This window comes from Lithobates pipiens, unplaced genomic scaffold (genome assembly GCF_037356315.1).
Source record: "Lithobates pipiens isolate NorthernLeopardFrog02 unplaced genomic scaffold, aLitPip1_a1.2 Scaffold_51, whole genome shotgun sequence".
Lineage (NCBI taxonomy): Eukaryota > Metazoa > Chordata > Amphibia > Anura > Ranidae > Lithobates > Lithobates pipiens.
The window spans coordinates 1,300,646-1,372,734 of NW_027507874.1; the positions used below are offsets into that span (position 1 = coordinate 1,300,646).

Here is a 72,089-nt window from a genome sequence, read left to right on the forward strand (position 1 = left end):
AGCCTGGCTTACCACACCGTTGGTAACTCCACCATGGCCGGTCCCAAGTCCGTGCTGAGAAAGGAGGAGGGTAGATTTGAAGGGAAAGGGCCAGTAGTACATACCCTAAGTCTCTAAAGGAGTACTGGGGTAGTACACACAGCCTGGCCACTGCAGTGGTTTGACACGTCACACTTTTTGTCCAGGATTGAGTGTGCTACATAACCTAAGTCTGGAAAGTACTGGGGTTGTGTACACACACAGCTTGGCTTACCACACCGTTGGTAACTCCACCATGGCCGGTCCCAAGTCCGTGCTGAGAAAGGAGGAGGGTAGATTTGAAGGGAAAGGGCCAGTAGTACATACCCTAAGTCTCTAAAGGAGTACTGGGGTTGTACACACAGCCTGGCCACTGTAGTGGTTTGGCACTTGTCAATTTTTTTGTCCAGGATTGAGCGTGCTACATAGCCTAAGTCTGGAAAGTATTGGGGTTGTACACACACAGCCTGGCTTACCACACCGTTGGTAACTCCACCATGGCCGGTCCCAAGTCCGTGCTGAGAAAGGAGGAGGGTAGATTTGAAGGGAAAGGGCCAGTAGTACATACCCTAGGTCTCTAAAGGAGTACTGGGGTTGTATACACAGCCTGGCCATTGCAGTAGTTTGACACGTCACACTTTTTGTCCAGGATTGAGTGTGCTACATAATCTAAGTCTGGAAAGTACTGGGGTTGTGTACACACACAGCCTGGCTTACCACACCGTTGGTAACTCCACCATGGCCGGTCCCAAGTCCGTGCTGAGAAAGGAGGAGGGTCAATAACCATTGTTCAATGAGCTTTTAGGCAGTTATCTGTGCAAAGGGCTAAAAAGAGATTGTACAGTCCACTTTAGGACTACATTACATGACAGTAATGTTTACTGTACATCTTTTCTCTGCTGTCCTGTCTGGTGTGCGTAGTCTCTACTGTAAAGTGTGGGAAGAGGGTATACCCCTTTACGGAGGACAGACAGCAGTACCTGTTCGCTCAGTGTGATGAATTGTCTGGAAGACCTTACAGTTAGAAAACATACACATGAGGGAACACAAACTTATTTTTTTTGTCCAGGATTGAGTGTGCTACATAACCTAAGTCTGGAAAGTACTGGGGTTGTGTACACACACAGCCTGGCTTACCACACCGTTGGTAACTCCACCATGGCCGGTCCCAAGTCCGTGCTGAGAAAGGAGGAGGGTAGATTTGAAGGGAAAGGGCCAGTAGTACATACCCTAAGTCTCTAAAGGAGTACTGGGGTTGTACACACAGCCTGGCCACTGTAGTGGTTTGGCACTTGTCAATTTTTTTGTCCAGGATTGAGCGTGCTACATAGCCTAAGTCTGGAAAGTACTGGGGTTGTACACACACAGCCTGGCTTACCACACCGTTGGTAACTCCACCATGGCCGGTCCCAAGTCCGTGCTGAGAAAGGAGGAGGGTAGATTTGAAGGGAAATGGCCAGTAGTACAAACCCTAAGTCTCTAAAGGAGTACTGGGGTTGTACACACAGCCTGGCCACTGCAGTGGTTTGACACTTGTCAAACTTTTTGTCCAGGATTGAGTGTGCTACACAACCTAAGTCTGGAAAGTACTGAGGTTGTGTACACACACAGCCTGGCTTACCACACCGTTGGTAACTCCACCAAGTCTGGAAGCAATAATTTTAGCAAATACTTTTATATCGGTGTTGAGGAGAGAGATAGGTCTGTAATTTTTTGTGGAGGTGTGGTCTTTTTCCGGTTTGGGGATAGTGGTGATGGTGGAACGCAGCATATCTACCGGTAGAGAACCAGAGGTGTTAGCAGAGTTGAAGAGGTCTGTAAGATGGGGAGCAATAATGGCGGCAAATGATTTATAGAATTCATTAGTGTATCCATCTTCACCTGGAGATTTGTGAAGCGGAAGAGAGTTGATGGCCTTTAGGGTTTCATCTAAGGAGAATGGACGGGAGAGCTCCTCTAGTTGATGGCTATTTATAGTCGGAAGATCCAGTGAGGATAGAAAATTTTGGATAATTTGGTCATTTGGTTGAGGGGTATCTGCATCTTTAGACAGGTTGTATAGCGAAGAGTAATAGTCGCTAAAGGCATTAGCTATATCCTGAGGATTTGTCAATAGTGTGTCAGAGGTAGGGTGCCTGAGGGAACTTATCTTATTTTTAAGACGTTGGGCTTTGACCTGTCTGGCTAGTAGAGCACCAGCCTTATTGCCTAAGGCATAGTATTTGGCTTTGATCAATTTGAGGTTGTGCTCAAATTTGGAAAGTAAAAGAGATCGGAGTTTCTGCCTCTGTTCTAGGAGCTCAGCAGTCAATTTTTGGGAGGGTTTCTGTTTATTTTGATGTTCCAGGAGAGCAATTTGGCGGAGGACCTCGTCAACTTGCTGAGACCTCTGGTATTTAACATTACTATGTAACTTAATTAGAATGCCACGCATGTAAGCTTTATAAGCTGACCAAAGTACAAACTTATCAGTGTTCGGTTGATCATTAGTTTGGAAATACAATTGATGTTCATCAGTGAGAAGTTGAATAACCTTGGGATCCGAGAGGAGAGAAGAGTCAAGTCTCCACAACCGAGCAGTGTTAAGTCTGCAGTTTCCCACATGAAGGGAGACAGGTGCGTGATCCGACCACGTGATACTGCCTATCTCAGATTTCGTTACATCTTGCAAGGTAAGTCTATCAACAACAAAGAAGTCAATTCTGGAATAGGAAAGTTGGGATGAGGAGAAGTAGGAGAAGTCCCGTTCATTGCTGTGGAGGCACCTCCAAGGATCATAAAGGTCATTTGCATGAAGAAAGGGATTCAGTATGGACCGTTGGGTTTTAGGCTTAGAGGTAGTGTCTAAAGAGGAATCTCCAATAATGTTAAAGTCTCCGCCCATGAGGAGCCTCCCTTTTCGAATTTGCGTGACTTTTTTGTATAGTCGGTTGAGAAAACGCAGTTGATGTGTATTTGGACCGTATACATTCACCAGAGTGTAGGTAGTTTGGTTAATGTCGCAGACAATAATTAGGAATCTGCCTTGTGGATCGACAATTGATTGATGTAGCATAAACTGTACAGTGTTTCGTATAGCAGTGAGTACACCATTTCTTTTCCTCGGCCCTGAGGCTAAGATAATATGGTCATAGTTTGTTATCTTGAGTGTAGGAGATTTTGCAGCTGCAAAATGAGTCTCTTGTACTAAGAGGATGTCAGCTTTGTTGTTGGTAGCCTCTTTAATGAGTGCAGATCTTTTTTGAGGGGAGTTTAAGCCCCTGGCGTTAATAGAGACTAGTTTGAAAGCCATTCTTAGGATTGGATAGAAGTATGGACGTCCGTAGAAACAGCAGAGTAGTAAGATATGTAGGGCTGTTTTGCTAGTCCGACTGCGGGAGGGGTGCGCTGTATGTTACAGTGCTAGATACCTGATGCAATGCAGGAGTAGAAGTGAGAGAAGAGTAACTGGTGCTGGGTGTGGACGAGGGATAGGGATTAAAAAATGAGAGCTCAGTAACGAAAAAGGGTCTGAGCTCAATGTGCAGAAATTACTGCAAAAAAGAGAGTGGGGTAGAGAGATCTTACGTCCGCAACGTGGGACAGGGATCTCTGAACAGGCAAGCAAGTGCTGGATAGGAATGCTGCAGTTAGCCAGCCATAGTGGCTTTGTAGAGAAGGGTAACGTTTACGCAGGATGTCCATCAGAGGGATCCCCTCCGGTTTCCATGAGAGTCGGCATTTGGACAGAAGGGGTCATCGAGTCGTCTGGGATGATACGCCATTGCTTCAGGAGAGAAAGCCCCATAGGGAGGGTACGCACTGCATGAGTTTTGTTTTGATGCGTGATAAGAAGCTTAGTAGGGAAGCCCCATTTATAGGGTATATTATGATTTCGAAGCGCTTTTCTTATGGTGACTAGTTGTCTGCGATTATCCATCGTTGCTTTTGAGAGATCCGCATACAATGCAATGTTGGTGAAGGGGTCCGGGAGATTCATTGCTCGTTTGGCTGCGTTTAGAATTCTGTCTTTGACAGAAAAAAAATGGATGCGCGCCAATACATCCCTGGGAGTAGAAGCAGGAAGGTGCGACGGCTTGGGGATTCTGTGTGCTCTGTCAATTTCCAGATCACGGGTAGTCAGGTCAGGTAAAAGAGCCTGCATCAATGCTTGTATAAATTGTATGAGCTCGGGTTGTTGGATCGATTCTGGGACATTGCAGAATTTAATATTGTTCCTTCTGGAACGATCTTCCAAATCTGCGATTTTAAGGTTGATTAATTGGAGCTCGTCTTCATGGTCTGCAAATCCGTCAACAAAATCATTATGTGCAGTAAGCATGTCTCCCATTTTATTCTCTAAATGAGTGATAGTAGTGTCATGTTGGTTCACTACTATAGATAGTGATGAGACTGCTGAGGATATGTCAGAATACAGTGTCTGCCTCAGTGAGAGCAGCATGCTCTTCATAGTGCTTTCTGATAAAGGTTGATCTGAGGCAGGGAAAGTCTCCAGCACAGAGGCCTGTTGCGGTGGGGGGAGGGGGGACATGCTGGGAGCTGAGGGAGGATGTAAGGGCTCCTCCGTCCTGAGCCTGGACTTAGCAGGGCTGGATGTTGTAGGAGAGGTAGGTGGGGAACACTCACCCTGAGCGGTGTGTAAACGCTGGGGTCCCGAGGCCAGCAGGGAACTCTGAGATGGCTGTGAGGAGGAGGACCGCGCTGAGGAATCACGGCCGCCGCCGCCATTTTGGCTGCCCAGCTCGTCAGGTGAGGGGAAATAATCCGTCAATTTTTTAGGGAGAGAGGATCTCTTTCGTCTTTTAAGCATGACCGCTTACTGTGTGAAGCCTTCGGATGCTTTATGAACGTTTTCTCCCTTCGCTAGAGCTGGTTAATCTGTCGCTGTGGCTGGTTTACTGCGGAGCAGAGGAATCAGTCAGCCATCCGCTCGAGCCGGCAAGCCACGCCCCCCACGTCACACTTTTTGTCCAGGATTGAGTGTGCTACATAACCTAAGTCTGGAAAGTACTGGGGTTGTGTACACACACAGCTTGGCTTACCACACCGTTGGTAACTCCCCCATGGCCGGTCCCAAGTCCGTGCTGAGAAAGGAGGAGTGTCAATAACCATTGTTCAATGAGCTTTTAGGCAGTTATCTGTGCAAAGGGCTAAAAAGAGATTGTACAGTCCACTTTAGGACTACATTACATGACAGTAATGTTTACTGTACATCTTTTCTCTGCTGTCCTGTCTGGTGTGCGTAGTCTCTACTGTAAAGTGTGGGAAGAGGGTATACCCCTTTACGGAGGACAGACAGCAGTACCTGTTCGCTCAGTGTGATGAATTGTCTGGAAGACCTTACAGTTAGAAAACATACACATGAGGGAACACAAACTTTTTTTTTTTTGTCCAGGATTGAGTGTGCTACATAACCTAAGTCTGGAAAGTACTGGGGTTGTGTACACACACAGCCTGGCTTACCACACCGTTGGTAACTCCACCATGGCCGGTCCCAAGTCCGTGCTGAGAAAGGAGGAGGGTAGATTTGAAGGGAAAGGGCCAGTAGTACATACCCTAAGTCTCTAAAGGAGTACTGGGGTTGTACACACAGCATGGCCACTGTAGTGGTTTGGCACTTGTCAATTTTTTTGTCCAGGATTGAGCGTGCTACATAGCCTAAGTCTGGAAAGTACTGGGGTTGTACACACACAGCCTGGCTTACCACACCGTTGGTAACTCCACCATGGTCGGTCCCAAGTCCATGCTGAGAAAGGAGGAGGGTAGATTTGAAGGGAAATGGCCAGTAGTACAAACCCTAAGTCTCTAAAGGAGTACTGGGGTTGTACACACAGCCTGGCCACTGCAGTGGTTTGACACTTGTCAAACTTTTTGTCCAGGATTGAGTGTGCTACACAACCTAAGTCTGGAAAGTACTGGGGTTGTGTACACACACAGCCTGGCTTACCACACCGTTGGTAACTCCACCATGGCCGGTCCCAAGTCCGTGCTGAGAAAGGAGGAGGGTAGATTTGAAGGGAAAGGGCCAGTAGTACATACCCTAAGTCTCTAAAGGAGTACTGGGGTTGTACACACAGCCTGACCATTGCAGTGGTTTGACACGTCACACTTTTTGTCCAGGATTGAGTGTGCTACATAACCTAAGTCTGGAAAGTACTGGGGTTGTGTACACACACAGCCTGGCTTACCACACCGTTGGTAACTCCACCATGGCCGGTCCCAAGTCCGTGCTGAGAAAGGAGGAGGGTAGATTTGAAGGGAAAGGGCCAGTAGTACATACCCTAAGTCTCTAAAGGAGTACTGGGGTTGTACACACAGCCTGGCCACTGTAGTGGTTTGGCACTTGTCAATTTTTTTGTCCAGGATTGAGCGTGCTACATAGCCTAAGTCTGGAAAGTACTGGGGTTGTACACACACAGCCTGGCTTACCACACCGTTGGTAACTCCACCATGGCCGGTCCCAAGTCCGTGCTGAGAAAGGAGGAGGGTAGATTTGAAGGGAAAGGGCCAGTAGTACATACCCTAAGTCTCTAAAGGAGTACTGGGGTTGTACACACAGCCTGGCCACTGCAGTGGTTTGACACGTCACACTTTTTGTCCAGGATTGAGTGTGCTACATAACCTAAGTCTGGAAAGTACTGGGGTTGTGTACACACACAGCTTGGCTTACCACACCGTTGGTAACTCCCCCATGGCCGGTCCCAAGTCCGTGCTGAGAAAGGAGGAGTGTCAATAACCATTGTTCAATGAGCTTTTAGGCAGTTATCTGTGCAAAGGGCTAAAAAGAGATTGTACAGTCCACTTTAGGACTACATTACATGACAGTAATGTTTACTGTACATCTTTTCTCTGCTGTCCTGTCTGGTGTGCGTAGTCTCTACTGTAAAGTGTGGGAAGAGGGTATACCCCTTTACGGAGGACAGACAGCAGTACCTGTTCGCTCAGTGTGATGAATTGTCTGGAAGACCTTACAGTTAGAAAACATACACATGAGGGAACACAAACTTTTTTTTTTGTCCAGGATTGAGTGTGCTACATAACCTAAGTCTGGAAAGTACTGGGGTTGTGTACACACACAGCCTGGCTTACCACACCGTTGGTAACTCCACCATGGCCGGTCCCAAGTCCGTGCTGAGAAAGGAGGAGGGTAGATTTGAAGGGAAAGGGCCAGTAGTACATACCCTTAGTCTCTTAAGGAGTACTGGGGTTGTACACACAGCCTGGCCACTGTAGTGGTTTGGCACTTGTCGATTTTTTTGTCCAGGATTGAGCGTGCTACATAGCCTAAGTCTGGAAAGTACTGGGGTTGCACACACACAGCCTGGCTTACCACACCGTTGGTAACTCCACCATGGCCGGTCCCAAGTCCGTGCTGAGAAAGGAGGAGGGTAGATTTGAAGGGAAATGGCCAGTAGTACAAACCCTAAGTCTCTAAAGGAGTACTGGGGTTGTACACACAGCCTGGCCACTGCAGTGGTTTGACACTTGTCAAACTTTTTGTCCAGGATTGAGTGTGCTACACAACCTAAGTCTGGAAAGTACTGGGGTTGTGTACACACACAGCCTGGCTTACCACACCGTTGGTAACTCCACCATGGCCGGTCCCAAGTCCGTGCTGAGAAAGGAGGAGGGTAGATTTGAAGGGAAAGGGCCAGTAGTACATACCCTAAGTCTCTAAAGGAGTACTGGGGTTGTACACACAGCCTGACCATTGCAGTGGTTTGACACGTCACACTTTTTGTCCAGGATTGAGTGTGCTACATAACCTAAGTCTGGAAAGTACTGGGGTTGTGTACACACACAGCCTGGCTTACCACACCGTTGGTAACTCCACCATGGCCGGTCCCAAGTCCGTGCTGAGAAAGGAGGAGGGTAGATTTGAAGGGAAAGGGCCAGTAGTACATACCCTAAGTCTCTAAAGGAGTACTGGGGTTGTACACACAGCCTGGCCACTGTAGTGGTTTGGCACTTGTCAATTTTTTTGTCCAGGATTGAGCGTGCTACATAGCCTAAGTCTGGAAAGTACTGGGGTTGTACACACACAGCCTGGCTTACCACACCGTTGGTAACTCCACCATGGCCGGTCCCAAGTCCGTGCTGAGAAAGGAGGAGGGTAGATTTGAAGGGAAAGGGCCAGTAGTACATACCCTAAGTCTCTAAAGGAGTACTGGGGTAGTACACACAGCCTGGTCACTGCAGTGGTTTGACACGTCACACTTTTTGTCCAGGATTGAGTGTGCTACATAACTTAAGTCTGGAAAGTACTGGGGTTGTGTACACACACAGCCTGGCTTACCACACCGTTGGTAACTCCACCATGGCCGGTCCCAAGTCCGTGCTGAGAAAGGAGGAGGGTAGATTTGAAGGGAAAGGGCCAGTAGTACATACCCTAAGTCTCTAAAGGAGTACTGGGGTAGTACACACAGCCTGGCCACTGCAGTGGTTTGACACGTCACACTTTTTGTCCAGGATTGAGTGTGCTACATAACCTAAGTCTGGAAAGTACTGGGGTTGTGTACACACACAGCTTGGCTTACCACACCGTTGGTAACTCCACCATGGCCGGTCCCAAGTCCGTGCTGAGAAAGGAGGAGTGTCAATAACCATTGTTCAATGAGCTTTTAGGCAGTTATCTGTGCAAAGGGCTAAAAAGAGATTGTACAGTCCACTTTAGGACTACATTACATGACAGTAATGTTTACTGTACATCTTTTCTCTGCTGTCCTGTCTGGTGTGCGTAGTCTCTACTGTAAAGTGTGGGAAGAGGGTATACCCCTTTACGGAGGACAGACAGCAGTACCTGTTCGCTCAGTGTGATGAATTGTCTGGAAGACCTTACAGTTAGAAAACATACACATGAGGGAACACAAACTTATTTTTTTTGTCCAGGATTGAGTGTGCTACATAACCTAAGTCTGGAAAGTACTGGGGTTGTGTACACACACAGCCTGGCTTACCACACCGTTGGTAACTCCACCATGGCCGGTCCCAAGTCCGTGCTGAGAAATGAGGAGGGTAGATTTGAAGGGAAAGGGCCAGTAGTACATACCCTAAGTCTCTAAAGGAGTACTGGGGTTGTACACACAGCCTGGCCACTGTAGTGGTTTGGCACTTGTCATTTTTTTTGTCCAGGATTGAGCGTGCTACATAGCCTAAGTCTGGAAAGTACTGGGGTTGTACACACACAGCCTGGCTTACCACACCGTTGGTAACTCCACCATGGCCGGTCCCAAGTCCGTGCTGAGAAAGGAGGAGGGTAGATTTGAAGGGAAAGGGCCAGTAGTACATACCCTAAGTCTCTAAAGGAGTACTGGGGTTGTACACACAGCCTGGCCACTGCAGTGGTTTGACACGTCACACTTTTTGTCCAGGATTGAGTGTGCTACATAACCTAAGTCTGGAAAGTACTGGGGTTGTGTACACACACAGCTTGGCTTACCACACCGTTGGTAACTCCACCATGGCCGGTCCCAAGTCCGTGCTGAGAAAGGAGGAGTGTCAATAACCATTGTTCAATGAGCTTTTAGGCAGTTATCTGTGCAAAGGGCTAAAAAGAGATTGTAAGGTCCACTTTAGGACTACATTACATGACAGTAATGTTTACTGTACATCTTTTCTCTGCTGTCCTGTCTGGTGTGCGTAGTCTCTACTGTAAAGTGTGGGAAGAAGGGTATACCCCTTTACGGAGGACAGACAGCAGTACCTGTTCGCTCAGTGTGATGAATTGTCTGGAAGACCTTACAGTTAGAAAACATACACATGAGGGAACACAAACTTATTTTTTTTTTGTCCAGGATTGAGTGTGCTACATAACCTAAGTCTGGAAAGTACTGGGGTTGTGTACACACACAGCCTGGCTTACCACACCGTTGGTAACTCCACCATGGCCGGTCCCAAGTCCGTGCTGAGAAAGGAGGAGGGTAGATTTGAAGGGAAAGGGCCAGTAGTACATACCCTAAGTCTCTAAAGGAGTACTGGGGTTGTACACACAGCCTGGCCACTGCAGTGGTTTGACACGTCACACTTTTTGTCCAGGATTGAGTGTGCTACATAACCTAAGTCTGGAAAGTACTGGGGTTGTGTACACACACAGCTTGGCTTACCACACCGTTGGTAACTCCACCATGGCCGGTCCCAAGTCCGTGCTGAGAAAGGAGGAGTGTCAATAACCATTGTTCAATGAGCTTTTAGGCAGTTATCTGTGCAAAAGGGCTAAAAAGAGATTGTACAGTCCACTTTAGGACTACATTACATGACAGTAATGTTTACTGTACATCTTTTCTCTGCTGTCCTGTCTGGTGTGCGTAGTCTCTACTGTAAAGTGTGGGAAGAGGGTATACCCCTTTACGGAGGACAGACAGCAGTACCTGTTCGCTCAGTGTGATGAATTGTCTGGAAGACCTTACAGTTAGAAAACATACACATGAGGGAACACAAACTTTTTTTTTTGTCCAGGATTGAGTGTGCTACATAACCTAAGTCTGGAAAGTACTGGGGTTGTGTACACACACAGCCTGGCTTACCACACCGTTGGTAACTCCACCATGGCCGGTCCCAAGTCCGTGCTGAGAAAGGAGGAGGGTAGATTTGAAGGGAAAGGGCCAGTAGTACATACCCTAAGTCTCTAAAGGAGTACTGGGGTAGTACACACAGCCTGGCCACTGCAGTGGTTTGACACGTCACACTTTTTGTCCAGGATTGAGTGTGCTACATAACCTAAGTCTGGAAAGTACTGGGGTTGTGTACACACACAGCTTGGCTTACCACACCGTTGGTAACTCCACCATGGCCGGTCCCAAGTCCGTGCTGAGAAAGGAGGAGTGTCAATAACCATTGTTCAATGAGCTTTTAGGCAGTTATCTGTGCAAAGGGCTAAAAAGAGATTGTACAGTCCACTTTAGGACTACATTACATGACAGTAATGTTTACTGTACATCTTTTCTCTGCTGTCCTGTCTGGTGTGCGTAGTCTCTACTGTAAAGTGTGGGAAGAGGGTATACCCCTTTACGGAGGACAGACAGCAGTACCTGTTCGCTCAGTGTGATGAATTGTCTGGAAGACCTTACAGTTAGAAAACATACACATGAGGGAACACAAACTTATTTTTTTTTGTCCAGGATTGAGTGTGCTACATAACCTAAGTCTGGAAAGTACTGGGGTTGTGTACACACACAGCCTGGCTTACCACACCGTTGGTAACTCCACCATGGCCGGTCCCAAGTCCGTGCTGAGAAAGGAGGAGGGTAGATTTGAAGGGAAAGGGCCAGTAAGTAGTACATACCCTAAGTCTCTAAAGGAGTACTGGGGTTGTACACACAGCCTGGCCACTGCAGTGGTTTGACACGTCACACTTTTTGTCCAGGATTGAGTGTGCTACATAACCTAAGTCTGGAAAGTACTGGGGTTGTGTACACACACAGCTTGGCTTACCACACCGTTGGTAACTCCACCATGGCCGGTCCCAAGTCCGTGCTGAGAAAGGAGGAGTGTCAATAACCATTGTTCAATGAGCTTTTAGGCAGTTATCTGTGCAAAGGGCTAAAAAGAGATTGTACAGTCCACTTTAGGACTACATTACATGACAGTAATGTTTACTGTACATCTTTTCTCTGCTGTCCTGTCTGGTGTGCGTAGTCTCTACTGTAAAGTGTGGGAAGAGGGTATACCCCTTTACGGAGGACAGACAGCAGTACCTGTTCGCTCAGTGTGATGAATTGTCTGGAAGACCTTACAGTTAGAAAACATACACATGAGGGAACACAAACTTTTTTTTTTTGTCCAGGATTGAGTGTGCTACATAACCTAAGTCTGGAAAGTACTGGGGTTGTGTACACACACAGCCTGGCTTACCACACCGTTGGTAACTCCACCATGGCCGGTCCCAAGTCCGTGCTGAGAAAGGAGGAGGGTAGATTTGAAGGGAAAGGGCCAGTAGTACATACCCTAAGTCTCTAAAGGAGTACTGGGGTTGTACACACAGCCTGGCCACTGTAGTGGTTTGGCACTTGTCAATTTTTTTGTCCAGGATTGAGCGTGCTACATAGCCTAAGTCTGGAAAGTACTGGGGTTGTACACACACAGCCTGGCTTACCACACCGTTGGTAACTCCACCATGGTCGGTCCCAAGTCCATGCTGAGAAAGGAGGAGGGTAGATTTGAAGGGAAATGGCCAGTAGTACAAACCCTAAGTCTCTAAAGGAGTACTGGGGTTGTACACACAGCCTGGCCACTGCAGTGGTTTGACACTTGTCAAACTTTTTGTCCAGGATTGAGTGTGCTACACAACCTAAGTCTGGAAAGTACTGGGGTTGTGTACACACACAGCCTGGCTTACCACACCGTTGGTAACTCCACCATGGCCGGTCCCAAGTCCGTGCTGAGAAAGGAGGAGGGTAGATTTGAAGGGAAAGGGCCAGTAGTACATACCCTAAGTCTCTAAAGGAGTACTGGGGTTGTACACACAGCCTGGCCACTGCAGTGGTTTGACACATCACACTTTTTGTCCAGGATTGAGTGTGCTACATAACCTAAGTCTGGAAAGTACTGGGGTTGTGTACACACACAGCTTGGCTTACCACACCGTTGGTAACTCCCCCATGGCCGGTCCCAAGTCCGTGCTGAGAAAGGAGGAGTGTCAATAACCAATGTTCAATGAGCTTTTAGGCAGTTATCTGTGCAAAGGGCTAAAAAGAGATTGTACAGTCCACTTTAGGACTACATTACATGACAGTAATGTTTACTGTACATCTTTTCTCTGCTGTCCTGTCTGGTGTGCGTAGTCTCTACTGTAAAGTGTGGGAAGAGGGTATACCCCTTTACGGAGGACAGACAGCAGTACCTGTTCGCTCAGTGTGATGAATTGTCTGGAAGACCTTACAGTTAGAAAACATACACATGAGGGAACACAAACTTTTTTTTTTTGTCCAGGATTGAGTGTGCTACATAACCTAAGTCTGGAAAGTACTGGGGTTGTGTACACACACAGCCTGGCTTACCACACCGTTGGTAACTCCACCATGGCCGGTCCCAAGTCCGTGCTGAGAAAGGAGGAGGGTAGATTTGAAGGGAAAGGGCCAGTAGTACATACCCTAAGTCTCTAAAGGAGTACTGGGGTTGTACACACAGCCTGGCCACTGTAGTGGTTTGGCACTTGTCAATTTTTTTGTCCAGGATTGAGCGTGCTACATAGCCTAAGTCTGGAAAGTACTGGGGTTGTACACACACAGCCTGGCTTACCACACCGTTGGTAACTCCACCATGGTCGGTCCCAAGTCCATGCTGAGAAAGGAGGAGGGTAGATTTGAAGGGAAATGGCCAGTAGTACAAACCCTAAGTCTCTAAAGGAGTACTGGGGTTGTACACACAGCCTGGCCACTGCAGTGGTTTGACACTTGTCAAACTTTTTGTCCAGGATTGAGTGTGCTACACAACCTAAGTCTGGAAAGTACTGGGGTTGTGTACACACACAGCCTGGCTTACCACACCGTTGGTAACTCCACCATGGCCGGTCCCAAGTCCGTGCTGAGAAAGGAGGAGGGTAGATTTGAAGGGAAAGGGCCAGTAGTACATACCCTAAGTCTCTAAAGGAGTACTGGGGTTGTACACACAGCCTGGCCACTGCAGTGGTTTGACACATCACACTTTTTGTCCAGGATTGAGTGTGCTACATAACCTAAGTCTGGAAAGTACTGGGGTTGTGTACACACACAGCTTGGCTTACCACACCGTTGGTAACTCCCCCATGGCCGGTCCCAAGTCCGTGCTGAGAAAGGAGGAGTGTCAATAACCATTGTTCAATGAGCTTTTAGGCAGTTATCTGTGCAAAGGGCTAAAAAGAGATTGTACAGTCCACTTTAGGACTACATTACATGACAGTAATGTTTACTGTACATCTTTTCTCTGCTGTCCTGTCTGGTGTGCGTAGTCTCTACTGTAAAGTGTGGGAAGAGGGTATACCCCTTTACGGAGGACAGACAGCAGTACCTGTTCGCTCAGTGTGATGAATTGTCTGGAAGACCTTACAGTTAGAAAACATGCACATGAGGGAACACAAACTTTTTTTTTTGTCCAGGATTGAGTGTGCTACATAACCTAAGTCTGGAAAGTACTGGGGTTGTGTACAAAGACAGCCTGGCTTACCACACCGTTGGTAACTCCACCATGGCCGGTCCCAAGTCCGTGCTGAGAAAGGAGGAGGGTAGATTTGAAGGGAAAGGGCCAGTAGTACATACCCTAAGTCTCTAAAGGAGTACTGGGGTTGTACACACAGCCTGGCCACTGTAGTGGTTTGGCACTTGTCAATTTTTTTGTCCAGGATTGAGCGTGCTACATAGCCTAAGTCTGGAAAGTACTGGGGTTGTACACACACAGCCTGGCTTACCACACCGTTGGTAACTCCACCATGGTCGGTCCCAAGTCCATGCTGAGAAAGGAGGAGGGTAGATTTGAAGGGAAATGGCCAGTAGTACAAACCCTAAGTCTCTAAAGGAGTACTGGGGTTGTACACACAGCCTGGCCACTGCAGTGGTTTGACACTTGTCAAACTTTTTTTCCAGGATTGAGTGTGCTACACAACCTAAGTCTGGAAAGTACTGGGGTTGTGTACACACACAGCCTGGCTTACCACACCGTTGGTAACTCCACCATGGCCGGTCCCAAGTCCGTGCTGAGAAAGGAGGAGGGTAGATTTGAAGGGAAAGGGCCAGTAGTACATACCCTAAGTCTCTAAAGGAGTACTGGGGTTGTACACACAGCCTGACCATTGCAGTGGTTTGACACGTCACACTTTTTGTCCAGGATTGAGTGTGCTACATAACCTAAGTCTGGAAAGTACTGGGGTTGTGTACACACACAGCCTGGCTTACCACACCGTTGGTAACTCCACCATGGCCGGTCCCAAGTCCGTGCTGAGAAAGGAGGAGGGTAGATTTGAAGGGAAAGGGCCAGTAGTACATACCCTAAGTCTCTAAAGGAGTACTGGGGTTGTACACACAGCCTGGCCACTGCAGTGGTTTGACACGTCACACTTTTTGTCCAGGATTGAGTGTGCTACATAACCTAAGTCTGGAAAGTACTGGGGTTGTGTACACACACAGCTTGGCTTACCACACCGTTGGTAACTCCCCCATGGCCGGTCCCAAGTCCGTGCTGAGAAAGGAGGAGTGTCAATAACCATTGTTCAATGAGCTTTTAGGCAGTTATCTGTGCAAAGGGCTAAAAAGAGATTGTACAGTCCACTTTAGGACTACATTACATGACAGTAATGTTTACTGTACATCTTTTCTCTGCTGTCCTGTCTGGTGTGCGTAGTCTCTACTGTAAAGTGTGGGAAGAGGGTATACCCCTTTACGGAGGACAGACAGCAGTACCTGTTCGCTCAGTGTGATGAATTGTCTGGAAGACCTTACAGTTAGAAAACATACACATGAGGGAACACAAACTTTTTTTTTTGTCCAGGATTGAGTGTGCTACATAACCTAAGTCTGGAAAGTACTGGGGTTGTGTACACACACAGCCTGGCTTACCACACCGTTGGTAACTCCACCATGGCCGGTCCCAAGTCCGTGCTGAGAAAGGAGGAGGGTAGATTTGAAGGGAAAGGGCCAGTAGTACATACCCTAAGTCTCTTAAGGAGTACTGGGGTTGTACACACAGCCTGGCCACTGTAGTGGTTTGGCACTTGTCGATTTTTTTGTCCAGGATTGAGCGTGCTACATAGCCTAAGTCTGGAAAGTACTGGGGTTGCACACACACAGCCTGGCTTACCACACCGTTGGTAACTCCACCATGGCCGGTCCCAAGTCCGTGCTGAGAAAGGAGGAGGGTAGATTTGAAGGGAAATGGCCAGTAGTACAAACCCTAAGTCTCTAAAGGAGTACTGGGGTTGTACACACAGCCTGGCCACTGCAGTGGTTTGACACTTGTCAAACTTTTTGTCCAGGATTGAGTGTGCTACACAACCTAAGTCTGGAAAGTACTGGGGTTGTGTACACACACAGCCTGGCTTACCACACCGTTGGTAACTCCACCATGGCCGGTCCCAAGTCCGTGCTGAGAAAGGAGGAGGGTAGATTTGAAGGGAAAGGGCCAGTAGTACATACCCTAAGTCTCTAAAGGAGTACTGGGGTTGTACACACAGCCTGGCCACTGTAGTGGTTTGGCACTTGTCAATTTTTTTGTCCAGGATTGAGCGTGCTACATAGCCTAAGTCTGGAAAGTACTGGGGTTGTACACACACAGCCTGGCTTACCACACCGTTGGTAACTCCACCATGGCCGGTCCCAAGTCCGTGCTGAGAAAGGAGGAGGGTAGATTTGAAGGGAAAGGGCCAGTAGTACATACCCTAAGTCTCTAAAGGAGTACTGGGGTTGTACACACAGCCTGACCATTGCAGTGGTTTGACACGTCACACTTTTTGTCCAGGATTGAGTGTGCTACATAACCTAAGTCTGGAAAGTACTGGGGTTGTGTACACACACAGCCTGGCTTACCACACCGTTGGTAACTCCACCATGGCCGGTCCCAAGTCCGTGCTGAGAAAGGAGGAGGGTAGATTTGAAGGGAAAGGGCCAGTAGTACATACCCTAAGTCTCTAAAGGAGTACTGGGGTAGTACACACAGCCTGGCCACTGCAGTGGTTTGACACGTCAAACTTTTTGTCCAGGATTGAGTGTGCTACATAACCTAAGTCTGGAAAGTACTGGGGTTGTGTACACACACAGCTTGGCTTACCACACCGTTGGTAACTCCACCATGGCCGGTCCCAAGTCCGTGCTGAGAAAGGAGGAGTGTCAATAACCATTGTTCAATGAGCTTTTAGGCAGTTATCTGTGCAAAGGGCTAAAAAGAGATTGTACAGTCCACTTTAGGACTACATTACATGACAGTAATGTTTACTGTACATCTTTTCTCTGCTGTCCTGTCTGGTGTGCGTAGTCTCTACTGTAAAGTGTGGGAAGAGGGTATACCCCTTTACGGAGGACAGACAGCAGTACCTGTTTGCTCAGTGTGAGGAATTGTCTGGAAGACCTTACAGTTAGAAAACATACACATGAGGGAACACAAACTTATTTTTTTTGTTCAGGATTGAGTATGCTACATAACCTAAGTCTGGAAAGTACTGGGGTTGTGTACACACACAGCCTGGCTTACCACACCGTTGGTAACTCCACCATGGCCGGTCCCAAGTCCGTGCTGAGAAATGAGGAGGGTAGATTTGAAGGGAAAGGGCCAGTAGTACATACCCTAAGTCTCTAAAGGAGTACTGGGGTTGTACACACAGCCTGGCCACTGTAGTGGTTTGGCACTTGTCATTTTTTTTGTCCAGGATTGAGCGTGCTACATAGCCTAAGTCTGGAAAGTACTGGGGTTGTACACACACAGCCTGGCTTACCACACCGTTGGTAACTCCACCATGGCCGGTCCCAAGTCCGTGCTGAGAAAGGAGGAGGGTAGATTTGAAGGGAAAGGGCCAGTAGTACATACCCTAAGTCTCTAAAGGAGTACTGGGGTTGTACACACAGCATGGCCACTGTAGTGGTTTGACACGTCACACTTTTTGTCCAGGATTGAGTGTGCTACATAACCTAAGTCTGGAAAGTACTGGGGTTGTGTACACACACAGCTTGGCTTACCACACCGTTGGTAACTCCACCATGGCCGGTCCCAAGTCCGTGCTGAGAAAGGAGGAGTGTCAATAACCATTGTTCAATGAGCTTTTAGGCAGTTATCTGTGCAAAGGGCTAAAAAGAGATTGTAAGGTCCACTTTAGGACTACATTACATGACAGTAATGTTTACTGTACATCTTTTCTCTGCTGTCCTGTCTGGTGTGCGTAGTCTCTACTGTAAAGTGTGGGAAGAAGGGTATACCCCTTTACGGAGGACAGACAGCAGTACCTGTTCGCTCAGTGTGATGAATTGTCTGGAAGACCTTACAGTTAGAAAACATACACATGAGGGAACACAAACTTATTTTTTTTTGTCCAGGATTGAGTGTGCTACATAACCTAAGTCTGGAAAGTACTGGGGTTGTGTACACACACAGCCTGGCTTACCACACCGTTGGTAACTCCACCATGGCCGGTCCCAAGTCCGTGCTGAGAAAGGAGGAGGGTAGATTTGAAGGGAAAGGGCCAGTAGTACATACCCTAAGTCTCTAAAGGAGTACTGGGGTTGTACACACAGCCTGGCCACTGCAGTGGTTTGACACGTCACACTTTTTGTCCAGGATTGAGTGTGCTACATAACCTAAGTCTGGAAAGTACTGGGGTTGTGTACACACACAGCTTGGCTTACCACACCGTTGGTAACTCCACCATGGCCGGTCCCAAGTCCGTGCTGAGAAATGAGGAGGGTAGATTTGAAGGGAAAGGGCCAGTAGTACATACCCTAAGTCTCTAAAGGAGTACTGGGGTTGTACACACAGCCTGGCCACTGTAGTGGTTTGGCACTTGTCATTTTTTTTGTCCAGGATTGAGCGTGCTACATAGCCTAAGTCTGGAAAGTACTGGGGTTGTACACACACAGCCTGGCTTACCACACCGTTGGTAACTCCACCATGGCCGGTCCCAAGTCCGTGCTGAGAAAGGAGGAGGGTAGATTTGAAGGGAAAGGGCCAGTAGTACATACCCTAAGTCTCTAAAGGAGTACTGGGGTTGTACACACAGCCTGGCCACTGCAGTGGTTTGACACGTCACACTTTTTGTCCAGGATTGAGTGTGCTACATAACCTAAGTCTGGAAAGTACTGGGGTTGTGTACACACACAGCTTGGCTTACCACACCGTTGGTAACTCCACCATGGCCGGTCCCAAGTCCGTGCTGAGAAAGGAGGAGTGTCAATAACCATTGTTCAATGAGCTTTTAGGCAGTTATCTGTGCAAAGGGCTAAAAAGAGATTGTAAGGTCCACTTTAGGACTACATTACATGACAGTAATGTTTACTGTACATCTTTTCTCTGCTGTCCTGTCTGGTGTGCGTAGTCTCTACTGTAAAGTGTGGGAAGAAGGGTATACCCCTTTACGGAGGACAGACAGCAGTACCTGTTCGCTCAGTGTGATGAATTGTCTGGAAGACCTTACAGTTAGAAAACATACACATGAGGGAACACAAACTTATTTTTTTTTGTCCAGGATTGAGTGTGCTACATAACCTAAGTCTGGAAAGTACTGGGGTTGTGTACACACACAGCCTGGCTTACCACACCGTTGGTAACTCCACCATGGCCGGTCCCAAGTCCGTGCTGAGAAAGGAGGAGGGTAGATTTGAAGGGAAAGGGCCCAGTAGTACATACCCTAAGTCTCTAAAGGAGTACTGGGGTTGTACACACAGCCTGGCCACTGCAGTGGTTTGACACGTCACACTTTTTGTCCAGGATTGAGTGTGCTACATAACCTAAGTCTGGAAAGTACTGGGGTTGTGTACACACACAGCTTGGCTTACCACACCGTTGGTAACTCCACCATGGCCGGTCCCAAGTCCGTGCTGAGAAAGGAGGAGTGTCAATAACCATTGTTCAATGAGCTTTTAGGCAGTTATCTGTGCAAAGGGCTAAAAAGAGATTGTACAGTCCACTTTAGGACTACATTACATGACAGTAATGTTTACTGTACATCTTTTCTCTGCTGTCCTGTCTGGTGTGTGTAGTCTCTACTGTAAAGTGTGGGAAGAGGGTATACCCCTTTACGGAGGACAGACAGCAGTACCTGTTCGCTCAGTGTGATGAATTGTCTGGAAGACCTTACAGTTAGAAAACATACACATGAGGGAACACAAACTTATTTTTTTTGTCCAGGATTGAGTGTGCTACATAACCTAAGTCTGGAAAGTACTGGGGTTGTGTACACACACAGCCTGGCTTACCACACCGTTGGTAACTCCACCATGGCCGGTCCCTAGTCCGTGCTGAGAAAGGAGGAGGGTAGATTTGAAGGGAAAGGGCCAGTAGTACATACCCTAAGTCTCTAAAGGAGTACTGGGGTTGTACACACAGCCTGGCCACTGTAGTGGTTTGGCACTTGTCAATTTTTTTGTCCAGGATTGAGCGTGCTACATAGCCTAAGTCTGGAAAGTACTGGGGTTGTACACACACAGCCTGGCTTACCACACCGTTGGTAACTCCACCATGGCCGGTCCCAAGTCCGTGCTGAGAAAGGAGGAGGGTAGATTTGAAGGGAAAGGGCCAGTAGTACATACCCTAAGTCTCTAAAGGAGTACTGGGGTTGTACACACAGCCTGGCCACTGCAGTGGTTTGACACGTCACACTTTTTGTCCAGGATTGAGTGTGCTACATAACCTAAGTCTGGAAAGTACTGGGGTTGTGTACACACACAGCTTGGCTTACCACACCGTTGGTAACTCCACCATGGCCGGTCCCAAATCCGTGCTGAGAAAGGAGGAGTGTCAATAACCATTGTTCAATGAGCTTTTAGGCAGTTATCTGTGCAAAGGGCTAAAAAGAGATTGTACAGTCCACTTTAGGACTACATTACATGACAGTAATGTTTACTGTACATCTTTTCTCTGCTGTCCTGTCTGGTGTGCGTAGTCTCTACTGTAAAGTGTGGGAAGAGGGTATACCCCTTTACGGAGGACAGACAGCAGTACCTGTTCGCTCAGTGTGATGAATTGTCTGGAAGACCTTACAGTTAGAAAACATACACATGAGGGAACACACTTGTCAAACTTTTTTTTTTTTGTCCAGGATTGAGTGTGCTACATAACCTAAGTCTGGAAAGTACTGGGGTTGTACACACACAGCCTGGCTTACCACACTGTTGGTAACTCCACCATGGCCGGTCCCAAGTCCGTGCTGAGAAAGGAGGAGGGTAGATTTGAAGGGAAAGGGCCAGTAGTACATACCCTAAGTCTCTAAAGGAGTACTGGGGATGTACACACAGCCTGGCCACTGCAGTGGTTTGACACGTTACACTTTTTGTCCAGGATTGAGTGTGCTACATAACCTAAGTCTGGAAAGTACTGAGGTTGTGTACACACACAGCCTGGCTTACCACACCGTTGGTAACTCCACCATGGCCGGTCCCAAGTCCGTGCTGAGAAAGGAGGAGGGTCAATAACCATTGTTCAATGAGCTTTTAGGCAGTTATCTGTGCAAAGGGCTAAAAAGAGATTGTACAGTCCACTTTAGGACTACATTACATGACAGTAATGTTTACTGTACATCTTTTCTCTGCTGTCCTGTCTGGTGTGCGTAGTCTCTACTGTAAAGTGTGGGAAGAGGGTATACCCCTTTACGGAGGACAGACAGCAGTACCTGTTCGCTCAGTGTGATGAATTGTCTGGAAGACCTTACAGTTAGAAAACATACACATGAGGGAACACAAACTTATTTTTTTTGTCCAGGATTGAGTGTGCTACATAACCTAAGTCTGGAAAGTACTGGGGTTGTGTACACACACAGCCTGGCTTACCACACCGTTGGTAACTCCACCATGGCCGGTCCCAAGTCCGTGCTGAGAAAGGAGGAGGGTAGATTTGAAGGGAAAGGGCCAGTAGTACATACCCTAAGTCTCTAAAGGAGTACTGGGGTTGTACACACAGCCTGGCCACTGTAGTGGTTTGGCACTTGTCAATTTTTTTGTCCAGGATTGAGCGTGCTACATAGTCTAAGTCTGGAAAGTACTGGGGTTGTGTACACACACAGCCTGGCTTACCACACCGTTGGTAACTCCACCATGGCCGGTCCCAAGTCCGTGCTGAGAAAGGAGGTATGTACCCTAAGTCTCTAAAGGAGTACTGGGGTTGTACACACAGCCTGGCCACTGCAGTGGTTTGACACTTGTCAATTTTTTGTGTCCATGATTGAGTGTGCTACATAGCCTAAGTCTGGAAAGTACTGGGGTTGTGTACACACACAGCCTGGCATACCACACCGTTGGTAACTCCACCATGGCCGGTCCCAAGTCTGTGCTGAGAAAGGAGGAGGGTAGATTTGAAGGGAAAGGGCCAGTAGTACATACCCTAAGTCTGGAAAGGAGTACTGGGGTTGTACACACAGCCTGGCCACTGCAGTGGTTTGACACTTGTCAAACCCTTTGTCCAGGATTGAGTGTGCTACATAACATAACAGTAGGATCTTATAGGCCATTGGACATTTACATTTTTGTCACGTTTATTCCTGGTCAGCTTGGCACGGGAATCTAAGTAAAAAAAGGGAACATGTTCCTTCCAGGCCATGTAATATATATAGCTCAGCCGTCTGCCTGCCTTCCTTATATACAGCCTGAGCGGACCTGATGGAAACCTTCCGGTGATAGAGTCATACCCATTTATTATTAAAAAACAAAAGAGAGGGAATGTCATTCATTTATAAGGCTCCTATATATTCTATTGCACGGAGAATGCGAATCTTTAACACTTCATAACAGAAAAAAACAATCAGCAGTTCCAATTGTTCATAGTAATTTTATATTTCTAAAACATAATTTTGAAAACGAAACAAAGAAACACATTGCTTCTGACGTCTCTCCTTCCTAAGGATGAGCGGACCTGATGGGAGACAGGAGGAGAATGGGCGGGTCTAGTCATTTATTACCCAGCATAGAATTTCATTTAATTAGAAGCTTTTCAATAGTTTGCTGAATGGAAACTGATGTGATCCATCAGACGCACAACATTATCTTAATTGATTAATTGTACATATTTGTCTGGCATGTCATGATTATTACCTATTTTTATCAATAATATCATATTTATCGATCTTTGTATAGGAAGTGTAAAATATGTGCAATTTGCTATATGTATAAATTATATATCAGACAGTGAGAGAAGGAAAAAAATATATATATATATATATATATATATATATATATATATATATATATATATATATATATATATATATATATATATATATATATATATTACAGTTCCCCATTTAGTTTTCTGAATTCTGAGGACTTGGAATAAAAGAGCACATATGGAAATGTTTTATATTATTATTCAATAATCTTCGGACTCCATTTTTATTTATTCCGGACTAATGGATGAAAATAAAGCTGTGTTAAGTTTTTTTGCAGCCTATGAGTCAAGGCATGTTTAGGCTTTAGGTGGATGGTCAGGGGGCGCTAAAATGGTGGCTCAGCTGCCTGTTTTTACCACCTCTGTAAAATGCCCATAGGAAGGAAGGGCTGGGGTACAGGATGTCCAAAAACAGCAGAAAATGCCCCTCCACTCAGTAGTATCCACTTGTATAGCCATTCTCAGCCAAGGTTCCTCCAGAGGTTGCTAGGGGTTCTAGGAGCCATAGCTGATCGACCTCCCATTTGATGGTACAGTTCCAGGACCAACGTCACTCTGTAGAGTCAGTGGCATGATATCAATTTTTTTAGGGTGGCATTCTGGCCACCACTGTAAGGGGGTAATTTTTCCCACTGACCAACAATGTAAAGGGCATTGTTTAAGTCATTTTCACAGGTGTTCCCCAAGACCTGGAAATAAGCTTAAAGTGGGGTGCCCCCTAAAAAAATAAATAAAAAAAATAAAGTCAGCAGCTACAAATACTGCAGTTGCTGACTTTTAATAATCGGACACTTACCTGTCCTAGGGTCCAGCGATGCGGGGGAACGAAGCCCCCCTCCACTCGCGGCGTCGGCATTCTTACTGTGAAGCCACAGCCGGGCACCCACTGCGCATGCACGAGCAGCACCGCGTGCCGTGATACACCACACAGTCATCTGGGACACATGACAGATCCCAGATGACTGTGCGGCGCTGAGGGGAAATGTTACTAGCCTGGGCACTGAAGGAGGCAGACTACGAGGGACCCCCTAGCAACAGGCATTTAGAGAGTGAGTAATTTTTTTTCCCAATTATTTTTTTTTTTACATTTTGTTTATGAATTTTAAGCTTTTTTTTTTTTTGGGTGGCAACACCACTTCAAGGATTCAAAGGTTTAGTTAGGGCAGTGGTTTCCAAACTGCAGCACTTTGTTTGCTTTTATCCAGCCCTTGGGGCACTATTCCCCCCACTGACACCAACATTGGGGCGTCATTTCTGCCACTGACACCAACAATGATGGACTAACCATTTCTCCCACTGACAACAAGAATGGGGCACTATTCCTTCCACTCACACCAACAAAGGGGCATTTTTTTACTTCCACATTTTCATAGTTGCCAACATTGGGAAAAAAATGTAAAGGGATGCTTTATTTGTTTGTAGGCGGAGTCTTATAATAAATAGGGAATTAGGCATTTGTGTGTAGGTGTGACGTAGTGGGAATAGAAAAATATGGTGTGCAGGGAAATGGGCATGGTTGGGCTTGGAGGGGGCGTGACTCAAAGGGGTATGGTTAGAGTCTTAGCTGAATGAGGGATGGAGGGAGAAAACAAAGGGAGAAAGAGAGGAAGTGAGAGAAGGAAGGAAAGAAAAAGGGATGGAGGGACAGCAGGCCAGATCCTATAACACAATAGAAATATGTGTATTCCAGAATTTAACAATCAGCAGATAAAGATACTCCAAACCTGATGTTAGTGTTTCAATCATCACGGCACCATGGTTCTATTGGTGTCCGGGTGATTGAAGCGCATTATTACATTGTAATATAAAATGAAATAGTTCAACTCACCATAATGTAGAATCAGTGGGAGCTCTGAGTGTGTCACTTTTTACATCACTTCATCAGGTGTTCCCAGCAAAGTCCCTCCTTACATCAGGTGTCCCCAGAAGTCTCTCCTTACATCAGCAGTCCCCCAGCAGAGTCTCTCCTTACATCAGGAGTCCCCCAGCAGAGTCCCTCCTTACATCAGGTGTCCCCAGCAGAACCTCTTCTTACATCAGGTGTCCACCCAGCAGAGTCTCTCTTTACATTAGGTGTCCCCCGGCAGAGTCTCTCCTTACATCAGGTGCCCCCCCTGCAGAGTCCCTCCTTACATCAAGTTTCCCCAGCAGAGTCTCTCCTTACATCAAGTATCCCCCAGCGGTGTGTGTCCCCTTACATCAGGTATGCCCCAGCGGTGTGTGTCCCCTTACATCAGGTATGCCCCAGAAGTGTGTGTCCCTTTTACATCAGGCATGCCCCAGCGGTGTGTGTCCCTTTTACATCAGGTATGCCCCAGCGGTGTGTGTCCCCTTACATCAGGTATACCCCAGCGGTGTGTGTCCCCTTACATCAGGTATGCCCCAGTGGTGTGTGTCCCCTTACATCAGGTATTCCCCAGCGGTGCGGCATCCCCCTCTTAAACAAAGAGAACTACCAAGAATGTTACCTTTCTGGAAGGTCAAGACTACAGCATCTAAAAAGAAGGAACCAGCACTTTTTAAATATTTTTTGTACGTTATATTATGTGATTGGGGACATGTGTCAAATATAAAGTAGGTGTTCTCTCAATTTGGCTGAAAAAGTGGACATACATTTTAAGATCTTTAGTAATGATTATTCTTCACCGAAGTGGTCATCCTTATCCCTAAAGTGCAACAGCTGCAATAGATTATAGATCTATTGCAGCTGTTGCACTTTAGTAATATATTTATTTTGTTGTTTGGGTAGCGCCGCATCTATTTATTTATTTATTTATTTTTTTTCAAAATAGTTTATTGTGGTTTTGAAATATAACAAACAGAGCATACATAAGCAAAAAGATAAACATCAATGTATCATCTCAGAGACATACAATGCAAATACATAGTCAATGTAATACCTAAGCCTAGAGATTTGGTGAGGAAGCATACCTGGAACAATTATTGTTTATAAAAGGGGAGAGAACAAATAATTGAGCAATATAAGTGGGGTAATGAATTACATGGGGTCCACTACTGTCTATCATGTTGCTTAGAAGACTGGGACATAAGAGTAGTGGGCGTAATAGTGATGGATATGAATACCCCAAACAGCAGTAGCTACTAAAACCCATTACAGGTCAAAAAGGATAAAATGTAAACCTAGAAACGTGCATCAAGTCTCTGGTAACAGCATCCACCCCATATGGGAACCAACTGTGGATGAGAGTAACACACCCGGTAGAACAACCGAGGAGTTTGTGTGGAGACTTGATGGAAAACAGTGTAAGGGCCGGTTCACACTGCGAGCCGCGGCGAGGCGTCTCCGACTTCCTCGCCGCGACTTGCAGGGGGGGTCAGCGGCGACTTGCAGAGGACTTCTGCATAGAAGTCAATGCAAGTCGCCCCCGAAGTCGCCCCGAAGTAGTACAGGAACCTTTTTTCTGAGTCGGAGCGACTCGAGTCGCTCCTCTCAGAACGGTTCCATAGCACTGTATGGGGGCGACTTGCGGGAGCGAGGCGAGGCGAGCCGTGTCGCCTCGCCTCGCGTCGCAGTGTGAACCGGCCCTAACTGAACAAACCATTTTTGTTTTTAAAAGAAAGATTTAAAGGATAACAAAAGTTAGAGCCCATGCATCTATTTATTTTACCTATATTGTTTTGGTGTAGAGATCACTATTTTTTGCTGGCTGCTTCCTTATTAATATATTTTATTAATATATTTTTTTGAGATACTTAGTAGTAGTTAGGTGGAGTGCATTAGTACCTTTCGTTCATCCTTATCCCTGCTTTACCATCCAGTGAGTCCCTAACCTGGAACAAGCATTCATACACCGACATCTGAAAAGCCATCCTTCAAGGTTGTACCAGCTCAGCAACTCACTGAATAGTGAACTAGGATCAGGATGACAGTCAGCAATGGCCGCACCCATATTTCTGCACTGACAAGTCCTTTTAACTACTTGCCTACTGGGCACTTAAACACCCCTCCTGCCCAGACCAATTTTCAGCTTTTAGTGCTCTCACAATTTGAATGACAATTACTCAGTCATGCAACACTGTACCCAAATGAATTTTTTGACCTTTTTTTCCCAAAAATAGAGCTTTCTTTTGGTGGTATTTGATCACCTCTGGGGTTTTTATTTTTTGCGCTATAAATAAAAAAAGACCCAAAACTTCGAAAAAAACCCCCGCATATTTCTTTGTTTCTGTGACAAAATTATGCAAATTATTAATTTTTCTTCATAAATTTTGGCCACAATTTATACTGCTACATGTCTTTGGTAAACATAGTGGATATTAGATAATAGTGGCAAAAATTAGTGGATATTATTTGGTCTTTGGGAAAATTAGAGAGTCTACAAGCTATGGTGCGAATCATACAAAATTGATCACATCTGATGTACTGGTGGCCTATCTCACTGCTTGCGAGCCAAACAAGTCAGGGAAGTACAAATACCCTCCAAATGACCCCTTTTTGGAAAGTAGACATTCCAAGGTATTTAGTAAGAGGCATAGTGAGCTTTTTGATGCTGTCATTTTTTCCCACAATTCTTTGCAAAATTAAGATTTTTTTTTTCCCCACAAATTGTCATTGTAATAGGTTATTTCTCTCACATGGCATGTGTATACCACAAATGACACCCCCCCCCCCCCAAAAAAAAATTCTGCTACTCCTCCTGAGTATTACAATACCACATGTGTGGGACTTTTTCACAGCCTGGCCACATAGAGAGGTCCAACATGCAGGGAGCGCCATCACGTGTTCTAGGAGCATAAATTACACATCTAACTTGTTGACTACCTATTACACTTTTGAAGGCCCTGGAGCACCAGGACAATGACACGTGACACTGATGACAGATGGCACTTATACGTGGCACTGATGACACGTGGCACTAATACGTGGCACTGATGACAGATGGCACTAATACGTGGCACGAATACATGGCACCGATGACAGATGGCACTAATACGTGGCACCGATGAGTCGTGACACTGATGACAGATGGCACTGATAAGTGGCATTGATGACACGTGACACTGACAACAGATGGCACGTTACACTGACAGGTGACACTGATGACAAATGCACTGATACATGGCACTGATGACAGGTGGCAGTATGTGGCACTGATGACACGTGGCACTGATGACAGATGGCACTTATACGTGGAACTGATGACAGATGGCACTGGGGACAAATGGCACTGACAACAGGTGGCACTGGGGACAGATAGCACTAACAGGTGGCACTGGGGGCAGGTGGAACTGGTCAAGGATGGCACTGGGGGCAGGTGGAACTGGTCAAGGATGGCACTGGGGCGGATGGCCCTGTGGGAGGATGGCACTGGGATGGATGGCACTTTTTTTTTACTTTTTTACTTACGGCTGCTGCAGCCGTTGATCTCTCCCTTCTCACACGCTCTGTGTGAGGAGGGAGAGCGGCGCTGAGAGATGATCTCATATGTTAACATATGAGATCATCTCTCATTGGACACGCCGATCACGCAGTAAACGGCCGCTGTGATTGGCCGTTTACAGCGATCTGTGACTGGCTGTGTCCAAGGGACACGGCCAGCACAGAACTTCCCCGATGCGCACCCGCGGCGGCGCGCAAAGGGGAAGTAAATAGGAGGGCGTCCGGGGACACCCTCCCAGCAGTTAGCATCCGTGCTGTAGCCGTCTTTCGGATATAGCGCAGGCGGGAAGTGGTTAAAGCAGGGGTGTCCAAACTTTTTTCAAAGAGGGCCAGATTTGATGAATTGAACATGCTCGAGGGCCGACCATTTTGCCTGACATTCTTTGAACCATTAAAATTCGGTCTAAGTGTGTTCGGCCGAGCACTAATACACTACCCAACAAGAATTCTCATGCCTTTGTGGCTGTGTGTGGTGAAGAGATGAACTCAAGTGTATTATTTGGATACACCGTATTTTTTGGGGTATAACACGCACCTTCACTTTAATAGGGAAGCTTCAGGAAAAAAAACATTTAATTTTAAATAAAGAACTGAAGCAAAATAAGGGTCAGTGCCCATCTGCAGACCCACAATTGCCAGGAACGCAGCGCCCACCATTGCCAGGAACGCAGCGCCCACCATTGCCAGGAACGCAGCGCCCACCATTGCCAGGAACGCAGCGCCCGCCATTGCTAGAAATGCAGCGCCCACCATTGCTAGAATTGCAGTGCCCACCATTACCAGGAATGTAGCCACCATTGCCACGAATGCACCCACCACTGCTAGAAATTCACTCACCATTGCCAGGAATGCAGCCCCACCATTGCACGGAATGCAGCCCCACCATTGCACGGAATGCAGCCCCACCATTGCACGGAATGCAGCCCCACCATTGCACGGAATGCAGCCCCACCATTGCACGGAATGCAGCCCCACCATTGCACGGAATGCAGCCCCACCATTGCCGGGAATGCAGCCCCACCATTGCCGGGAATGCAGCCCCACCATTGCCGGGAATGCAGCCCCACCATTGCCGGGAATGCAGCCCCACCATTGCCGGGAATGCACCCACTATTGCCAGGAATGCAGCCCCACCATTGCCGGGAATGCACCCACCATTGCCGGGAATGCACCCACCATTGCCGGGAATGCAGCCACCATTGCCGGGAATGCAGCCACCATTGCCGGGAATGCAGCCACCATTGCCGGGAATGCAGCCACCATTGCCAGGAATGCAGCCACCATTGCCAGGAATGCAGCCACCATTGCCAGGAATTCACCCCCAATTGCTAGGAATGCAGCCACCATTGCCAGGAATTCACCCACCATTGCCAGGAATTCACCCACCATTGCCAGGAATGCAGCCACCATTGCCAGGAATGCAGCCACCATTGCCAGGAATGCAGCCCCACAATTGCAATTGCCAGGAATGCAGCCACCATTACCATCAGTGCAGCCATGGAGGGCAGGACGAGTGCCAAAGACATCCTACAGGAGAATTTCCTGTTTACACAACGGCCCCTTTAAGAGAAAGTCCCGCCTCCTCTGATGGACAGAACAGTCGTCCAATGGCAGAGATGGGACTTCCTATTACAGCTGCCATGTACACAGGAAATTCTCAGCCTGTGTGCACGGCACTCGTCCTGCCTCCTCCCTCCAAGGCAGCTGGACTATATATCTTTTGTGACCCCGGCGCTGGGAGATCGCCGGGGGGCACAAAAGATGTATATGTTTAAATAACCAGGCGGGCCGTTCAAAACCGGACCGCGGGCCGGACTTTGGACATGCATGGGTTAAAGGATATGTTCACCTTTCATAATATGTTACACCTATATTTGGGATGTACCATGTTATAAATATACATCGCCCCCCCCCCTCCTCCCCCACTGTGATCGCAACCAGGGAATCTTCTCCACCCGCTAGCTGTCAAATGTTTTTTTTTTTAATGTGTCTGTGCATGGCTCCACCCACCCAGACTCGTCAGTAAAGTACCGGGTATTGATGTGGTTAATCGCCACGGTTATAATTGTGGTAGTTCATTGATTCTTCCGGGAAGAATGAATCAGCTTCTCTCATACGAGGTACAAGCAAGCCGATACACTGACAGGTTTGCAGGAAACCTGCATGGCATCAGCGATCTTCTGATCATTATTACAATGCTTTCCAGGATCCTGCAACAAAAAATAATAAATGCACATTTTTTTACCTGCAGAAAAAATTTGTATTTATAATTTTTTGTGAAAAGGTGAACTTATCCTTAAACCACATCCTGCCCGGCATATAGCAAAATGATAGCCAGGTGGTGGCTCTCCCGTTCTGACTGGACAACATATGACGTCCTTCAGAACGAGCCACTGCAGCCTATGACGTAGGCTCTTTACCATGTGATCAGCTGTGTCCAATCACCTAACCAGGAAGTGCCAGTGATCGGCATTCCTCTGTTCACACTGACAGGACGTGAGAAGGAGTACCGATAAGTGGCTCTCCTGACAGGGGGGTCTGTACTGATAATCAGTGAAGCCCCATCAGCGATCCATATCAGTGATTCTCATTCTGAAGGGCATCATATGTTGTCCAGTTAGAACGGGAGAGCCACTACCTGGCCATCATTTTACTATAGGCTGGGAAGGATGTGGTTAAAGGATAAGTTCACCTATTCACAAAAAAATAATAAAATGCACATTTTTTTGCATTTATTCTTTTTTGTTGCAGGCCCACCAGTGATGCCAATCAGTGCTGCATATTAGTGCTACCTCATCAGTGATGGAGAAAAAAAAAAATATAACCAAAACAAAGAAAACTTTTTTTTCAAGAATTTTCAGTCTTTTTTTCATTTTTTTAGCGAAAATTAAAAATAAAATCGTGGGGATTAACCACAGCAATACCGGGCACTTTCGCCCCCTTCCTTCCCAGACCAATTTTCAGCTTTCAGCGTTCTCGCAAATTCAATGATAATTGCGCGTTCATGCTGCGCTGTACCCAAATTAAATTTTTATCATTTTGTTCACACAAATATAGCTTTCTTTTGGTGGTATTTATTCACAACTCTGTTTTTTTTTTTTTTGTATTTTTTTTCAATATAAGCGCAAAAAGAGTGGAAATTTGGACCAAAAAAATATATATTTTCTTCTTTCTATTTTAAAAGAAATCCAATAAAATCAAATTTTGTCATAAATTTAAGCCAAAATGTATTCTGCTACATGTCTTTGTTAAAAAAAAATCCCATTAAGTGTATAATAATTGGTATGTGTGATCACGGGCAGATGTTCGCAGATGATCATGGACATTTGTGTGCAGATAATCATTGAGACATGTGATTTTATTGCTACGTATGTGAGGACATGTGTTTTTACTGTGTAGGGACGTGTGTGGGGACACTATGTGTTTGCATTGTGTGGGGACACAAATTTGGGGACATTGTGTGGGCACTAGGGATGAGCAGAACACCCCCCGGTTCGGTTCGCATCAGAACGGACCGCAAATTCGTACAAACTTTAGAACCCCATTGAAGTCTATGGGACTCGAACGTTCGAACTAAAAAGTGCTAATTTTAATGGCTAATATGCAAGATACTGTCCTAAAAAGGGTTTGAGGACCTGGCTCCTGCCCCAGGTGACATGGGTCAATGCCTAAAATGTTTTTAAAATAGCCGTTTTGGCGGGAGCACTGATTTTAATGATGATTAAAGTGAAAAAACAAAAACAAAACTGAAAAATTCCTTTAAATGTCGTGCCTGGGGGTGTCTATAGCATGCCTGTGAAGTGCCACGTGTTTCCCGTGTTTAGAACAGTCCCTGCACAAAATGACATTTTAAGGAAAAAAAGTCATTTAAAACTGCTTGCGTTTTTAATGTAATATCTGGTTCCGGCAATATGGATGAAAATCATTGAGGAAATGGCATGGGTAGCCCCCCTGCCCATTACCACCCCCTTTGGGTCTTGTACGGATATTCAGGGGAACCCCGTACCCATATTAAAGATGTGGGGCCCCCAGGCCCTATATACTCAGAACAGCAGTATACAGGCGGTGCAAACAAGACAGGGACTGTGTAGGTTTGTTGTGTTAAGTGGAATCTGTATGTAATTTTGAACTGGTACATTTTTAAAGTGTAGCTCCAGTCAAAAAATCTATTTTTAAGCATTTTGGAAAACATAGGGAAGGGTTATCACCCCTGTATAATTTGTTTTGCCGTCCGTCTTTTTTCATCTCACTTCCTGTTGTCTCCTTCCGTTTGCAAGTAGGAGACGTTTGTAAGTTGGATGTTTGAAAGTAGGGGCCTGTCCTATATGCTCTGCAGAAATGGCGGAACAAGGTGTTGGTTTTGCCACAACATTGTAAGCCCTCAAAGTGACTCTTGGTGGACGCTGGAGCGCCCTGCTGTGAACGATTATATCAAGAATTGTAATTACATGCCATTGTTGAACAGTGGTAGAAAAATTGGGCCTTTGGTGGTTGTGGTGCTGGTGCCACAACACTACAAGTCCCCACAGTTACTCTCGGTGGGCACAGGAACGGGCCCTGCTGTGAAATATCATATCAAGAATTGTAATTACATGCCCCTGTTATACAGGGGCTGAAAAATTGGGCCTTAGGCACTGTTGCTGGTGCCACAACACTGCAACCTCTCCCATATACTCTAGTTGTAGTGCAGGAATGAGCCCTGCTGCAAAGCATTGCATCAAAAATTGTAAGTAAACGCCCCTGTTAAACAGGGGCTGAAAAATTGGGCTGGTGGCATCACCCAGAACCAAAAAATGTTCTTCCAACATATCAGTGGAGGAGGAAGAGGACAATCAACATAACAGGACAGTCACTCAGCATCATCATAGGCAGTCTTGAAGGGATGTGATATTTAAAAAAAAAAAAAAAAATATTCGGTTACATCAGCTTCAGGTGCTTGGTAGCTGTGGGTGATCCAAGACTGATTCATCTTTATGAAGGTCAGTCGATCAACCGAGTCAGTGGACAGGCGCACCCTGTGATCGGTAACAAAACCACCAGCAGCACTGAAGGAGCGTTCCGAAAGAACGCTGTATGCAGGACAGGCCAGTAGCTCATTGCATACTGTGCAAGCTCTGGCCAGTGATCCATCCTCAAGACCCAGTAAGCCAGAGGATTTTCGGTGGGAAAGGTGTCCAAGTCTGACCTTGCCCCTAGGTATTCCAGCACCATGTAAATCAGACGCTGGCCATGGTTGCTGGAACCGATCATACCTTGGGGCTGCGGACTAAAAAATTGTCTGAATGCATCAGTCAGACGGCCACCTTCTCCACCGCTCCTTCTGACCGATGCCTCAGCAACACGTTGTCCAGGACCAGGAGTTTGTAACCTCCCAGTCTCTGGGAATGCGTTGCACAGACCTTTCTGCAAGGCCTCCCGGAGATGTCTCATCCTCTGCGACGGCAAGATAAGGTCGGCAACCTTACCCTTGTAGGGTGGATCAAGGAGAGTGGCCAGCCAGTAATGGTCCCTCTCCTTGATCCGAAGAATACGAGGATCCTTCTGCAGGCTTTGCAGGATCAGGGAGGCCATGCAGCGTAGGTTAGCTGAGACATTCAGTCCGGAATCCCCTGGGTCACTAAGGACAACATGATCCGCAGCTATGCCCCACTGGCGTGGTGAGAAAAAACCCAGCTCCCCTGACCCTGTCCTGGTGCCGTAGTAGCACAGGTACTCATCTGATGGCCCTCTGTTGCGTGTGCAGCTGCTACATCATGGCCAACGTTGAGTTCCACCTGGTGGGCATGTCAATATGCACCTTACCGCTGACCGCCCTGTCCAGCGAGGCAAGGACATTGCCTTCCACATGCCGGTAGAGAGCCAGAATCGCCTTCCGTGAGAAAAAGTGGCGCTTGGGGACCTGCCACTGAGGAACCGCACATTGTACAAACTCACGGAAGGGGGCCGAGTCTACCAACCGAAAAGGCAGCAGTTGAAGTGCTAGCAATTTAGCCAAGCTAACATCCAACTGCTGGGCATGTGGATGGCTGGGAGTGAACTTCTTTCGACAGTCCAGCAGCAGGGGCAGGGAAATTTGCCTGCTATAATTGGATGTTGGTGTACTGCTAGCAGAGTGCCTGCAAGCACTTGGCTGTGACACACCTAATTCTACACCTTCATTCCTCTCAGAGCAGGTTTCAGAGAGGAATGAAGGTCTAGTGGGGTTGAAGATCCCAGCTGATGAGGAGCAAGGAGAGGTCCGCTTTGTTTTTTGGTGTGGGTCTTTGAGGTACGCTTGCCAACGAGCTGCATGGCAGGTCAACATATGTCTGGTCAAGCATGTGGTGCCCAAGAGGCTGATGTTTTGGCCACGCGAGATACGCTTGAGACATATGTTGCAAATAGCAGCGGTGCGATCTGATGCACTCGTCTCAAAAAAGGCCCACACCAAAGAACTTTTAGAATAATGCGCAGCTCCCTGAACAGGCGGAGGTCTGCAGTGTGGGTGTGCTGCCCCTAAGCTGGCCCCCGGAGGGCATCCTGCCTCGTTGGACATGTGCCGCCTTCTCCTCCCTCCTACCAGGCACCCACATGGAGTCAGTGCCCTCATAACCCCCTCCCTCTTCATTGCTGGAGAAAACCTGGCAGTATGCTGCAGCTTGTGGAACATGACTGCCAGATTGCTGTCCTTCTTGAGCATCCCCTCTCTACTGCCTTCCTCTAGCTGAGTGTCATCATCAGAGCCTACAAAACACTGGGCATCCTCCTGGAGCATGTACCCAACACTGTGCTCAAAGAGTTCAGGGGACTCCTCAGGAGGACGTGGTGGGTCTAGGGAAGGAGTCACTGATGATGACATTGAGACGAGGGAAGACAATGCGTTGGCAGCTGCTTTGCTAGTACACTGAGCCTGGGTGACAGAGGATGAGGAGGGTGAAGAGGGCTGGGTCATCCACTCTACCAAGTCTTCGACATGATGCGGCTCAACAAGTCCAGCTGCCGAAAAGAAGGACAAGCATGTCCCATGGCCACATGCTGATGATGACGAAGCACCGCGTCCACGACCAGCACTGGTGTCTCTAGACACAGAGCCTGCTTGCCCTCTTTTATCGGCTCGCGCCTGTCTGCCTCTCCTTGTTGGCCTACCAGACATGGTAATGGCCTGAAGGGAGATGGGAAAACCAGCAATTGGGTAGTGTATATTGTGCTAGAGGCACACAACACCCACTAACTCCTGCAGATGGCTCAATTAGAGAAGAGGTATATAGGTGGATATAATGGTGTATACTGTGGTCATGGCACGCAGACAACACGCACAATCTCCTACAACTGACTGCAAGCTCTATTACAGAAGAGCATATTGCTAGCTATATAGGTGGATATAATGGTGTATACTGCGGTCAGGGCACGCAGACAACACCCACAAACTCCTGCAGATTGCTAACAGCTCAATTACACAAGAGCAAGAATGCAAAATTGGCCGATAACGAACGGTGTATACTGTGTTGAAGGCACACAGAGAACACCCACTAACTCCTACAGACGCCAACACACTACACAAGGCTGTCGCGCTGGCGGCCTTATATGGTGTGGGTCGTGAACTACACAGCCTGAGCTATGATTGGCCACTGGCATCCTGCCTGTGGCCAATCATGGCTCTCCTTGCTGCTGGCGCTGTGATTGGCCAAGCATGCGGGGTCATAGTGCATGCTTGCCCAATCATGAGCCAGCAAAGCACTGCGATGGCGCAGTGCATTGTGGGCAGTGAGTGCCACACGAATTTGGCGCGAATGGCCCATAACGTTCGGTATTCGCCGAACATGCAAACAACCGATGTTCGAGTCGAATGTCTGGAACTGGAGAAAGTGCAGAGAAGGGCAACCAAACTGATAAGAGGCATGGAGGAACTCAGCTATGAGGAGAGATTAGAGGAACTAAATTTATACACTCTTGAGAAGAGGAGATTAAGGGGGGATATGATCAACATGTTCAAATACATTAGGGGTCCATATAGTGAACTTGGTGTTGAGTTGTTCTCTGTACGGTCAACCCAGAGGACACGGGGGCACTCTTTACGTCTAGAGGAAAAGAGATTTCATCTTCAAGTACGGAAAGGTTTCTTCACAGTTAGAGCTGTGAAAATGTGGAATAGACTCCCGCCAGAGGTGGTTCTGGCCAGTTCAGTAGATTGCTTTAAGAAAGGCCTGGATACTTTCCTGATGGTACATAATATAACTAGGTAACTAACATAGGTAAAGTTGATCCAGGGAAAATCCGATCGCCTCTTGGGGGATCAGGAAGGAATTTTTTTCCCCTGCTGTAGCAAATTGGAGTATGCTCTGCTGGGTTTTTTTTTTCGCCTTCCTCTGGATCAATTGTGGGCATAAAATTGGGTATCTGGATTGTACGATTATTTTTTATTTTATTTATTTGTTTTTAAGGTTGAACTGGATGGACTTGTGTCTTTTTTCAACCTGACTAACTATGTAACTATGTAACTATGAATGTATGTTCGACTCGAACATGAAGGTCATCCCTATCGATCACATCACACAAGGTTCTCATGGCACCGGCTGATGTTTTTGTTCCCGGCTCCTTCTACTCAGCTATAGATGAGCAGAGTTCTGTATTAGAGGGAAATGTTCCCTGATCTTCACTCATCTAATGTGAAGACAATTGTAGTGGGAGATGTGAGAAGATTGTTTTCTGATGAGAATGTGTGTAGAAAAGCAGGTAGAAGGAAGAATGGGACACACACTCAGGAGGATGGATGTGTTTGCAGCCTTTGTGTGCAGCCTCCTGAGCAGATCATGAGAGCGGTAAGTGACAGATCGGTAAGTGACAGTCCAGTGAGCAGATCGGGTCCCCGATTAAGATTGGACATCCTTTTATTTCTTATTATAATAATTTTTCTGTCTGCCAGAGAAACACAACAAGCGAGAGAAGATTCCCCAACACTGGAGTGACAGTCAGTGGGCGTGTTTCTAACGTGTAACCAATAGCAGTGCAGAAAGCAAGTTCTATATCAACCAATAGAAGTGCAGAACGTCTCTATATAAGCCAGAGCACCACACATACACTGTGTTGTAGTGATGGGAAGTCCGGATTTTTAAAGAGGAGGGCCGGTTAAAAAAAAAAAAAGTCAGCAGCTGAAAACACTGCAGCTGCTGACTTAATAAACACACTTACCTGTCCAGGGCGCCCGCGATGTCGGCCGCCCGAGGCCAACCCGTCCCTCGGCTCTCGGGTCCCGGCGCCGCCATTCCCTCTAAGGGAAACAGGCAGCGGAGCCTTATGGCTTCACTGCCCGTTTCCTACTGCGCATGCGCGAGTCCCGCAGCGCTTTCTGAATGGGACGCGCTGTGTTCTGGAACACACAGTTCCCAGAACACAGCACGACCCATTACCCAAAAGACGCCGCGACGAAGAGAGAAGACAGAAGATCTCCACGGAGGAGGAAGATTAGGATAAAGTGCCTAGCAACAGGCATTTCTGGTAAGTAAAAAAAAAAAAAATTCATTTTTTTTTTTTTTTTGATTTTTTTGTAATTTTTTACATTTTTTGGTTTTCAGGTCGGCCCTCCACTTTAAAGTGAATCGGTTCATTTCGAACTGCTCACTGAAATGAACCGATTCAATGAATCGATTCTTCGGTTCTTCGGTTCACTTGCTGAGTCTACTGACAAGCAAGTGAACTGAAGCTCTGATTCAACCTTCCTAAATGATTAGAATCAGAAGACTGATTCACACAGAAGGTTGGCAGGTCCTGGGGATGTTTACTTTGATTTTGTTCATCGGCGCAGAGCACAATTGTTGTCAATTGACAATTGTTCTATTGTCAGATTAGCGCAGTGTCATGAATTTTGGTGATGCACAAACAGCTGTGTTAGGGTGGGTTCACACTTGTGCGATGCGGGAACCCTGCAATTCCACTACGGGTTCCTGCATCGCACCCGACTCGCACGACAGTTCACAACGACATATGCGAACTGCTGGGGAGTGTCATACAATGTTAATGACATCCCCATTTCAGCTCGCATGTTGCACTGCAAAGTGTCAGTTTGGACATGAATCGGATCACATGGGTGCTATGCGATCCGATTCTGGTGCGGACCAAAAAAAGGGTCCTGTTGCGAGTTTAGTCCGAATGCGATACGATTTCAGCCATACTATCTGTATGGATGAAATCGCATTGCACGGACATTGCATGCGATTTTGCACTATGCAGCAGTGTGAACTGGCCCTGAGCCTAGGTTTCTGCAAATTTGATGGATAGCAATGTTACCTGTGAAGTTGCCCCAGAATGCAGTTCACATGCACACAAACCCCCCTTTTCATGTAGGCTCTGTTTCCACGTGTGCAACTTGTCCTGCGACTTGGGACTGCATAGTTGCATGACAAGAAGTACCCGATTTCCAATGAGTACCATTCATATCTGTGCGACTTCAAGTCACAGCGACTTCAAAGTAGTCCCTGCACTACTTTGGTCCCATTTTAATGTGACTTGAGGTCCATAAACCTCCAGAATACACAGGCATGGCTTCAAGTCGTGGCAGAATCGTGCAACTTTCAGGCTTTTCAGGCTAACGCAGCCTGAAAGTTGCACAATTCTGCTGCAATTTTGATGCAACTTTAAAGCAATGCCTGTGTATTCCGGAGGTCTATGGATCTCAAATTGCATCAAAGTGGGACCAAAGTAGTGCAGGGACTACTTTTAAGTCGCACAGATACGAATAATACTCATTGGAAATCATAGAGTACAAAGTCGCAGGCCAAGTTGCACAAGTGGAAATGGAGCCTAAATGAAAAGCGGGTTTTTGTGCATGTGAACTGCATTCTGATGGGCCAACTTCACAGGTAACATTGCTAGCCATCATATTTTCCCATAGTCTTTACAGCGCATGCGCAGGAATGATGATCAGATTTTACTACCACTACCATGGGCGAAGTACCCCTGGTAGTAAAATTCAATCGTTATGGCTATTTTCACACTTGTGCGACTTGAAAGTCAAGTGCTTTTGCCATGATTTTTGCCACGACTTGAAGCAATGTCTGTGTAATCTGGAGGTCTCTGCCACAAGTCGCATCAAAGTCGGACAAAAGTAGTACAAAAACTACTTTGAAGTCACACAGATATGAACTGAACTCATTGGAAATCACGGGTTATGACTTGTCATGTGACTTTGCAGTCTCAAGTCGCAGGACAAGTCGCACGAGTGTGAAAGGGACTTAGGCTGTCCGTACCACCTGATCACTGCTGCTACCTCATTGGTTTAGTGTATTGTTTTACTGGTGGTGACTTGTGGTTCTTTCAGTGTACTGGGTTCTAAAAACTGATCTGATTCTTTAACTCGGTAACTTGTACGATTCTTTAACTCGGTAACTTGTACGATTCTTTAACTCGGTAACTTGTACGATTCTTTAACTCGGTGTACTGTGTACTCCTTGCTCTTGTTTTAAGTTTGTATCCAGTTCCTGAGTGTCACTGTGCTTGGAGTCAGCTGATTGGTTGCAGGGAGGGGCGGATTACCACTGCCAGCTCTGCTATGTACTGAGTGCAGAGTGAACTGTTTCAAACGAATCAGTTCACTGAAAAGAATCGATTCATCCAGTTCACTAAAAAGAACCGATTCATAAGAACGATTCGTTCATGAACTGGACATCACTACTGTGTTGATCTATTTTCAAAACCTCATCATTGAGAATCATGACTGAGACTGAGACTGCCCCAGCCGCCGCTCCTCCAGCGGAGCCCGCCACCAAGAAGAAGGCGACTAAGAAGGCGGCAGCTGGAGGAGCCAAGAAAGGCAGCAAGAAGCCGCCCGGTCCCAGCGTGTCCGACCTCATCGTCACAGCCGTGGCCGCTTCCAAGGAGCGCAGCGGGGTCTCCCTGGCCGCCCTCAAGTAGCTCCTGGCCACCGGAGGATACGATGTGGACAAGAACAACAGCCGCCTGAAGATCGCCATCAGGGCGCTGGTGACTAAGGGGAGCCTCGTCCAGGTCAAAGGACATGGAGCCTCCGGATCCTTCAAGATCAACAAGAAGCAGCAAGAGGGCGACAAGGCCAAGAAAGTCACCATCAAGAAGAAGCCATCGGCTGCGGCCAAGCCCAAGAAACCTGCAGCCGCCAAGAAGCCAGCCAAGTCCCCCAAGAAGAAAGTCCCCAGCAAAGCCGCCAAGAGCCCCAAGAAGGCCACCAAGAAACCGGCAAAGGCTGCAGCTGCTCCCGCCAAGAAGGCGACAAAGAGCCCCAAGAAGCCCAAAGCTGCAGCCAAGCCGAAAAAAGCCGCCAAGAGTCCGGCTAAGAAGGCGGCTAAAGCCAAGACAGCAGCCAAGCCCAAGAAGGCCGCTCCGAAGAAGAAATAAGAATACCTCCCTCATCTCCACCCCCTCAAAGGCTCTTCTCAGAGCCATCCACCTCCTCCTAACAGAGCTATACCTACCTACACCCACCTCCTCCTAACCGAGCCACAGCTACCTACCAACACCCACCTCCTCCTAACAGAGCCACACCTACCTACCAACACCCACCTCCTTCTAACAGAGCCACACCTACCTACCTACACCCACCTCCTCCTAACAGAGCTACACCTACCTACCTACAGCCACCTCCTCCTAACAGAGCCACACCTGACTACCTACAGCCACCTCCTCCTAACAGAGCCACACCTGCCTACCTACAGCCACCAGGGGCCGCATAGCTTTTACACACGTGAGATGTTCCCATCACACATTGTACATTTGTCCCTTGCAGGGAATCCCCGATTACATTTTATGATAAATCCCACAAATGATCACTAGAGATCCTGTAGATCGGAAATCCCTCCTGCTATAAAGGATCGTTTCAGGGGCCCCATCCCACCCACATCTGTCATGTGAAGATAGGAGACCTGGAGGTTTTCCCGCACACTGGCTGTGGGGTCTCCCCGGGGGAGAGACATTCACACTACAATATGTCATCTGATCGGTAGAAGGGAAATCATTGTACTGATCGGGAATGTTAGAATGATCAGCAACAAGAACATTGTGTTATGCGGAGAATGGACTCTCCACTGTCATAGAATTCCATATTTTTTACCCAAATTATGAAGAGGATTAGCAGCCCCGATGTCACATTCAGGTTAGAAATTTTATCTCCCGGCTCCACTTTTAGAAAGTTCCCCGTATGATGATAATAGTCTTATTGGCTGATCGGAATATATGTAATTTGTCGCAACAGATAGTGGAGGGTGTTTCGCACACACTATCTGCTGATTGGCTGACATAAAATAATTTGACGCTTGCAATGAGAAATGTACAAATCTCTGCAGGGTGCCAATAATTGTCTTCTGTAGATAATGAATGAGAATAAAGAAGAGAGTGTAAGATGTGCTGATGGGAAGGTGTAACAATGTGATCGGTGTGTGTGTGGGGGGAAGAGATTGGAGAAAGTTGTAGAATAGCAGAGGAGAGGTTCCTGATAGATCGGGGAGAGGAAATGTCTTCTTCCTACAGAAGAATGAATAGTGAGTGAGATTTCTTACTAGTCATTTGTATGATTTATACACCGGAGCGGAGAAAGAGGTGATCCCGGGATCTGTGTACAGGAGGGAGGAGGTGACTTCTTATTTATCTTGAACACATTTCCTTTCCCCGATCTGGTAATGAGATAAGTATAGAGAATCTTTCTAGGAACTTGTCTTCCTCTCCTATATATTATTACATTGTATTATGGTGGGAAAAGATCGGCAGGAGAAAAGCTCTTCTTCCTAGAGAAGTGAGAATTGTTACTTTGTAATCGTCTTAGAAATGTTAGAGATCAGCATGCAGAGAAGAGTGAGAAGAATGAAGAGATGTGGTGGGAAGGATTTGTATGATGTAGTGGCGATGAGATAGTATGGAGCTCTCTGAGGAGGATGTGGTGGCTCTGAGAAGAGCCTTTGTTGTGTGGGGTGGGGTGGCGATGAGGAGGTCGGTGGGGGGTGTATTAGGCCCTCTCTCCGCAGATGCGGCGTGCCAGCTGGATGTCTTTGGACATGATGGTGACCCTCTTGGCATGGATGGCGCAGAGGTTGGTGTCCTCGAAGAGTCCTACGAGATAAGCCTCAGAGGCTTCCTGCAGAGCCATGACGGCGGAGCTCTGGAAGCGCAGGTCGGTCTTGAAGTCCTGGGCGATCTCTCGGACGAGGCGCTGGAAGGGCAGCTTGCGGATGAGCAGCTCGGTGGATTTCTGGTAGCGGCGGATCTCTCGGAGAGCCACGGTGCCGGGCCTGTAGTGGTGAGGCTTCTTCACTCCGCCGGTGGCCGGGGCGCTCTTGCGGGCGGCTTTGGTGGCCAGCTGCTTGCGGGGAGCTTTCCCTCCGGTGGACTTATGAGCGGTCTGCTTGGTCCTTGCCATGGCCGATCAATGCTTCCAATTTCCACAAGGAATACATTACAAGTGTGAGAACACAGGCTGTGCGGCGTCTATATACATCACTGCCTTCTGATTGGACAACTAAAACACACCCCTTTTCATGATTGGTTTACTTTTTTTTTTAAAAGCGGCATTTTTAAAATGTCCGCCATGATCTGTCTGTTATCTGTGTTAGTAGAGTTACCTTCTTTGTGTGGGGTGGGGGAGGGGAGTTCCTCCACATCATACAATGTGTAAGAATTAGGAGCTCTGACATTGGACTGCTTGTCTCCATAATAAATGAGATGACAGAAAATTCTCACTGATCGGATTATTCCGTTCTTAGTGAATAACAAGTAGAAAGGTGACTTGTACAGCTTGTTCCGTCCAGCACAATTCTGTACTAACATGAAGGGACAGATCGCTGAGCAGACAATGAATCGTGTCCCCCCAGCACATCTTGGATCGGTTGGTGTTCCCATTGGTTTCCATCAGATCCATGTGGATACAATTCAACTAATCGGCTCCAATGTATCCTCTATGGAAGAGCAACACTGACATCTGCTGGTGACAAGAGAAATGGCTTCTGTGCTGGGATCTAGAAAGCGCTACAATAAGATTTCATTGTTTTCTTTCCGAATCCCACTTATAGGAAAAATAGATGATTACAACGTGATCTTTGGGAACAGAATTAGAACTCATACCGGGAAATTGGAGGGAATGGACACGGGCGACATCTAGATTGCATAATTAATCTGATGAATTTGCATTAAGGTTTTGTCAGAAAATTCACTAAAAACATTATTTGAACCATATTGCTCACCATATCTTCATCATGTTTACTTTACAATGAAATCGCAGCTCTGATATGGTGTATGTGTTCTACAAGAACCTTTTTGTCCTGTTGGGATGATGGGGGGTGTCGGGGAATTACTTGGCGCTGGTGTGTTCGACTTTAATACGAATTATTCTAACATTAATATAATACAGAATATATATATATATATATATATATAATGCCAACTGTTTACACAACTCTTTACAATAAAAATGGTGATAGTTCAATCACAATAGATTTCAATACACAAGTAATAGGAGGGACCCTGCTCATGGAGTTTACAATCTAAAGAAATGTTTTTATAATGAAAGATTAGAAATCCTTATCAGTGTAAGCTTTAGAAACATTGAGATTGCATTATGTTTGCCCATATCTCAGCAAATTAGATGACAGAGGGAGGGAGTTAAGAGGGTTAAATGTTCCCTGTAACCGTCACTTTCCAATCTGAGTATTGTAATCTGAGGCACCTGATATTTACCAAATACTCCTTTTTTTTTTATTAGAGAAAAGACACACACACACACACACACACACACACACTTATATACATAGAGAGATACACAACAGGAAAGTCAATGTGTGCCCAGCTGATGATCTAAATCCCCCACCCATCTAAGGTGAGATGATCATGTATAATAGTTGGACTCCCATGAAGAAAATAAATGCTATATGACACATTTGAATCAAACACAATGTGATGTATAAGTAATATTTCTAAGCAGATGATCCCTAAACAATGTCGTAAAAGTAAGCATCCCCTTTTATGTGTCTCTGCAGACATTAGCATGCCTTGTACAGTCTTACATAGTCCATAAAACAAAAAAGTAAACGTGTAGGTGAAAATGATGTATACAAAACGGAAAATTGTATACTCACCTTTCCGTAATTTTCCTTTCCTGTTGCATCTCATGGCAGCATACACCTATGGGTTGTGGCTCCGCCCCCGCAACCTGATAGGACCGTTTAACTATTAAATCTTGAGAGGGCCCCTGCTTCAGCATTCTCAATATATAGATACCTCACCTTAGACGGGTGGGCATCTGTATGCTGCCATGAGATGCAACAGGAAAGGAAAATTACGGAAAGGTGAGTATACAATTTTCCGTTTTCCTGTCGCATCATGGCAGCATACACCTATGGGGAATAACTCGCAAAACTGGGTGGGTCTAAGCAGAAAAAGTTTATTTACAAGGAATGGAGGAATTGGACTGAATAATCGCTCTACCAAAATCCACCGTGGACAACCTAGCGGAGTCCACTTTGTAGTGGGATATAAAAGTACTTTTTGAAGACCATGTGGCTGCCTTGCAGATGGTTTCTGAGGACACTTTGCAGAAGGCTGCCCAGGAGGTTGCCATTGCCCTTGTAGAGTGCGCCTTTAAGCCCTCAGGTATCTGAGCTTGATTAGAAGAGTAGGATTTCTTTATGATTTTCACAAGCCATGCTGCGATGGTGCGGGAAGTAGCTGCCTGTCCTCTTCTGGAGCCATGAGGGATGACTAGGAGGTTTTCCACTTTCCTGAAGTCACTGGTCTTCGAGAGGTAGGCCAGTAAGTTAGATTTTACATCCAGTGGATGAGGGCCGCCCTGCTCTGTAGAAAGAGTGGGAAGGCATATTTCCTGATTAAAATGAAAGGAGGAAGCCACTTTGGGGACGAAGCGGTCTGAAGGTTTCAGAACTACCTTGTCTGGGTAGATGGTAAGGTATGGTTCCTTTGCCATTAGTGCATGCATTTCCGACACCCTCTTGGCTGATGTAATCGCTATCAGAAAGGTGATTTTGAGGGTTAGATTCCAAAGGGAAGCTTTTTCAACTGGAAAGAATGGGTCATGGGATAGGAAGTCCAGTACTATCGAAAGATCCCAAGTTGGAAATGAGGGCTTTCTGGGAGGTCTCAATCTTAGACAAGCCTTCTGGAATTGAGAAATAAGAGGTTCTTGAGCCCATTTCACCCCCGTAATGGCAGATAGAGCTGATACGTGTACTTTCAAGACCTTTGTCAAGACCTAGCTGAAGGAACTCTAGGACCTGAGCAAATGTAGGGGATGAAGGGTCCCAGGCTTGTTGTTGTGCGACCGAGAGGAACTTATCCCAGATTCTCTTGTAAGTGTTATTAGTGGTAAACCTTCTGGCTTGGAGAAGGGTGTTTATCACTTTGTGGGAACATCCGTGAGCTATGAACCTAGCCCTTTCAGTCTCCATGCTGTTAGGTGTAACTTCTCTGGGCATGGATGGAGGAATTGACCTTGAGAGAGTAGATCCGCTGTCACAGGGAGCGGCAATGGTTCTGCTGTACTCAATTGGAGTAGGGTCGTGAACCACGGCCTCCTCTGCCAAAAGGGCAGGACTGCTAAAACTGTGGCACTTGATTTCCTGAGTCTGAGTAGAAGCCTCGATATGATTGGAGTTGGTGGAAACACGTAACCTAGGTGGAAATTCCAGTTGTGTTGTAAACAATCCGTGCCTTCCGCCGAAGGAAAGGGAACTCTCGCCAGGTACCTCTGACACTTTGCGTTGTTTGGAGTTGCTGCCAGATCGATATCCGGAACCCCCCAAGTCTTTGTTATCAGAGAAAAGGCCTGACTGCTTAGGGCCCATTCGTGGTTGCATACGAACTGTCGACTCAAGGTGTCTGCTATCTAATTCTGGACACCTGGTACGTATGTTGCCCTGAGACTGGTTAAATTCAGTTGCGCCCATTGGAAGACTGGTTGGACTTCTTGCAACATGGAGCGACTCCTGGTGCCTCCTTGCCTGTTGATATAGGCCACAGCCACTCGATTGTCCATCTTTAGCAGGACATCTTTTCCCTCCAGAAATGGGCTGAAGGCTAGTAGTGCCTGGAATGCTGCTTTCATCTCCAATAAGTTGGAAACCACATCGTGTGTCCTGAATGGCCAACAACCTTGGGCTGCGTGGTGACGATAGTGTGCTCCCCATCCTTCCATGCTGGCATCCGAGGTGATTACTTCTTGAGAGAGAAGGACTAAGCGTTTACACCTCTTCAGATTGTGTGGTTTTGTCCACCATGATAGCGATTGCTTCACCTCTTCCCGGATCACTATCGGCTGGGTCATTGACACGCCGTTCCATTGTTTGAGGAATGATATTTGAAGAGGCCTGGCATTCCACTGGGCCCATTGTACCATTGGGATAGTCGCCGAGAATGACCCTAAAATACTGAGACATTCCCTGGCGGGGATGGTAGTGGCCACGAGTAACCTCTTTACTTTCTGGATTAGGATGGGAACTTTCTCCTCCGGGAGTTCTACTGTATTGAGTCGGGTATCCAGCTCTGCCCCCAGAAAAATCATTCGCTGTGTGGGATTTAGACTGCTCTTCCCCCAATTTATCAGCCACCCAAATTTTTGCAGGGTGGAAATTAGGATTGCGCGGTGAAGTAGGAGGGAATCTCGGTTGTCGGCCAGGAGAAGGATATCGTCTAGGTAGTGGTGCACCCTCAGGCCTTGCTCCCTTAATAGGGCAATTACTGGCAGTAACACTTTTGTAAATGTTCTTGGAGCAGTGGATATTCCGAACGGGAAACTTTGGAATTGGAAATGTTGATGACCTACAACAAAACTGAGAAATTTCTGAAATGAGGTGTGAATGGGAACGTGCAGGTAGGCGTCTTGTAAATCGATGGAGAGCATCCAATCTCCTATGTTGATGGCCTGGAGGATTGTCTGCAGACTCTCCATTTTGAATGCCTCCACCAGGATTCGGTGATTGAGTTTCTTTAAGTCCATGACAGGACGTAAGTCTCCTGTCTTCTTTTTTACCAGAAATAGAGGAGAATAGAATCCTCTCCCTCTCTGTGGTAGAGGAACTTCCCTTATAGCTTGCTTCTGGATTAGGTCCTGAACATATCCGTTCAGTAGTACTCTCTTTTGGTGAGATGATGGTATCCTTGTTATTCGGAAATGGTCCCTTGGGTGCTTTCGGAACCTCCATCCGTGTCCGAATTGGACAGTCGCCACTGCCCATGGATCCTTTATTGTCCCCGCCCATACCTGCTTGAACAACCTTAGCCTGGCTCCTACTACAGCTGGTTGGGCGGGCGCACCTTCAAAAAGACTTTTGATCCCCTGAAGTAGGGGTCTTGGCTTTCTGGAGCTTGAGGAAGGATGATTGAGGGTTCTTCCAGTTTCTCCTGTACTCCTTGCCAGGTCTATAGGATCTTGCCTCCCTATATTTGTCTGGGAGGTTACGTCTGGGGGCTGACGGTCTTTGCTGTTTAGATCTTCTATCTGAAGGGATCAGACCCGATTTTCCCCCGGTAACTTTAGAAATCGCAGAATCTAGCTTTTCTCCAAAGAGATTTGCTCCGTCAAAGGGAATCTTGCACCAGTTTGTCTTCGAGGATGGGTCTGCAGACCAGGGTTTCAGCCAAAGTGCCCTTCTGGCCATTACTGAGCTCAGCATTGCTCTAGATGTAGATTTAATTATATCTACAGAGGCTTCTGCGACAAAGTCGCCTGCGAGAGATCCTGTAGGGCTGAGATTACCTTCTCTTGTTCCCCTCCTTCTGACACCAGTCTCTCGGTATTGGCGGACCAGTTGGAAATGGCTCTACCCACAGCTGCTAGGGCCACAGCTGGTCTGCATGCGCCTCCTGCTGATAGGTAAGATCTTTTCAGATCTAGGTCAATTTTCCTATCTAGTACATCTTTAAATGTAACCGCATCTTCGATTGGAAGTGTCACATGTCTGGCAAGACGCATCAGAGAAGAATCCACCACTGGCGGGGTCACTAATGGAGTGACACTAGGCTCCTTCAGGGGATAAAGTTTTGCTAACCTGTTAGTTAGACTGATCTTCTTATCCGGCTTTTGCCATTCCTCTTTAATCAAATCCTCTAGTTCCTCAATAAATGGGAAGGTCTCAGGATCTTTCTTGAGATTTGGAAAATATTTCCTCAGCTTCTGAGGAGTTTGTTTTTCTTCCACCCAATTGATCGCTTCCTTCACTGATTTAATGAAGGGTTCAACTAGTGCAAAGTCGAAGCCGTTAGAGGCGTCAATGTCATCATTATCTGACAAAGGATCTGACATCCTTGAAGTGGAGGGAACAGCAGATGTGGTGCCTTGCAAAGGTCTGCTAGTTTCCGGTCCTGCGATTTGGAGGGGCAATTCAGTAGCTGGAGTACTAGGATCTAATTCCCTGTCTTTTGTTGCTTCATTGAAGCATGAACGACAGGCCAGCTTATCTGGGAGTGCTATTGCGCCACAAACCCAGCATGAGTTTCCAGAGGGATGGAGACTTTGAGCGCGAGAAGAGTGTCTGCTAGTAGGGGATCTTCTGTGGTAGGAGTGTCCATGTCGGGAGTAGGACCTTGATCGCCTCCTCCTGTGATCTCCGCTCTCTCTGCGCCTTGAGCGGCTTCTGCTATGGTCTCGGTCCCGTCTATGACTTGAGCGGCTTCTTCTTGAGCGCCTTGAGTGCGACGATCTGGATGACCTGATAGGGCTGTGCAATTTAGACAGCGTTAGTGACAGGCTCTCTTTTTCCTCTTCGTACTTACCATGTTGACCCCACTTACCTAATAGGCTGGCGATGGTCTGCTGGGGCAGCGGCCTCCAAGAAGAGTGAATCCTAAAAACGAACGGAAATCAGTGTGCAAAGACAGGTAGGGAGATATGCCAGTTGCAGAAAAATAACTTTAGAAACGAAGAGACTGACCTGAGATCCGAAGGAAACGATATGTAAGAAACGATCGGAATGACGAAGACGATCTTGGTCGTGAAGCAGCAGCCACGGTACACAAAGCAAAAATGCCATTTTTAAACCCCGCGCTAATGCCGTCGTAACGCCGACGTCATCCCGCACATGCGCAGAAATGTCCCACGACGTTCGGCTCCATTTTGGAAAGTGGCGAACCGGCAATACAACGAGGCACTGAACGCCAGCGCATGCGTAGAGGAGATCAATCATCGGCGCCCGAGGAGCAAGGTTCTACAGAGCTTGACAGGAAAGGAACAGAAAATACCTAGAAAGCACAGGTTAGAGGCCGCTGCATAATACATCTGTTTAAGATTTGTAAAGATAAATAACGATACCCCTGAGACCATCAGAGTGGGGATTCCTCCATTAAGCTCATTTAGAGGCTGTACAGGTAGGACTTCCACCCAGGAGAGGCTTGAACCTGGCTGGGGCGATAGCGGTAAGGGGTGATGTCCGGTCTTCTCAGGTGAGGAAAAAAAGGAGAATGCTGAAGCAGGGGCCCTCTCAAGATTTAATAGTTAAACGGTCCTATCAGGTTGCGGGGGCGGAGCCACAACCCATAGGTGTATGCTGCCATGATGCGACAGGAAAATAAGATTATATACGCATCATCCTTATATAAATAGATATCCGCTTTCAATTTACGAAAAAAAAATAAAGTTCCCATGTGTTCTCTGAGGAGGAGCAACACTGACACCTAGTGGTTATGAAAATGTATGTCTTCTATACGGAGCTATGGAAAGATATGCAATGTGATTGGATGGAAATAAAATGTCAGGAATTTCTGAATAAAGGGAATCTGCAACACCAGTTTGTACTGGGATTATTATTATATATAGTATTTCTTACTATAACACAGCTTCAAATGTCCAAATTCATTAGATTTTACAATCGGTATAATCGGTTGATTTTTCATTTAATGTATTTAGAATTTTTAATTGCGATAAAATGTGATGAGAGCTCATTGATGGAAATGGTGGGCGGCTCTTAGAAGAGCCTTTGTGTCTTGTGTTGGGATGATGATGATGGGGGATTACTTGGCGCTGGTGTACTTGGTGACGGCCTTGGTGCCCTCGGAGACGGCGTGCTTGGCCAGCTCTACGGGCAGGAGGAGGCGGACGGCGGTCTGGATCTCCCGGGAGGTGATGGTGCGGCGCTTGTTGTAATGAGCCAGGCGGGAAGATTCGCCGGCGATGCGCTCGAAGATGTCATTGACGAAGGAGTTCATGATGCCCATGGCCTTGGACGAGATGCCGGTGTCGGGGTGGACCTGCTTGAGCACCTTGTACACGTAGATGGCATAACTCTCCTTCCTGCTCTTCCTCCGCTTCTTGCCGTCCTTCTTCTGGCTCTTGGTCACGGCTTTCTTGGAGCCCTTCTTGGGCGCCGGGGCGGACTTGGCTGGTTCAGGCATGATAAGGGTTAATGTGATCTCCGCTGTGTGGAGGGAATGTGTGCTGGAGCCGCCCTCATGTGCTGCTTTTATAGGCGTCCTATGCAAATGAAGTCTCTTCCCTCCTCATGCTTCTATTGGAGGATTCAGTCATGTGGTGGGGAGGAGTGTTTTGCTTCCCTTGCTCGTTTACTGATTGGTGTAGAAACAAGTCAGAACATAATTGGCTGGCTTGGAAATTAACCAACCACAGTGTATGATGTCAGAGCATTGACTGTATAAACATAAGGAAGCTGCAGAAATGAGCGATCTTTAGCAGAGTAACAGAAGAATCTCACAATGTCTGGCCGTGGAAAACAAGGAGGCAAGGTTCGGGCTAAGGCCAAGACCCGATCATCCCGGGCTGGTCTGCAGTTCCCAGTTGGTCGTGTTCACCGTCTGCTCAGGAAGGGCAACTATGCGGAGCGGGTCGGGGCCGGAGCTCCCGTCTATCTGGCCGCCGTCCTCGAGTATCTCACGGCTGAGATCCTCGAGCTGGCCGGCAACGCCGCCCGCGACAACAAGAAGACCCGCATCATCCCCCGACACCTCCAGCTGGCCGTCCGCAACGACGAGGAGCTCAACAAGCTGCTGGGCGGCGTCACCATCGCCCAGGGAGGAGTCCTGCCCAACATCCAGGCCGTGCTGCTGCCCAAGAAGACCGAGAGCCACAAGGCCGCCGCCAAATCCAAGTAATCCCGACAACTCCTTTCTACTCCCAAATCCATTCATTTCTACAACACAAAGGCTCTTCTCAGAGCCCCCCACATCTCTCTACAAAGAGCCCCCCCCCACACACCCCTCATTGTGTCTACCACATCGCATGCAATCAGCCCTCAATTGTCTGCATAGCTTTACACGGGAAATACATTCTTATTTATTCACACTTCTAGTACAGGAGATCTGTACAGGGAGGACAATTACTACATATAAAGAGCCTGCAATGTATTATTGGAGGACCTGGTTCTCTTATAGGGACTGATCGGCATTGTCCTTCAAACTAGTTCTGCTGAATCTAATACAGATCAGAAAATTGTAGTAAAACAATCATCCTCCGACTGATCGGGAACACAGATCTCAGAATGTTCCTATTATGCCGGGCGGGGTATGGAACGGATTTCACTTCATTTTAAATAGAACCTCACAATCATCTCAGATCGGCTAACCTGACACAGAAATGTAATGAAACAAAATTTAAATTCTTCCGGGGAACATTCCAGACACTTGATAAACGCGCTGACATATTATATTTCCCGGGGTTTACAGAATCCTAGAGAATGTTTTCTATAGAGATCAATGAAAAGTCTACAGAACAAGCATTTTCTGGGCTGAAAACGGAGAAAGATCAGAACACATTTCTTTGGATTCCTCATCAAAAACATCATTGGCTGATGAAGGAAACGCCGACAGTTCTGATTGGCTCATATTTCAAACTGCTACATTCCCCATTTGCCCGCCAGAATTCTTTAGAACGTTACAGACAAATAATCGGTCATTTTATACCGCCAAATCCGACACTGAGACCATCAGATGAGACAATTATCTGAGAAATATCATCAGCGCTTTGTTCCCAAACTGATTCATCGATTAGTCTGGAATAGAAATCGATTCAGAAGATTGTTGAATGATGTAAAATATGTTCTCTGTTACTAGATTTCTAAAAAGTGAAAGGACTGGTAGAAAACATGACACTCCCAGATACATATGTACAATGAATCAATAAAACAAACAGATCGTTATCCACTGTAACGAGAAATCAGCAAAATATTAACAATGTTTCTAAGTAATTATCTTAGAAACATTTCTTTACTAATCTTTTATAAATATTAACAATAGTAACTGTTGATTTGTGTTCTCTCCGAAAAAGAATTGGAAGAATAGGTTTGTCATGAGATCTGTATAGGATCATGGGATTGGCCTCTATCAGATGTAGCAGTAACAGATTTCCCCCATATTACATTTAGAGAATATATATATAATGTGAATGGACTGGTAGAAATCATGACACTGCCAGATATATAACAGTATGTACAATACATAATCAGATCTGCATAGGATTATGTAACTGAAAAAAAGATACAAATATGTACTATGAATCAATACAGACAATATTGCGCTTCTGATGAATTACATCGGTTTCCATTCAGCAAAATATTTAAAAGCTTCTAAAATGAATAGAGCCGCCCTTCTCATCTCCGCTCAGCTTTACACCCAGGAAGGAGAGATGTAGGAATAAAATACATTTCTTTGTTTCCTTTTCAAAATAATCTTTATAAATATGAAATATTGGAACTGGTGTTAGGGAGTGTTAAAGATTCATGTTTTCCATGTAATCTCCAGGTACACGTGAGATCTGCTTTACCAAAGAGTCGTAAGAACACAACAAAATGATCTATCCAATGTTGTATCCAATTGGGTAGAGAGTTGATCTTCAAGACTGTACAATCTGTACTCCGGATGAAATATGAAAACTTCTTCCACCCTAACAAATGAACGAATCCGATGATAATTGTACAGAAATCCTCCATCCGTTTCCTGCTGAGATTTGGCGCTACAATAGATCTGGTTCTCTGGATGGAACGTTCTTAGGAGCCATACACGCTATTCGATTGTTTATCAAAACCATATAATAAGAGATTCAACCTCAAGTTTCAATTTGTAAACAATCAGGCAGGCCCTTACACTGCGTGGTTTAGGTAAATCTGAAGAGAAATATCTGCAGAAAATCGAATCGTGTGTATGGGGCTTTAGACTTAGGGGAGAAATGTCCAGCTAAAGCTGATCCGATCCCAGTTCTGGACGTTTCCCAACAAACCCAAACGGCTGTTTGCGTTGAATCTTTAATAGGCCAATTAAAAGCAATCACCCCTTTCATCTCCTAGTGTGATCACACTTAGATCGCCTATATAGGGCGAATGTCACGTGTCCAACCCCCAGAACAAACCCTCCCGCTACAGAAGTGTGTACGACGCGTCATTTAGATTTCATTTACTTCTCCTGATAACGTAAATAGCGGTATGTAGTTCTTTGTACGAGAAGGTGGGTGGCCCTGAGAAGGGCCTTTGTGTAGATGAAGTAGGTAGGTGTCTATGAGGGTTTAGCCTCCGAATCCATAAAGCGTGCGCCCCTGGCGTTTGAGAGCATAGACGACATCCATGGCGGTGACGGTCTTCCTCTTGGCGTGCTCGGTGTAGGTGACGGCATCGCGGATGACATTCTCCAGGAAAACCTTCAGCACTCCGCGGGTCTCCTCATAGATGAGTCCGGAGATGCGCTTGACACCCCCTCTGCGGGCCAAACGTCGGATGGCGGGTTTGGTGATGCCCTGGATGTTGTCCCGGAGCACCTTCCTGTGCCGCTTGGCGCCTCCTTTCCCCAGACCCTTCCCTCCTTTACCGCGACCAGACATGACGACTATTTCCTGCACAAACAGAAACGGAGCTCAGCCGTCTGCCTGCCCTCCTTATATACAGCCTGAGCGGACCTGATGGAAACCTTCCGGTGATAGAGTCATTCCCATTTATTATTAAAAAACAAAAGAGAGGGAATGTCATTCATTTATAAGGCTCCTATATATTCTATTGCACGGAGAATGCGAATCTTTAACACTTCATAACAGAAAAACAATCAGCAGTTCCAATTGTTCATAGTAATTTTATATTTCTAAAACATAATTTTGAAAACGAAACAAAGAAACACATTGCTTCTGACGTCTCTCCTTCCTAAGGATGAGCGGACCTGATGGGAGACAGGAGGAGAATGGGCGGGTCTAGTCATTTATTACCCAGCATAGAATTTCATTTAATTAGAAGCTTTTCAATAGTTTGCTGAATGGAAACTGATGTGATCCATCAGACGCACAACATTATCTTTATTGATTAATTGTACATATTTGTCTGGCATGTCATGATTATTACCTATTTTTATCAATAATATCATATTTATCGATCTTTGGATAGGAAGTGTAAAATATGTGCAATCTGCTATATGTATAAATTATATATCAGACAGTGAGAGAAGGAAAATAAATAAATAAATAAATAAAAAAAAAATTATATATATATATATATATATATATATATATATATATATATATATATATAGATAGATATATTACAGTTCCCCATTTAGTTTTCTGAATTCTGAGGACTTGGAATAAAAGAGCACATATGGAAATGTTTTATATTATTATTCAATAATCTTCGGACTCCATTTTTACTTATTCCGGACTAATGGATGAAAATAAAGCATCGATGATATCTCTTGGATAAATGTCTCATCTGATGATCTCAGTGTCGGATTTGGCGGTATAATAGGGCTGATTATTTGTCTGTAACATTCTAAAGAATTCTGGCGGGCAAGTTTGAATGTAGCAGTTTGAAATATGAGCCAATTAAAGCTGTTGGGCATTTCCTTCATCAGCCATTAATGTCTTTCTGATGAAAATTTCAAAGAAATGTGTTCTGAGATCTTTTTTGGTTTTCAACCCAGAAAATACTTGTTCTATAGACTTTTTATTGATTTCTATAGAAAACATTCTCTAGCAGGGCGGATTCTCTATTGTGAAGTACGAGAAAAAGATTAGAAGAAATGGTAACATTCATATTTCTAATGGATTTATTATTCTTGGTTAGATAAACTGCCCGACAATTCAGAGAAGCGTTGATCGATGTTCCCGAAGGAAGAGATATCAGGTTTTAGTGTCGGATTATTCCATCTGAGATCATTGGAAGGTTCCATGATATTCTGGCGGGACAATTGAATGAATCAGTTTAATAGTTGCATCAATCACAAATCTGGGCAATTTCTTCAGATAATAAAATGCATTTTCCTCCCAAAGAGTGTGAAGGAGGATCTGAGATCTGTGTTCCTTTCAGCTGGGGGATGTTTGTTTGGTATTGAATATTGAATGATCTCTGAGCCCCAGAAGATATTCAGCAGATTTAAAGGACAATAAAAAGCAGTCCCTGTAAGGAGATCACATCGTTCCTTCACATGAAATACGTTCTAATAAATGATACAAATCATAGAAACTCTGAATTACTGTTAGGACGGACGGGTAAGGAGGGGTGGATGGTTTTGGTTGGAGGGTTTAGCGGTGAGTAGACAATCAGCATAGAATGATTGGAATGAAAAGAGATGAGAGAATGATGTACTGTGATCACATTTCCTGTCATTACTCCTCACCTCTATTACAAGCCTGAGAAGAAGAAGACAAAGGCTTTGCCTTTACAGGGAACTTTATCTGACAGTATTAATAATATATAACTTAATTGAAGAATAGGAATAGAAACCAGGAATGTCCCGCTCTATATAGAGCATGTTTGTGAGGCAATGCTAAAATAATAATAATATTGATCTTTAGACGCGGAGTAGATCGCTCAGACTGGGGAGGGGGTGAATAAACCTCCCTTCTATTCCCATCCTTATTCTAGATTTATCGCGGAGATCATCTCCACTTTCTGTCTGTATATACATCCCCTATTCACCTCCTTGTACTTCGCACACACACCCCAGTGTTCTATCAGAAATGACCACAAGGTGGCAGAGCTGAATAACACTTATGCCGCACTCACACATTGTTACAATAAAAGATCCTCCACAATATCCCGCCTTATATTGTTACTTTACATGAAGTCACAAAAAGAGAAGATCGTGGAGTTCTAACCCTCAACACAATGGAGGAAAGAAGCAAGAACAACAAAACATTGTATCTACTCAATCAGCCCAGACAAATCTTTGTCTATTTGTATCTATTTCAATCAACAGCAGATCAATGTACAGGGGGGGGGGGGGGGGGGTTGAGCTCATTCTGTGTACTTATAGTTCTAATTAACAATAATAATAATAAACATAATTCACATGTACAAAGTATCAGATACATACAAATCTGATCACAATATCACCCCGGGCAGCACACAGTCCTAAAAAAAAAAATGTTTCCTAAATCATTGGACGTGTTTATCACCATAATGAGTTTACACATGATCTCCAATCCAAATCTGCGAACCATTTTATTCCCAATCATTCCAGTGTCTGAATGTCTTAGTATATATATATATATATATATATATATATATATATATTCAATACATTTCTATGTATTACATCCTAAATGACTATATACCAGTGATGGCGAACCTTGGCACCCCAGATGTTTTAAAACTACATTTCCCATGATGCTCCACTACACTGCAGAGTGGATGAGCATCATGGGAAATGTAGTTCCAAAACATCTGGGGTGCCAAGGTTCGCCATCACTGCTATATACCATACAGAAGGGATGAGCCGAACACCCCCGGTTCGGTTCGCACCAGAACTTTCGAACGGAACAAAAATTCGTACGAACTTCAGAACCCCATTGAAGTCTATGGGACTCGAATGTTTGAAATACAAAGTGCTAATTTTAATGGATAATATGTAAGATACAGTCCTAAAAAGGGTTTGGAGACCTGTCTCCTGCCCCTGGGGACATGGGTCAATGCTTAAAATGTTTTTAAAAATGGGCGTTTGGCAGGAGCACTGATTTTAATGATGATTAACCACTTGAGATCTGCGCTATAGCCAAATGACGGCTACAGCGCGGATCTCCTTTTCCGGGACTACGTCGTCCCGTGCACGAGTGGCCTGCGCGCCCCCCCCCGAGGGGCGTGCGCGGCGCGCTCTGTGATCGGCGAGTCCATGAGACTCACCTGATCACCGATCCGTGCAAGGGGTCGATCCCGACCCCTTATCACGTGATCAGCTGTCAGCCAATGACAGCTGATCATGTGATATAACGGAGCCGGTAATCAGCTATTATTCCTCCTCGCGCTGTCAGCGCGAGGAGAAAAAAAAAGCCGATCCAGCCCTGCTAGTGCCCATCTGCCCCCTGCCAGTGCCCACCTGCCCCCTGCCAGTGCCACATATATAAAAAGTAAGTGCCCCCTGTCAGTGCCACCCAGCAGTGCCCATAGTGCCACCCATCAGTGCCCACAGTGCCACCCAGCAGTGCCCACAGTGCCACCCAGCAGTGCCCACAGTCTGTCTCAAAGGTGCTGCACCCCAGTGCCACATATCCGTGCCCATCAGTGTCATCTACCAGTGCCCAGCAGTGCCACCCATCAGTGCCCAGCAGTGCCACCTATCAGAGCCACCTATCAGTGCCACCTATCAGTGCCCATCAGTCCCATCTATCAGTGGTACCTATCAGTGCCCATCCATGCCACCCATCCGTGCCACCCATCTGTGCCACTCATCCATGTCATCTTATCTGTGCCCATCTTTGCCCATCAGTGCCGCCTTATCTGTGCCCATCGGTGCCGCCTTATCTGTGCCTATTAGTGCCACCTTAACTATGCCTATCAGTGCCCACCAGTGCAGCCTATCAGTGCCTACCAATGCAGCCCATCAGTGCCCACCCGTGCAGCCTATCAGTGCCGCCTAATCAGCGCACTTCAATGAAGGAGAAAAATGACCCGTTTGCAAAATTTTATAACAAACTATTAAACATGATTTTTTTTTTTTTACATCTTTTTTTGTTTGTTTAGCAAAAAATAAAACTCTGAGCTGTAACTAAATATCACCAAAAGAAAGCTCTATTTGTGGGAAAAAAATGATAATAATTTCATTTGGGTACAGTGTTGTATGCCCGCACAATTGTCATTCAAAGTGCATCAGCGCTGAAAGCTGAAAATTGGTCTGGGACTAAGGGGGGTTTAAGTGCCCAGTAAGCAAGTGGTTAAAGTGAAAATAAAAGTGAAATATTCCTTTAAATATCATGCCTGGGGGGTGTCTATAGTATGCCTGTGAAGTGCCACGTGTTTCCCGTGTTTAGAACAGTCCCTGCACAAAATTACATTACGGAAAAAAAGTCATTTCAAACTGCTTGTGTTTTAAATGTAATATATGGTTCCAGCAATATGGATGAAAATCATTGAGAAAAATGGCATGGGTAATTCCTTGATCCAAAGAATACGAGGATCCTTCCGCAGGCTTTGCAGGACCAGGGAGGCCATGCAGCCTAGGTTAGCTGAGGCATTCATTCCGAAGTCCTCTGGGTCACTAAGGACAAGATGATCCGCAGCTACCTCCTCCCAGCCACGTACAAGTCCATGGTTTCTTGGGACTGTAAATCATCCCTACAAGACTGCTGCTGCTGCTGCTGATGCTGAGTGCCAGCCTCCACCTCCATGCTGACACAATCCTCCTCCTCCTCCTCCTCCTCCTCCTCCTCTTCCTGTGTGATGGGTGGGACAGCAGGAACACTGTCTGGATAAAGGGGGCCTTGAGAGGCAAGGAAGTCCTCCTCTTCCTGCCTCTGTTCTGTCTCAAGTGCCCTGTCCATTATTCCACGCAGCGTATGCTCCAACAGGTGAACCTCTTGTTCAGTGTCACTGATGCATGCACTGTCACTGCTCACCATCCTTGTGGCCTCCTCAAATGGAGACAGGACAGTGCATGCATCCCTGATCATGCCCCACTGGCATGGTGAGAAAAAAAAAACAAGCTCCTGGTGCCGTAGTCGCACAGGTACTCATTGACGGCCCTCTGCTGTGTGTGCAGCTGCTGCAGCATGGCCAACGTTGAGTTCCACCTGGTGGGCATGTCACATATAAGGCGGTTCTTGGGCAGGTTCAACTCCTTTTGGAGTTCAGCCAGCCAAGCACAGGCATTAAATGATCGGCGGAAAGATGGATTTAATATAGGAAAAGCTTGGCTTCTTATTCAGAATTTCCCACTGAAATGCATGGGTGACAGGCTGACCAGTTTGGTGTCATATTTTATTATTTCCAGCACTTGGCTCAGGCCAAATTGAACTATCTTATATAGTAGGATGCCAAATGAGTTTAAAACAAATGGAATTTGGGTGAGACAGGATCTATTTCATATAGGAATAGCTTGGTTTCTTATTCAGAATTTCCCTTTGAAATGCATGGCTGTCATGGTGCCATGTTTAGTGACATATTTTATGATTACCAGCACTTGGCTAAGGACAAATTGAACTATACTATATAGTAGGATGTCTAATGAGTATAAAACACGTGGAATTTGATTGAGCCAAGATCTATTTCATTTAGGAATAGCTTGGTTTCTTATTCAGAATTCCCCTCTGAAATGCATGGGTGAAAGGCTGACCAGTTTGGTGCCATACTGTATTATTTGCATAACCTGCCTGGGGCCAAATTGAACTATTCTATATAGTAGGATGCCCAATGAGTGTAAAACAAGTTGAATCTGGGTGAGCCAAGATGTATTTAATATAGGAATAACTTGGCATCTTAATCAGAATTTTCCATTGAAATGAATGGGTGACAGGATGACCAGTTTGGTGCCATGATATTTGATTTTCAGCACTTGGCTCAGGCCAAATTGAACTATCCTATATAGTAGGGTGCCCAATGAGTATAAAACAACTGGAACTTTGCTGAGCCAAGATTGATTTCATATAGGAAAATATTGGCTTCTAATTCAAAATTTCTCCTTTGAAATGCATGGGTAACAGGCTGACAAGTTTGGTGCCATATTTTCATTTCCAGCACTTGGCTCATGCCAAATTGAATTATCTTATATATTAGGATTCCCAATGAGTTTACAACAAGTGGAATTTGGGTGAGCCAAGATCTATTTCATATAGGAATAACTTATTTTTTTTTTCTTATTCAGAATTCCCCATGAAAAGCATGGCTGTCATGGTGCCATGTTTGGTGCCATATTTTCTGATTTCTAGCGCTTGGCTCAGGGCAAATTGAACTATCCTATATAGTAGGATGCCCAATGAGTATAAAAATAAGTGGAATTTGGGTGAGCCAAGATCAATTTCATATAGGAATAGTTTGGTATCTTATTCAGAATTCCCCATGAAATGCATGGCTGTCATGGTGCCATGTTTGGTGCCATATTTTCTGATTTCCAGCACTTGGCTCGGGCCAAATTGAACTATCCTATATAGTAGGATGCCCAGTGAGTATAAAACAACTGGAACTTAGATGAGCCAAGATGAATTTCATATAGGAAAAAGATTGGCTTCTTATTCAAAATTTCCCTTTAAAATGCATGGGTGACAGGGTGACAAGTTTGGTGCCATAATTTCATTTGCAGCACTTGGCTCATGCCAAATTGAATTATCCTATATAGTAGGATTCCCAATGAGTTTACAAGTGGAATTTGGGTGAGCCAAGATCTATTTCATATAGGAATAGCTTGGTTTCTTATTCAGAATTTCTCTTTGAAATGCATGGCTGTCATGGTGCCATGTTTGGTAACATATTTTATGATTTCCAGCACTTGGCTCGGGCCAAATTGAAGTATTCTATATAGTAGGATGTCCAATGAGTATAAAACAAGTGGAATTTGGCTGAGCCAAGATCTATTTAATTTAGGAATAGCTTGGCTTCTTATTCAGAATTCCCCTTTGAAATGCATGGGTGAAAGGCTGACCAGATTGGTGCCATACTTTACAATGTGCATAACCTGGCTGGGGCCAAATTGAACTATGCTATATAGTAGGATGCCCAAAGAGTGTAGAACAAGTGGAATTTGGGTGAGCCAAGATGGATTTTATATAGGAATAGCTTGTCTTCTTAATCAGAATTTCCCATTGAAATGCATGGGTGACAGGATGACCAGTTTGGTGATATGATTTTTGATTTACAGCACTTGACTCAGGCCAAATTGAACTATTCTATATAGTAGGATGAGCAATGAGTTTAAAACAATTGAAATTCTGGTGAGCCAAGATGGATTTCATATAGGAATAGCTTTCCTTCTTTTTCAAAATTCCTCATTGAAATGCATAGGTGGAAGGCTGACCAGCTTGGTGCCATATTATATTATTTCCAGCACTAGACTCAGGTCAAATTTAACTATCATATATAGTAGGATGCCCATTTAGTATAAAACATCTGGAACTTAGATGAGCCAAGATATATTTCATATAGGAAAAAAGCCAATTGGCTTCTTATTCAAAATTTCCCTTTGAAATGCATGGGTGACAGGATGACAAGTTTAGTGCCATATTTTCATTTCCAGCAATTGGCTCATGCCAAGTTGAATTATTTTATATATTAGGATTCCCAATGAGTTTACAACAAGTGGAATTTGGGTGAGCCAAGATCTATTTCATATAGGAATAACTTTTTTTTTTCTTATTCAGAATTCCCATTGAAATGCATGGCTGTCATGGTGCCAGGTTTGGCAACATATTTTATGATTTCCAGCACTTGACTCAGGCCATATTGAAGTATACTATATAGTATGATGTCCAATGAGTATAAAACAAGTGGAATTTGGCTGAGCCAAGATCTATTTCATTTAGGAATAGCTTGGCTTCTTATTCAGAATTCCCCTTTGAAATGCATGGGTGAAATGCTGACCAGATTGGTGCCATACTTTACAATGTGCATAACCTGACTGGGGCCAAATTGAACTATGCTATATAGTAGGAAGCCCATTGAGTATAAAACAAGTGAAATTTGGCTGAGCAAAGACGGATTTCATATAGGAAAAGATTGGCTTTTTATTCAAAATTTCCCATTGAAATGCATGGGTGACAGGATGACAAGTTTGGTGCCATCATTTCATTTCCAGCACTTGGCTCATGCCAAATTGAATTATCTTATATATTAGGATTCCCAATGAGTTTACAACAAGTGGAATTTGGGTGAGCCAAGATCTATTTCATATAGGAATAACTTTTTTTTTTTCTTATTCAGAATTCCCCATGAAATGCATGGCTGTCATGGTGCCATGTTTGGTGTCATATTTTCTGATTTCCAGCACTTGGCTCAGGCAAAATTGAACTATCCTATATAGTAGGATGCCCAGTGAGTATAAAACAAGTGGAATTTGGGTGAGCCAAGATCAATTTCTTATAGGATTAGTTTGGTTTCTTTTTCAAAATTTCCCATTGAAATGCATGGCTGTCATGGTGCCATGTTTGGTAACACATTTTATGATTTCCAGCACTTGGCTCAGGCCAAATTGAAGTATTCTATATAGTAGGATGTCCAATGAGTATAAAACAAGTGGAATTTGGCTGAGCCAAATTCTATTTCATTTAGGAATAGATTGGCTTCTTATTCAGAATTCCCCTTTGAAATGCATGGGTGAAAGGCTGACCAGATTGGTGCCATACTTTACAATGTGCATAACCTGGCTGGGGCCAAATTGAACTATGCTATATAGTAGGATGCCCAAGGAGTGTAGAACAAGTGGAATTTGGGTGAGCCAAGATGGATTTTATATAGGAATAGCTTGTCTTCTTAATCAGAATTTCCCATTGAAATGCATGGGTGACAGGATGACCAGTTTGGTGCCATGATTTTTGATTTACAGTACTTGGCTCAGGCCAAATTGAACTATTCTATATAGTATGATGTGCAATGAGTTTAAAACAAGTGGAATTTGGGTGAGCCAAGATGGATTTCATATAGGAATAGCTTTCCTTCTTCTTCAAAATTCCTCATTGAAATGCATAGGTGGAAGGCTGACCAGCTTGGTGCCATATTATATTATTTCCAGCACTTCACTAAGGTCAAATTGAACTATCATATATAGTAAGATGTCCATTGAGTATAAAACAACTGGAACTTAGATGAGCCAAGATGGATTTCATATAGGAAAAAGATTGGCTTCTTATTCAAAATTTCCCTTTGAAATGCATGGGTGACGGGGCGCATGCGCGAAGTCTAGCATGGCGGTCGCATCCTGCTAAGGCTCCGCACTCTCCACCACTGTTTCGGGACCTAACTACGGAACCGGACCCGCAACATTCGTCTTATTGGACTGTATCTCCACCTCGCAAACCCTGGCATCTAACGGTATGGTGCTCACGGGTCACAGAGGTAAGAACAAACCCAAACCCATCAAGGAGGCCCTCGCCCGTGCCTCGTCTAAAATGGCGGCTAAGGCCCTTGCTATCCAGCGGGCTTCCTCCGCCCCCAGCCGCGAAACTTCGGACAGCGATAATGACCATGAGGACAGCATACATGATCCCACGGATGCTTCCTCGTTACCATCAAGTATGATTCCCAGTGACTTTCTTAAACACATGGAAGCCATGCTACAGAAAGCCCTGAAAGTTACCTCGGAGCAGATCACTGACAGACTCTCGCGGGAGATACGTGACATTGGTCAGCGTACTGCTGCCTTGGAGTCCAGAATGGATGACATTGAACTCACCTTACAGGAGCAAGCCCAAGAACAAATTGCCCTCCGAGAGGAGAATGTCACCCTCCTCTCAAGATGGGAAGATGCAGAGAATCGCTCTCGTAGAGCCAACCTAAGAATAAGAGGTATCCCTGAGACAGTTGACGATGTTCAGTCCTTCGTAACGGCTATGTTTCAGGAATTAGCCCCGGGCATACCAATCGAACGCCTAGAATTCGACAGAATCCACAGGGCATTGACTCGCAGACAGGCGGACGGACCTCCCAGGGATATCATTGTTAAGCTGCATTTTTTTCGCACGAAAGAGCAACTACTCACTGCAGCACGCAATAAAGAATCGTTGCAGTTTCAGGGCCACACTTATCAGCTTTTTTCGGATTTGGCTCCCCTTACCATCACCAAGCGCCGGGCCATGAAGCCACAGCTACAGATCTTACTTCATCACCGAATGAAGTACACCTGGAGGTTCCCATTTGCTATACAGTTTTCCTATCAGGGACAGCAACACACTTGCTCGTCCCCGGAATCGTTGCAACGCCTGCTGGAAAGCCTTCATCTAGTTCGTCCTGACTCACACTCGGAGACCAGCCTGCCCCGCACTCCAGCACGTTCGGCAGCGCATCCCTACTCGGCTACGCCGCACCGTAACCAGCCTGGCCCGTTTTCTGTCCGCAAAGGAACCCCCGCCAGATTGCCGGATGACATAGCTTCTACTCCCAAATCTCGCCCGCCGTGCTGAACTAACTGCTCGGAAATTTTCACCCCCTTCTTTTTTATATTTCCTTGTGAGATTTCTAGGATTCGGACATCCGAGCGGAAGATGAATGATGTCCCCTACTCCGGAGGACTTCTTCCACCGAATCCTTTCGACCCGCTGTTCCGTACGTACTTGATCTTGTTTGTTCTTCTTTTTATTTTTATTTTTCCAAGTTTTTCAGCTCTGATGACCCCTAAATTGAAACCTTTTGACTTTTTAACCGTTTTTTCTTTTGATCTAGGGCTCTGTGCCTTCATGGAGTCTAACTCTCATACCGGTCCTTTGTATTGTGATTATCTTTTTATTACTGTGCCAAAGGAGCCTTACACCTGCACTATATAGGTCCAGTGATGTAAGGTTATACCCACAATTATTATGTATACATGATTTAACAATTACATTTGTAGATGATGTTAGCTCCTTTTAGTTATCTACTATATACCTACCAGCCCCCCATTATCCCTCCCCCCTCAGCTCTCACCTTTTCTGGCTCCTATCCCTTCCCAATTTTCCTGATGCCCTCCGTCCCTCCCCTTTCCCTCTCCCCTCTTCCCTAGCCTATCCTTCCCTATCCTGACTAACCCTCCCCCTTTCCCCCTCTTCCCCACCCTCATACACCTGCACCTACACAGACCCCTGTATTCCTGTCCTGGTGAAGTGCTATGTACCATTCTAATATTATGTCCGGCACCTCTGGGTGTCATGTCCATTGAGATGAGTCCTAATGTTCATTTTTTATATTATTTCCTTTTTCGTTTTGGTTTTTTACTGGTTCTGTAAATTGCAGTGTTTATGTACAATTGCTGTCCCGACGGTGGTGGAGAACAGCCACTGCTCCCCTCTCTCTTAATGCGCTCTCTCCTGGGCCGCCTGTGTTGGACCCCGGGGACTGAGCATTGTTTGGCCGAGCAACCCGTTTTGGTATCAGACTGTTTCTGTCATCTCATGGTTTGCCCTGCAGACAGATTTCCTCTCTTCTCCTCTCTCTTCTTTCTCTGTTCTTTCTTTCCTCCCTCCATTCCACTTCTTTTATCTCTTTTTGGTCGGTCGGTTCCTACTCCTTACATATTACTCTATAATATTTCTCACCCTGTTTCTTGATGGCCCCTCTGAATATCCTATCTCTTAATGTCAAAGGCCTTAATTCCCCCGGTAAGAGGGTTAAGGCCTTCCGAAATTTTCATTCTCTGAAAGCTGGGATAGTTGCCTTACAGGAAACGCACTTTTCAGGTTCCCAAACACCCAAGTTTTTCAGTTCCCGCTATCCTCAGGTCTTTACGACCTCTGCAGACACTAAACAAAGGGGTGTATTGATAGCTTTCCATCATTCTCTGCCTTTTACGCCCACAGTAGAAATTAAAGACCCAGAGGGGCGGTATATCATATTGGTAGGCCTACTCCAGGATACTGAAACCACTTTGGTTTCTTATTATGCCCCGAATGGTAACCCTAACCCTTTTTTTTCGCACCTTTTACAGGTTATTAAGACCCACAGTAGGGGTACACTTTTTATTTGTGGGGACTCCAATCTAACCCTACAACCACATATAGATAAATCGCCGTATACGCCTGAGGGTCATTCCCTTTCGGCTCAGCTTCGGAAACAGTTCCTTTCGGCTTCCCTCCTAGATACCTGGAGGGAATGTAATCCTTTGAAAAAAAATTACACGTTTTATTCATATCCTCACAATTCATTTTCTAGGATTGATCATATTCTGACACCAGTGGCCTCCTTCCCAGTTGTACTCCAGTCTAACATATGTCTGATTCCCTGGACTGACCACTGTGGTGTAGTCACTACTATTGCCTCACTGATCCCTAGATCCAAGGAAAGGTCGTGGAGCATGAACGAAGCACACCTTACTGATCAATCATACTGCTTTGATATTCGTTATGCTCTTACAGACTATTTGCAACATAATTCCAACACAGATATCTCCCCGGTGCTACTCTGGGAGGCTCATAAGCCGGTAATTCCAGGCAGTTGCATCTCCCTAGCCACACATATTAAGAAAGACCGACAGGCCAGACAGCAAAAATTAGAAGAAGAATATCACTCACATTTTCTCCAGTTCCAAAATTCACCGACAGAGTCCCATAAGCTTATCCTTGAAAAAACTAAATTGGAGCTGGATCTTTTGTTAGCTGAATCAGCAGACAAGGTTCTTCGTAAGTCTAGTCACATGATATACACCAAAGCTAATAAACCGGATACCTTTATGGCCCTACGCCTCAGACAACCAGATAAAACCCGTAAGCCGATTAGACTTAAAATCGCTAAGAATTCCCATCACAAGCAACCCCATCAAAGTTCTAGCCGAATTCCACGAGAAGTTGGCTGACCTTTACTCAGACAAAACCCAGTTCTCCCCTCAGCATGCTGAATCCCTACTTCAGAACTTGTCTTTACTTGAACTATCCCACACAGCCAGAGATTCCATTGATGCTTTAATCACTACAGAAGAAGTACTTGTAGCTATAAAATCGCTCAAGCCACACAAACGCCCAGGCCCGGACGGTTTACCTAGCAATTATTATAAGAAATTCTCAGATATCCTAGCTCCCTTATTAGCAAATTCGTTTAACGCCCTATTGAGGCAGCAACCTCTTGGTAGAGACTCTCTAATGGCTAAGATAGTTATGATTCCTAAACCCAACTCAGATGACACCCAATGGTCCAACTATCGACCCATTTCCCTACTAAATGTAGATATAAAAATTTTATCTAAAATCTTGGCATTACGTCTCAATCTGATCATAGGAAATCTGGTTCACAAAGACCAGGTAGGTTTTATCCCCCGTAGGCAAGCTAGCGATAACATTCGCCGAGTAGTCTTGTTACAACACCTTGCGAGGACGCGCTCCATCCCCATGCACCTCCTATCCTTAGACATCAGAAAGGCGTTTGATACAGTCTCGTGGTCCTATCTCCACTTCATCTTGAAACGCTGGGGTTTTGGCCCCCACTTCCTACAGTGGATCATGTCTTTGTATGCCGACCCGCGAGCATCAGTGACATACTCTGGGTTTAACTCCCAAAGTTTTCCAATACGAAGAGGGACATGGCAGGGGTGCCCCCTGTTGCCACAACTCTTTGCTTTAGCAATAGAGCCCCTGGCTGCTTTGATTAGAGCACACCCGGATATTAGGGGACTAGAGGTTGCTTCTACCACCCATAAACTATGCCTGTTTGCTGACGACGCTCTATTGTTTATCACCTCTCCACACATTTCCATCCCTAATTTAATAAATCTCCTTGATAAATTCTCTAAAATCTCTGGCCTAGAAGTTAATCAGACAAAATCCAAAGCCCTTAATGTATCACTGTCAGATGACACCTTGGCGCTTCTTAAGACTAATTTTCCATTTCAATGGTCTGGTTCGTCTATCCCATATTTGGGCATTAAACTTACCAGTGATCCTGCAGACCTCTTCCAAGCAAATTACCTCCCAATGTTGAGGCATCTCTCCTCTTTACTCCAGGATTGGCGCCCCCTCTCCATCTCTTGGATGGGACGCATTGCCACGGTCAAAATGTCCCTACTCCCTAAGCTTCTTTACTTATATAGAGTCCTTCCCATCTCGGTTCCCCCTTATTTTCATCGCATAATCCAAGGCCGGTATTTAATTATATATGGGGCCCTGTGAAACCTCGAATCTCTAGACCCACCTTACTTCGCCATCATAGGGCCGGTGGTTTGGGCATACCCAATTTTCAACATTACTACCACGCGGCCCAACTTGCCCAAGCCACGCTTTATCATGCTAAAGTGGAAATCCCCATCTGGGTGAGCCTTGAAGCGGTAGATCTTCACCCTATACCCCTAACTAATCTTCTCTGGCTCCCCCCTGCGGCCCGAGGCCCAATATCCAACCCCATAACCTCTACCTTTGTCAGACTCTGGGATAAACTTTGTAAACCGTTTCATTTGATCTCCCCGCACTTCCCTTTGTTGTCCTATATCGGTCACCCAAAGTTCTATCCTGCCTACACCTCCCCTTCCTCATTTCGAGCTTGGGAACATGCAAACCTAACTCGTATATGCGACCTGGTGGCCAGTGATACAGTCGAATCGTTCTCTTCCCTGCAAGCTCAATCACAGTTACCGAATAATGAATATTTTCGCTATCTCCAAATATCGCACTTTGTACAGCAGACTATTAGCTTGACTAGGGATACGAACACATACACGTTATTTGAAAAATTATGCAATACTGATCCACATGCCCCGGGACAAATATCACAGTTATACTCACACCTTACCTCCCAGCCGTCAACACTCCCGACATATGCGCAGTGTTGGTCCAGGGATCTGAACTTAAATCTGGATGAAAGCGACTGGTCTGATGTATGGCTACACACTAAACTCTCCTCATTAAATATTGTGGCTCTAGAGGTGAGCTACAAAGTTCTCATGCGTTGGTACTTAGTGCCAGATAGAATTGCAAAGTTTTTACCTTCATATTCTCCAAACTGTTTCCGTGGCTGTGACGAGAGGGGCACGCACTTGCATATTTGGTGGACCTGTCCAGTGGCCCAGTGCTTCTGGACTGAAATATTTTTGGTTCTGTCCACTCTGTTCGCCAGCTCACTGGATCCTGATCCAGCATTGGCCCTTCTCAATTTTTACCCCGATTCTTTCACCAGGGCCCAGATACGCCTTGCTCTGCAGATCACCACTGCAGCTAAACAAACAATAGCTAAAGCGTGGAAGACCTCCACCTTGCGTCTGACTGAAGTTAAGAATAGAGTTACGCAGGCAATGATACATAGTAAAATTGAAGCTATTGTTCAAGATACTGTCCCTAGACATACTAAAATCTGGCAACCATGGGTCGATCACTACTTACCCCCACATTTTGACCATCGGCTACTAGTACCATAAGTCCCAGCCCCCCCCCCCGATTAACAACCAATTCCTGACCTTTGGTAGTTGTATAGGAACCGGCCGGTCGACCCACCCACCCTTCTGATCTCTCTCTCTTCATTCCCTCTACAATCCCATCCTGCCATCTCTCCCCCCCTCTTTCACTTTTCTTCTCTCATTTCTTCCCCCTTCGTTTCTTTCTTTTTCCTCTTTCTTCTTTTCTTCATCTACTCTTTTTGCCTTGTACTTTGATTTCTGTCTTAATGATGTACCCAATTGTGATAAAAGCTCACCCTAGTGGTGACCTTGGGTATAACCAGTTATGGTTTGAATGTTTTGTATTTGTTTGCAAACACGGAAATAGATGTTTTGCTCTCCTTTTTAATGTTAACATCCTGGCCTGTGCACAAGATGTTCATGTTTTCTATACCCTCTAAAGGCCTGACCGTGTGAATATTTGCTCTCAATAATCTGTATATTATATTACATTGCTTTTATGTCACTACTATCACAACTTGATGCGGACTTAGGTACTATCTGTTATTATTTTTTCTTAATGTTGTACAAGACGAATTGCAGATTTCTATGCGTTGTATGTATCTTGCGTTAATAAAAATTTTTGAAAGAAATGCATGGGTGACAGGGTGACAAGTGTGGTGCCATATTTTCATTTCCAGCACTTGGCTCATGCCAAATTGAATGATCCTATATAGTAGCATTCCCAATGAGTATAAAACAAGTGGGATTTGGGTGAGCCAAAATCAATGTCATATAGGAATAGCTTGGCTTCTTATTCAGAATTTTCCATTGAAATGCATGGGTGACAGGGTGACAAGTTCTGTGCCATAATTTCATTTCCAGCACTTGGCTCATGCCAAATTGAATTATCTTATATATTAGGATTCCCAATGAGTTTACAACAAGTGGAATTTGGGTGAGCCAAGATCTATTTCATATAGGAATAACTTTTTTTTTTCTTATTCAGAATTCCCATTGAAATGCATGGCTGTGATGGTGCCATGTTTGGTGCCATATTTTCTGATTTCCAGCACTTGGCTCAGGCCAAATTGAACTATCCTATATAGTAGGATGCCCAATGAGTATAAAACAAGTGGAATTTGGGTGAGCCAAGATTAATTTCTTATAGGAATAGTTTGGTTTCTTATTCAAAATTTACCATTGAAATGCATGTGTGACAGGGTGACAAAATTAGTGCCATATTTTCCTTTCCATCACTTGGCTCGTGCCAAATTGAATTATCCTATATAGTAGGATTCCAAATGAGTTTACAAGTGGAATTTGGGTGAGCCAAGATCTATTTCATATAGGAATAGCTTGGTTTCTTATTCAGAATTTCTCTTTGAAATGCATGGCTGTCATGGTGCCATGTTTGGTAACATATTTTATGATTTCCAGCACTTGGCTCAGGCCAAATTGAAGTATACTATATAGTAGGATGTCCAATGAGTATAAAACAAGTGGAATTTGGCTGAGCCAAGATCTATTTCATTTAGGAATAGCTTGGCTTCATATTCAGAATTCCCCTTTGAAATGCATGGGTGAAAGGCTGACCAGATTGGTGCCATACTTTACAATGTGCATAACCTGACTGGGGCCAAATTGAACTATGCTATATAGTAGGATGCCCATTGAGTAGAAAACAAGTGAAATTTGGCTGAGCAAAGACGGATTTCAGATAGGAAAAGATGGGCTTTTTATTCAAAATTTCCCATTGAAATGCATGGGTGACAGGGTGACAAGTTTGGTGCCATCATTTCATTTCCAGCACTTGGCTCATGCCAAATTGAATTATCTTATATATTAGGATTCCCAAAGAGTTTACAACAAGTGGAATTTGGGTGAGCCAAGATCTATTTCATATAGGTATAACTTTTTTTTTTCTTATTCAGAATTCCCCATGAAAAGCATGGCTGTCATGGTGCCATGTTTGGTGCCATATTTTCTGATTTCCAGCGCTTGGCTTGGGTCAAATTGAACTATCCTATATAGTAGGATGCCCAATGAGTAAAAAAACAAGTGGAATTTGGGTGAGCCAAGATCAATTTCATATAGGAATAGTTTGGTATCTTATTCAGAATTCCCCATGAAATGCATGGCTGTCATGGTGCCATGTTTGGTGCCATATTTTCTGATTTCCCGCGCTTGGCTCAGGCCAAATTGAACTATCCTATATAGTAGGATGCCCAGTGAGTATAAAAAAAGTGGAATTTGGGTGAGCCAAGATCAATTTCTTATAGGATTAGTTTGGTTTCTTATTCAAAATTTCCCATTGAAATGCATGGGTGACAGGGTGACAAAATTAGTGCCATATTTTCATTTCCATCACTTGGCTCGTGCCAAATTGAATTATCCTATATAGTAGAATTCCGAATGAGTTTACAAGTGGAATTTGGGAGAGCCAAGATCTATTTCATATAGGAATAGCTTGGTTTCTTATTCAGAATTTCTCTTTGAAATGCATGGCTGTCATGGTGCCATGTTTGGTAACATATTTTATGATTTCCAGCACTTGGCTCAGGCCAAATTGAAGTATATTATATAGTAGGATGTCCAATGAGTATAAAACAAGTGGAATTTGGCTGAGCCAAGATCTATTTCATTTATGAATAGCTTGGCTTCTTATGCAGAATTCCCCTTTGAAATGCATGGGTGAAAGGCTGATAAGATTGGTGCCATACTTTACAATGTGCATAACCTGGCTGGGGCCAAATTGAACTATGCTATATTGTAGGATGCCCAAGGAGTGTAGAACAAGTGGAATTTGGGT

The 72,089-nt window shown here is 45.6% G+C and overlaps 4 protein-coding genes and 1 pseudogene across 4 annotated transcripts; 2 read left to right on the top strand and 3 right to left on the bottom strand.

Moving 5' to 3' along the window:
• The first annotated feature begins 39,865 nt into the window (after positions 1 to 39,865).
• LOC143957042 (histone H1B-like) lies at positions 39,866 to 40,545 on the top strand (annotated as a pseudogene).
• Positions 40,546 to 42,125: 1,580 nt separating this feature from the next.
• On the bottom strand, positions 42,126 to 42,536 carry LOC143957197 (histone H3-like). The gene has a single exon (XM_077467344.1). The coding sequence runs from the start codon at positions 42,534 to 42,536 to the stop codon at positions 42,126 to 42,128; it is 411 nt and encodes a 136-aa protein (XP_077323470.1).
• Positions 42,537 to 50,128: 7,592 nt separating this feature from the next.
• LOC143957198 (histone H2B 1.1-like) lies at positions 50,129 to 50,509 on the bottom strand. The gene has a single exon (XM_077467345.1). It carries the CDS (start codon positions 50,507 to 50,509, stop codon positions 50,129 to 50,131), a length of 381 nt encoding a protein of 126 aa, XP_077323471.1.
• Positions 50,510 to 50,810: 301 nt separating this feature from the next.
• LOC143957080 (histone H2A.J) lies at positions 50,811 to 51,294 on the top strand. Its single transcript, XM_077467216.1, has one exon. The coding sequence runs from the start codon at positions 50,828 to 50,830 to the stop codon at positions 51,221 to 51,223; it is 396 nt and encodes a 131-aa protein (XP_077323342.1). The 5' UTR covers positions 50,811 to 50,827; the 3' UTR covers positions 51,224 to 51,294.
• Positions 51,295 to 52,361: 1,067 nt separating this feature from the next.
• LOC143957081 (histone H4) lies at positions 52,362 to 53,951 on the bottom strand. Its single transcript, XM_077467217.1, has one exon. The coding sequence runs from the start codon at positions 53,934 to 53,936 to the stop codon at positions 53,625 to 53,627; it is 312 nt and encodes a 103-aa protein (XP_077323343.1). The 5' UTR covers positions 53,937 to 53,951; the 3' UTR covers positions 52,362 to 53,624.
• Positions 53,952 to 72,089: the final 18,138 nt, after the last annotated feature.

What these genes read in the sequence shown, in the direction of transcription:
- LOC143957197 (XM_077467344.1), bottom strand. Translation starts at nt 42,536, where the DNA reads ATGGCAAGGACCAAGCAGACCGCTCATAAGTCCACCGGAGGGAAAGCT.
- LOC143957198 (XM_077467345.1), bottom strand. Translation starts at nt 50,509, where the DNA reads ATGCCTGAACCAGCCAAGTCCGCCCCGGCGCCCAAGAAGGGCTCCAAG.
- LOC143957080 (XM_077467216.1), top strand. Translation starts at nt 50,828, where the DNA reads ATGTCTGGCCGTGGAAAACAAGGAGGCAAGGTTCGGGCTAAGGCCAAG.
- LOC143957081 (XM_077467217.1), bottom strand. Translation starts at nt 53,936, where the DNA reads ATGTCTGGTCGCGGTAAAGGAGGGAAGGGTCTGGGGAAAGGAGGCGCC.